The 72,089-nt window shown below is 38.3% G+C and overlaps 5 protein-coding genes across 5 annotated transcripts; 3 read left to right on the top strand and 2 right to left on the bottom strand.

Moving 5' to 3' along the window:
• Nucleotides 1-919: 919 nt before the first annotated feature.
• LOC109018113 lies at nt 920-1,618 on the top strand. The gene is made up of 2 exons (XM_019000301.2): nt 920-1,047; nt 1,084-1,618. Exons 1-2 carry the CDS (start codon nt 1,036-1,038, stop codon nt 1,420-1,422), a joined length of 351 nt encoding a protein of 116 aa, XP_018855846.1. The 5' UTR covers nt 920-1,035; the 3' UTR covers nt 1,423-1,618.
• A 24,412-nt stretch (nt 1,619-26,030) lies between these two features.
• Nucleotides 26,031-34,596, top strand: LOC109008434 (heat stress transcription factor A-5-like). Its single transcript, XM_018988516.2, has 3 exons — nt 26,031-26,439; nt 27,181-28,437; nt 34,198-34,596. The coding sequence occupies exons 1-2, from the start codon at nt 26,212-26,214 to the stop codon at nt 28,405-28,407; spliced, it is 1,455 nt and encodes a 484-aa protein (XP_018844061.1). The 5' UTR covers nt 26,031-26,211; the 3' UTR covers nt 28,408-28,437; nt 34,198-34,596.
• LOC118348896 (putative nuclease HARBI1) lies at nt 29,222-30,698 on the bottom strand. Its single transcript, XM_035691464.1, has 3 exons — nt 30,165-30,698; nt 29,818-30,049; nt 29,222-29,691 (listed from the first exon to the last, which is right to left on the bottom strand). The coding sequence occupies exons 1-3, from the start codon at nt 30,696-30,698 to the stop codon at nt 29,222-29,224; spliced, it is 1,236 nt and encodes a 411-aa protein (XP_035547357.1).
• Nucleotides 34,597-52,223: 17,627 nt separating the features above from the next.
• On the top strand, nt 52,224-52,604 carry LOC109008435 (protein RALF-like 24). The gene has a single exon (XM_035691463.1). The coding sequence runs from the start codon at nt 52,224-52,226 to the stop codon at nt 52,602-52,604; it is 381 nt and encodes a 126-aa protein (XP_035547356.1).
• Nucleotides 52,605-65,677: 13,073 nt separating this feature from the next.
• Nucleotides 65,678-68,258, bottom strand: LOC109008436 (adenosylhomocysteinase-like). The gene is made up of 2 exons (XM_018988518.2): nt 67,463-68,258; nt 65,678-66,791 (listed from the first exon to the last, which is right to left on the bottom strand). Exons 1-2 carry the CDS (start codon nt 68,171-68,173, stop codon nt 66,045-66,047), a joined length of 1,458 nt encoding a protein of 485 aa, XP_018844063.1. The 5' UTR covers nt 68,174-68,258; the 3' UTR covers nt 65,678-66,044.
• Nucleotides 68,259-72,089: the final 3,831 nt, after the last annotated feature.

Raw genomic sequence — 72,089 nt, 5'->3', positions numbered from 1 at the left:
CCACAGCCTCTTTCTTAAGATTTGGCAACGTGGGGAATCTACAGATCTACTTTCTACCGACATATCAAATTATTCAATGGAATATAAAAATTAAAAAAAAAACACGGAGAAAAACACAAACAAAAAAGCCTAAAAACAAAAGCAAAAGGAAAAAAAAGGGTAAGAGCACCCAAATGGTTCATAATTCGACAAACGAACGTGGAAAAGTAATATTATTTTAATTATTTTTAAAAAAATTAAATTTTTTTTATAAAAATATTATATTTATTTATTTTATTTAAAAAAAATTACACTACGAATATAAATATCATTTATCACCTAAAATAAGGTTTAAGACGGAGTCACGGACACCTTACTGCTCCACATCAGAGGTACTTTTACTCTGATTTTTATATAATAAAAAAAATTAATTAATTTTTTAAAGGAGTCACGGACGCCTTTCTGCTCCATATCATTTCATTTTTTGTTTTCTTTTGTCCTTTACCAGATTTTTTTAAATTTCGATTTATTTTCGCTTATCCTTATGGATAAGATGGTGACGTGCCAAAAATATTATGGACTTATGGGGGTATCAGAGATTTATTATAATGGACTTCTGAGGCCAGGGCCACAAATCCTAATATCCAAACAAAGCCACGCGTTTGATGGCAATTTCAATCCCACTTCCCAACTTTTTTTTTTTAATTTTTTAACTTTTTTTTCTTTTCAAATATATAATATATAGAGAATGAAAGAAGAATTTAATTAATTTAATAAGAATAAAATTAAATTCAAAAAATCAAATATATATAGTATGTAATGTAAGCTGTTGTATAACAAAATCTAAAAAGAAATATAATTTAATACCCATCTTTTTTTTTATTCTTTTTTTTTTTAAGAGGCATTAACCCATTTTCTCATCTTATAAATAGGTCATATGATTCCGGGTATGATTCATAGCAAACCTTACTTATCTTCCACCGAATCATCATATTTTCTGATCTCAGAAATTAAACCAATCTCGGTTCAAAATGTCTCATCTCGAACACCCACCTCATGGAGGACATGGTCATGGCGAAGGGCAGCCGGGGCCAGGAGGGCATGGTCATGGCGAAGGGCAGCCAGGGCCAGGAGGGCCAGGAGGGCATGGTCATGGCGGGGGACATCAAGATGGGCATGGGCATGGTCCTAAAGGAGAAGGGCATCATGGAGGAGGCCCCGGCCATGAAGGGGGTGGACATCGTGATGATCAGCACGGCCATGGTGGAGGAGGAGGAGGACATGATGGTGGTGGTGGACCTGGTGGTCGTCATGGTGGTGGTGAGGGCGGTGGTCACGGTGGTGGGCATGGCGGTGGGCACGGCGGTGGGCATGGTGGTGGGCGTGGTGGGCATTAAAGATATCAGATCAGCTTCCTCCTCGCCAATATCTACGTATAATTAATGTTAGAAAATAAGGTGCTCTCTGTGCAGTGTAGACAGAAAGCTCTAAGAAGTAATGTATGTGTGGAGTGAGAGGCCATGGGATATGTTTCCGAGTTCATGCGGTTCTACATCTCTACTATTCCTCCCACGTTAATATGTATCTCTTACTACTAGATGTGTAAGTACAAATAAAGGAGCCTTTTTTCTTTCTTTAACTCGTGAAAAGATTGGAGAGTACTTGTTAACAAATTATCAAAAAGAAATAATCTTTTTTTAAAACTTGTTTTATATATAATTAATTAACACTACATGCAAGATCAGTGCATCATAACCTTAAAAATAAATAAGTAATAAATTTTATTACTAATAATTTAAAATAAAATTCAATATAGAAATTTGATGTAAATAATTAAAATAAAATTTATCTTATATTATTTTATTATTATATAATAAAAAATAACTATTTCAATATAAAAATTTATGTGAATGAAATAGTTAAAATTTAAATTTTTTTTACTTTTATCAAAAATATTATTTAATTTTAATTAATCCATTCTAAGCATTTAAATCTTGCGGCCAGTAGCCACTTGCTTTCGGCCTCCTAAATACTAATTGTTAGATATTTTACATCCGCGTACTGTAATTAAAAAAATCTAAATTAATCTTAACAAGAAAGAAAAATTATAACTTGTTCTTCAATTTCAAAAAAAATAACAACTTTACTATTTTAAATTTACTTATTTTTTTAAGCAATTTGTAATTTTATAAACAAATTCTAAAGGAAAATCTTAAAGAAAATCAGAAACAGTAAATTCAACTTTATGTATTCATTCATATACTTATGTTATTCATGCATGCATTGGTATCCTCAGTTATTCTTTATTTTATATGTACTTCTTTTATTAAAATTGGAGAGACCTAAATCTCCTCCCAACCTCAAGCCCACCTACGCGACTTAAAGATCCACATGCCCAAAGGAACGAACCTACGATAAGCCCCAAACGTCGTGTAGGCCACCCATTCAGAATCCACACATCATCAGTGGGCGAGGGATCCAACGGATCCCGTATCAGCAGGGTAGATTCGAACACATCCTTGGTGATCAAATAAGATCATATAAGAAGGAAGATTCACTTCATTAACCCGCATCTAATTCAAATAAGAGATTAGGTTGTTATAGAGACTAGAACAAGCCCCTTCGGACCTTTATATTTATGAGAAGAGGCGCACTAGTCAAGTAAGTGAATATGACCTCTATTCTTTATATATGTCAAGCAATAGATCTAACTTAGGCAGTAGAAGTGTTTCAGTACCCTTCAAGCCTTTTCTCGATTCTCGTATTGTAGGTCCGTAGAAGACTGCGAAACACAACCATTGGAAGAAAGGGCCTAGATGGCAAGCCCAAGAATCCCCAGGGGGTGCAAGACCTTAACACAGTCTGTCCACCCTCCCCTCGGCGAGGAAGGCCCACTAACATGAAAGGGAGACCCCCCGCATTTAATGAGACAGTCGGGGACACATGCGAGGGACATCTTGGAAAGTACAAGTGGCCGACAGGTCAACATCTTGGGAAGCGTGGGCGTACGAAAACCTGGGAAGATGGGTTGCGTTGGAGGGATCGAGGAATGGTGTTCGAAACGGGTAAGATAACTCTGCTCTTAGGTCTTAAATCTCCGGCATCATCTGACTTTGGCTTTGGAGGCTCCCCAGCTCTAGCCATCCTTATTTTTCTCCCTCTCTCAGGAATTAGGTAGCAGCTCCAGTGGACAATTACAAAACACGTCTTAACAGTTGGTGTGTGGGATCCAAGTTATCTTGGCCTAACAACATCAGCTTGCATTTTGTAACGCCTACCGTGACCTGCGAACGCATAGCTGGAGTGCCATCGATCCTGACAGACAACGGGCCCCCACCACAAATGGAGGAGCAGGCGACGAAACCTTTCCCTAAGGCAGAAGAGCCCGAACATGGCGAGGGAGGAAGGATGAAATCAGTGAGCCCTGCCTCGCCGGCTCTCCCTCCACCCCCCTAACTCGTTGACCAAGACATGGAAGTCCGAGACGAACGGAACCTGAAACAAGGAGAGATCGACGAACCTCTTGAGCTGGTACTGCTAGATGTTGCATGCCCAAAGAAAAGGGTGAGGATTGGAACGATACTGAGCCCAGAAACAAGATCCCGATTGATAGAATTCCTCGCGAAACATCAAGATGTATTCTCTTGGAAACACTCCGACATGCGGAGCATTGACAGGGGAAAGAAAAAGGTCGACCTCCTACTGGCGGTTGGGTTCATCCAAGAGGCCCACTATCCAGAGTGGCTTTCCAAAATGGTCCTAGTCTGAAAGTTGAACGTCAACTGGAGGATTTGTATGGACTTCACCGATTTGAACAAGGATAGCTTCCCCCTTTCGCCCATCGACCTGATCGTCGATTCAACATTAGGCCACAAGATGCTAAGTTTCATGGATGATTACTTCGGTTTTAACCAAATACAGATGAGCCCAAAAGACGAAGAGAAAACCGCTTTCATAATGGACCAAGGTCTTTACTACTACCAGGTGATGCCCTTCGGTCTCTAGAACGCTGGGGCCACCTACCAAATGTTGGTCAACAGGATGTTCAAAGAGCAGACAGGGAGCAATGTGGAGGTGTACGTCGATGACCTCCTGATCAAAATCTGAGACCCCGTAGGACATCTGGGAGACTTGCATGAAGCCTTCGCATTCCTCCAAAAATACGGGATAAAGCTCAACCCAGCAAAGTGCAGCTTTAGGGTTGGCTCAGTGAAGTACCTAGGATTCATGGTCTCAGAAAGGGGGATACTAGATAGAGGCAAACCCAAAGAAGATTCAAGATGTGCTCTACATGAAGCCTCCCCAGACCCTAAATGAAGTCCAAAGGCTCGCCAGGAGAATAGTTGCACCCAACCAATTCGTCTCCTGATCGACCGACAGTGCGCACCATTCCTCCAAGTGTTGCGGAGAACCCGTGGATGGGATGTTAGCTGCGAGGAGGCACTTGCCCAACTCAAGACATATCTCGCCAACTCGCCATTGCTGAGTCAAACGCCCTAGGGGAACAGTTATACTCAACCTCATCACCATCATCGTCGTGTCGGCGGTGCCGGTGCGGGAGGAGGGCAAGGCGCAACGCCCCGTTTACTACATTAGTCGGACATTGAGGGGAGCAAAACCCAAGTCATATTTCCTGATACTGGTGTTTACGTTGGTGGTGGCCGCCACCAACTCGAGCCATATTTCCAGGCACACCCAATCAAAGTCCTCACCGAAGCATTACTGAAGAAGATCCTGCAACACCTAGACACGTCTGGGCGCCTGGTGAACTAGTCGATCGAGTTAAGCACGTTCAACATCAACTATGTTCCCCGGACAACCATTAAGGAGCAAGCCCTAGCAAACTTCATCTCCGAAATGATAAGGCCATGAGAGGAGGGCACAATTCCCCCTACCCGTGGCACGTCTACATTGACTGGTCATCATGCCAAAAATGTGGGGGCTTGGGACTGTATTTAGTCTCTGATAAGGAGGAAAAAGCTTACCACGTAATCAGGCTCGACTTCAAAATCACTAACAACGAGGCAGAATACGAGGCTCTTCTAGCGAGCCTTTCCATCGCCAAGGCAATGGGCACAATGGACATGAAGGTAAAGGTGGACTCGGAAGTGATGGTTAATCAGGTTAAAGAAGAGTACATGGCAAAAGGCGAGAAGCTCCAGTTTCAACATCAAGCGAATTCCCCGAAAGGATAACTAGAAAGCAGACCGGCTAGCTAGGGCCGCATTAGGTATGGATGACGCCAAGCTTCCATGGAAAGCTATCGTGCTGGTAGTAGAAATCCAGCAATAGGGGGTCGTAGTCGCCGAATTGGGAGACACCACCCCAGATTCGGCCCAGGCGAGTTCCTGACCACTGGAAAGTTGTCAACGCAGAAGGAAGAGGCAAGAAGGATAAGGAACTGGGCCACACACTTCACCGTGCTGATGGAAAGTTGTACAAGCCAGCCTTCTCTTCCCCCCTCCTCAGGTGCATCTCCCCGAAGTAAACTCATTACGTCATGACAGAGATACACGAATGGGTTTGTGGCAACCACACAAGCGGAAGAACCCTAGCAGGATAGGTGCTAAGAGCATACTACTATTGGCCTTAGGCCCTTCGAGATGGTAGAGGAATTTGTTCAAAGGTGCAGGGCATGCCAAGTGCACATGCTTGTGTCTCACTATCTGCTAGTGGAGATGACACCCATTGTCTACCCCTAGCCTTTTGTGCAATGGGGGTTGGCCATCATCGAACCAATGCCAAAGGGAAAGGACAATGCCAAGTTCATCCTAGTGGCAGTGGACTACTTCACCCAGTGGGCCGAGGTGGAGCCCTACGCCACCATAACCTCGCTCAGTGTGACCCGATTCTTGTGGAAGACCGTAGTGTGTAGGAATGGCATTCCTTGATCATCATAGCCAACAACGACAGACAGTTTGACTCAAACCATTACCAGAACTGGTGCACCAAACTAGGAATAAAGGCTAAGCCCCATTTGGATAGTAAGTTGACATGAAATGTAAATAGTAGTGAGATTGTTGAGATGAGATGAGATGGTTTTTTAAAATTTTGTGCGTTTGAATTCGGAAGTGAGATGAGATAGTTTTAACATTTTGAGATTTGATAGTTGTGGGTCCCACCAATCATTACATAGTTTTTATAATGATTGAGTTTTATTTATAAATATATTTATAATTAAGTAATATTAATTAATAAATTACCTACCCAAAAAATCTTCAAATCACAAAATTAAAATTACTGAATTTTCTGAATTTATATTAATAAATTATTCGTAGCATTTACAAAATTTATAGAAGGTCATAATTCTAACAAATCTGAAGTTTTTATTTTAATATATCATTATAAATAGATGAGAAGGATTCCAAAACAAGAAAGATTTGAAATGTACTTCCTAAATGCTAATAAATTTCAACAATAAAATTTCACTTTTACACTGAGAATAAAATTACATACATGTCAAGCTAGGAAAATTTTCTATCGGGTTGGCCTTGGATGGACTATGAGGCATGCAAGCAAATGTTCAGTTTGGGAATGAGGTGTGTAGATGGAGATGAATGAGGGGAAGGGGTTCGAAAATATGAAGACCTGTGTTTTCTCCTTTTTGCTGAAAAAGCTGAATCCATTTTTCCTTTCCTCTGCAATAGCAAAAAAAAATTAACAGTGAGCTGAAGAATTTGTCATTATGTGAAAACACAATCTGAAACCATCTTTAAAATTTCACAATTAGCATTTGGATATGAAACTATCTCTCCAAGTTGCACCTTAACACTATATCCAAACTACACTTAAGTATTCATCTCCAGGAGACTCGCAAGCCAACGGCCTACCAGTGGCCACAAACAAGACCCACGTGGAAATTTTGAAGAAAATACTAGTAGCCAAGAAGGGGGCATGGGCGAAAGAGCTTTTGGGCATCCTATGGGCCTATAGAACCTCGATGCGAACCCTCACTAGACAAACTCCCTTCACCCAGGTATACGGAAGTGAAGCGTGTGAGATCTCTAATTTTAAATGTGTTTTTAATTCCATGTTATTTTAATTAATGTGTTATTTTAATTATGTTGTTTGCGTTATTTTATTTATGGTATTTTATATATGTTATTTTTATTTTATTTTGTGTGTTTGCGGGTTGGATTTCTTTAATTACTGTGTTTTTTATTTTAACTGGGTTGTGTATGTGTGTTTAATTTAGATCCAGCCCAAACCATGTCAGTAATAACCCAGCCCGTGCGTTTGTTTTTAAACCCAGCCCGTGTAGCTTCAATCCCAACCTTGTGATTAGAGGGCCCAGCCCTTGCGGAAGTTAGGAACCCAGCCCAGCCCCTCTTTAAATTGAACAGCGCCGTTTTGGGAGGAAAACCCATAGGGTTTTATCTTCTTCTCCCTTGCTCCGTGCAGCCCCTTTCTTCCTCCTTTCTATTTTCTTCCATTTTCTTCTTCTATCTTCTACTTTCTTCTTCTTCCTTCGAGCTTCTTCCTCCACGTAGCAGCTGCCGACACCAATCGGGCTTTAGTCATGCTTTTTAGCTGCAAGCCACCACCTCTATCTTCCATTTCCTTCTCGGTGTCGTTCGGCTAGAGTTTCTGAAAGCTTGCTGTCAAGCCATCGCCCCACGGCCACCACCTCCTCCATCTGCTGTCGACCCAACACTTCACCAAGCAACCGCTGCGCCACGCACAGCTCACTGCTGTTTTTTCTTCTTCCACTCGTGCGACACGCATGCCTCGTGAACCGCCATGCTTGGCCTATTTGTAGGCCATGACTTGCACAATAAAATCTTCCGAAATCCTCATCCTCTTTCTCTCACTCAAGCTATTTCATTTTTGTGTTTAAGTTTAATCTGTATTTTTGTTGGTGAATCCGAAAGCTTGAAGTTTGGCCATGCTTTGTTTTATTCTATAAATTCTGTTGGTGATCCGAGAGTTTGTGAAAATTCATTTGTGAATTTTCTTTGGTAATTTTCGTGAGTTGATTTCCATCCTTTTTCATAAACTGAACTTTTCCTTGGGAGAAACTCACCAAAAAAGCCACTGTAGTATTCTTGAATCATTGTTGTCACCGTTGTGCCGTCACCTTGAGCAACACCCCTTTCGAGCGATCTTTCAAAAATTTCCATCTTCGTATGTATGTAATTTTCCATCACGACTCAAGTGATTTAATTTGGCATTATAACTCTTGTTTATTTGTAAACTGTTGATCTGTTGGTTTGATTGAAAATTGGGCCTTGGGCCGGATTGGAGGAAGGGATTTTACTTGTAATTGTGAAATTGTGTAATTGTAAATGGAGGGCTATTTTATGTAAATGTGTTCTTTATTATTTTATCCAATAAATTATTGTCATGCACATTTATCGTCTTAAATAAAATTGTCTTGTGATGTCACGTTGTATGTTTGGAATTGAGACTAAATATGTGGGTGTGTGTGTATCACGACCCCAAGCCAAAATGGGCCATTATCTCTGTAGAGCTCTTCTGGTCACTCGGGAGTGTAATAGACTGACATGACGTCCCCTGAGTTGTCGCAGGGCGACAACGGGAACAGACGAGACGGTAACGCTCTCGTACCGATTACGTGACCTTTTGGCTGGCGAGGTTAGAGGATGCTTGGCCATGTACGCCTGGGCGCAGAAATGGACATCGCTCGTTACGAGTCTCATGCACGGACGTTACCCGTAGTATGACGATGAGAGCCAAGGCGTGCAGGCCGTCCATAGGGGAGACCGTGGTGTATGCATTTTTTTTTTAATAATGGTTATGATTGGGCCAAAATAGGATTTTTGGCGTGAGTTGTTAAAAAGGGTATTTTTGGAAAAAATAATGTGGTTTTCATTTTCTGCAATATTTGTCCGTATGGGGACACGTGAGTTTATTAATGTGTTTTAAATCTCTTGCATGTTGTTTTGGTTAATTACTTGCTGAGATGTCATAATCTCATTGTGGTGTTTTACCATACGGTTCCGTCTTATGGTGCCGTAGAGTCTGACGCAGAGCCCGAGTATGAACCCGAGGGATCAGCTCCGCCGGAGGTTTGAGTTGCTGAGATATTGTTCAGCGCTATGGGATTTGTTTTCCTTATGTTATTTCCTGTCTTTAATTTATCTGTCGGATGACTGTATAATCCTTGTAAAGTTATTTTACTGTTTTTGAACAATTCTGGTACTTAATAAAGAAAGACCTTTTTATTCTCCGCTGCGAATATTATTTTGTAGGCTTATTGCATGTTGTACACACTCTGAGCACTAGTCATTGGGGTGCGTGATCGGTGTGGTCATCATCCCAGTGTCATGACTCCACAAAAATAACACGTGGGGGTCGAGGGTGCCACAGGGTCATACCCACAGAGGTGGGCATGTCGACCTTCCGAGTCCAACATTTCTAGGAGCAAGTGAACGACGAGGAGGGTCTAAGCGCTAGCCCGGACCTAGCAGATGAAAAAAGGGACAAAGTAAAGGCAAAAGCGGTCGTTGGCAAAAGAAAGGCTAAGCAATACTTCAACCAGAGGGTCAGACCTTGGTCATTGAAGGATGAAGACTTGGTATTGAGAGCTTTGCACACCTCCCTCGCTGCAGATAACTAGGGGGAGACCCTCATTAAGTCCCCCTATGAAGAGATCAATTCAAAATCAAGTAGAGTTACCAGGGAATCGTGACCAGCAACCTCAGCACGAGTGAGCGCCAACTCAGCCCGCAGCGATTCCAGCTCCTCCACCCGGAATCCAATCTCTTCCTGACTTCGCCGAAGGGAGTCATTAAGCCCCAAAATTAGCCAGTCTTGAGACTCGACCTCCCTCTTGAGTTTCTTGACCTCATTTCGACAGCAATTGAGTTCTTAATCTCCCCTGGCAACGTCCTCGCAAAAGCAGACGACTTGATTATGAAGGTGGGCACAATCCTCCTTTTCCGAGGGCAACCTAGCACAAACGCCTGTGAGGGCCTCGACCACACCATCCCTCTCCAATTAAGCTTTGATCACCTTCTCGTGGGCTTGGGCTGCAAACACCTGCAACTCCTAAACCTCCCTCTCTATCTCGAACCGACCATTAACAATCCAAGCAGCTAAGTGGTCAATCCAATGGAATACCCGAGCAAAGAAACCATGGAAAATGAAAGAGGCTAGAGGCTAAGTTGGATGAAAAAGAAAAGGGAAGGGCATACTGGAGATAAGATCCCTCTGAGTTGGAACGTTGTGTCCCTGACTACCTCAACCAGGGCAGCACTCAAGCCTAAGCCGCCCCTGGACCCTCGCGTTCTATGCCTCCTCCTGCTGAAAAAGGACCACGCCTATGGATTTGGGAAAAGGCAATTCAGCAGGGTGACAAGGTCCACCCGACCATTCCCTTCTGAGGTCAAAGGATCCGTGGCGGCTAGCCTGGAAGTCTCATCATCTATAGGAGGCTCATCGGCCATAAAGGGCTTATCATCCAACGGTCGTCCGACCCAAGACCGCTCTGGTAGGAGCAACCGAGGAAGCTCCCCAGTATTCTTAACGGCCCCCATGTCGAAGGGCGTCGGGCTTCCAGCGACAGACCAAAAAGTACAGTGTGTCCCCAAGAAAATAGTTGACATAGGTGTGCAAGGAAGGGAACCATCCTCTCCCGTGCCTCCACAAAAGACTCCCACCATGGGAAGAACGTCAAAACATTAGGAATGACCACACTTGCCCATTGGGACCATTGGGCTCATGTTCGAAAAGGTTGCAAAGAAAGCATGGTCAAGCTCCCGGTCATCATCGTCTAGCTCATCCGATGTCGTTTGCCCACACGGGGTGGATTGCCCAACACCCATGGCAGCTAGGTAATCCGCCTTAGCCTACTCCATGAAGGCCTGAACATCATTGAGAAGAGGGGACGCGACGCTTAGTCGAGGGCTCTCGACTACCCCGCTATCGCGAAGCGGCAACTGGCACGGACCAAGCTGTTGCTGGGATCTAGGCAAGCGTGGAGGACTCCCCAAACCAGAAGGGATTTCAGGCCCTCCACACTAAGCCCAAGGCCCGTGGAGGATCAAGTAGATGAAGCGTGACCTTTCTTGTTAAACCCATCGGCCCATGAACTGTGAGGACTCTTTTCCCTCTGAGGAGGAGGCAGTCCCTTCAAAAATCGCGGCCCAAAACTCCAGAACAGTCTAACATCACAACGACCAGCTCAATCTCCAAGCGAGTCAGTAGGGCCTCGCTCTACACATCCTCTTAGTGCAACTCAACCTAGGCCTGAACTCATTCGACCCACGCTAGCTCACGGGCAAACAAACTCACTGTGAAGTCTTGGTCATATGGGATGATCCCCAAATGTCCCTGATGGGAAACTCTTGGCGAATTTTCTCCCACGGGGGAAACTCCTAGCCTTGCCCTAATAGAAAGAAGAACTTCTTCGTCCAATCGCTCACCCGGTTTCACTGGGGTTCCATGCAAGCAACTTTGGATCTCGTGCGAGATCTGAAGCTGCACACATTGCCCTCCCGACCCTGGATCTGATGAAGGTGGAAGAATTCTTTTGCAGTCAAATTTAGTTAGTCCTTGCCCGAGTTGCATAACACCCGACGCCAAACCATACAACAAGACATAAGGATCCTCTAGGCGTTGGGATGTAGCTACGCCAGGACCAATCCGATGAAATCCAAAACATCTTGAACCGAGAGGCACAAAGAGAGACGCAACCCATTAGCGAACATCATGGGGTAAAAGGCAACCTTTGAGGCGAACCCCTCTGAGTCCATGGCCCCCTGTCGGGGCCTTGGTCTCTCCAAATTGATATACTCCAATATCCTGTATGAGCTGCATACGACGTCGATGTCAGCCCTGGAAGTGGACGCAGACCAGTGGTATCCCTCGAAGTACTATGAATCCTTGCGAGATATCTCATCTTGCCATCATGGAAGAGCTTCAGGACACAGTGCTCTGCCCAAAAAATGAGAAGAAGATCTAGGGGCCATTTGCTTCGATCGAGGTTAGGACACACTGGAGGGGAGAACGAGGAAAAAAGAAAACAGCCCGAAGTGGGGGAAAGGGAGACCTAACTTCAACCTTTATAATAAAGGCATCCCGGCCTCCACGCGGGATTGGAGGTAAAGGCACAAGCTGGTTGTACCACAGCATGGCTTACAATAGCACGTAAGGCTAGGGCAGGAGTAGGGATGTATACAATTCTCACCGCTCACGGGATGAGAATTGACGGGGTAACTAGAAGAGAGGAATCGAGGGCCCAGATGGCAGGCCTAAGAATCCTCCGGGGGTGGGGGGCAAGACCTTGATAAGGACAGACCACCCTTCCTCTTGGTGAGGAAGGCCCACATCCCTATGGAGTCGACATTTTGGAGAATGATCACCGATAGTATAACTTGTACGTCGAAAGTGTTTCCTCATGTCTCTTCGTATGCATTGTCATAATAAATCAACTCTCAGCTTCCTTATTTCAACATACATAGGAGTTATTGTTTTGAAAATGATGACAAAAAAGTAAAAGGAAACAAGAAGAACAATCAATCACACGATACAAAATTAATATACTTTGGCAACGTACCTATTCCACAGCTTAGCATTAATAATTTGGGTTCAAAACCTTGTGTATTTGTGGGAGATTTTAATATTATCCAGAATGATTCAGAAATGAGAAGAGGTAGACCTCAACCTAATGTTGGTATGGATGATTTTAATGATTGGATTCATCAAGGGGGTCTTATGGAAGTGGCTACGAAAGGGAGTGTGTTCACTTAGTGTAATGGCCAGTCGGGTTTCGCCCGCTCGTGAGCACGGCTTGATCGCGCTCTAACGGATAGTTCTTTCATTAATTTGTTTCCTAATGATATTTGTTCTTATTTGTCACGCTCCACTTCAGATCATGCCCCCATGTTCATTGAGCTCAAAAAATATCCTTTCTCTAATGGGTCGACTCCGTTTCGTTTCCAACAAATGTGGGTGGATCATCTTGGTTTCCTGGATTGTGTTCGGTCTGCTTGGAATTTACAGGTGGAAGGTTCTCTGTTACAGATTTTAAGCAGGAAATTAAAACAAACAAAGATGATGCTTCGGGAATGGAACAAAAGGGTATTTGGCCGCACTTTGGGTCGTATTGATGCCCTTGAAAAACAGGTTGAGGTGATTGAACAACAATTTCAAAAGAATTGGGAGGTTAATTTGGAGAGAGAGCTACATGAGGCAGTCTCGGCTCTGGCTGGTTGGAGGTGTCGGGAAGATATGAGATTGGCACAAATGGCTAAGTTAAAATGAAAGGTAGAGGGTGATCATAACTCAAAGTTTTTTCATGCTTGTCTTGCTAACAAGAGAAGGAAATGAGTGATGGAAATGAGATCGAATGGAGTGTTTCATGAGAGTTCGGAAAGCATACACCAAGGGGCAGTGGAGTTTTTTCAAACTTCACTTCAAGGGGATCCACCTGTTGAGCAACCTAGACTGGAAGGGATCATTGATCCGATCATACTAGAGGAGGAAAATGTCACTCTACTTCACCCGCCTACGCTAGAGGAAGTTTATGAGGCCTTGTCATCCATTCCAAATCACAGTACTCTGGATCCTGATGGGTTTGACTTGGGTTTTTTATAAAAGTAGTTGGGAGGTGGTTAAAGTTGATGTGTGGAAGGCAATATTGGAATTCTTTACGGTTAAGCACCTTCCTAAATTTTTTACTGCCTCATATTTGGTTATTATATCAAAGATGGAGTCGCCCACAGGTTTTGATAAGTTCTGTCCTATCAGTCTTTGTTCTGTGTTTTATAAAATTTCCTCCAAGATTATTATCTCTTGATTAACAGGTTTATTGTCTCGCCTGATTTCTTCGGAGCAAGGAGCCTTTATTCTTGAAATGAGTATTTTTTAGAACATTAGTCTCACCCAGGAATTGGTGCATTCTATTAATAAAAGGATCCACGAGGGTAATATTATGCTGAAAGTAGATATGGCGAAAACTTATGATCAGGATCCACGAGTCAATTTGGCCTTTTCTCTCAGACCCGAGGTACGCCTATTGTCTCTCATTTGATGTATGTTGATGATGTCATGATTTTTTCTAATGGAAGTCAAAGGTCGGTGCGGGTCCTGCAACAAATTCTAAGTCAATATTGAGAGGTGCTCGAGACAAACTATCAATGTTTAGAAATTTGCTTTGTATTGTTCAGAAATTTGCTTTGTCAGACTGGATTTGTGGAGGGGAATTTTCCTTTCAAATATCTAGGAGTGCCGATAATTCGGGAGAGATTGAAACAAGCTCATTTAGATGACATGGTGAATAAAGTGAGGCAAAAGATTAGTGGTTGGAAGATGAGGCTACTCTCTACTGGAGGAAAACTTGTTCTTTTAAGGCATGTTATATCCAGTATGACTATTCACCTATTTGTTGTTTTATAGGTCCCTCAAGTTACTATTTCCAATATTCAGAGATTGATGAGCTCATTATTTTGGGGGGAAGCCAATGGGCATGAGAAAAAGAAATGGGTGGCGTGGAATCATATTTGTAACCATGTGGAAGAAGGGGGGCTCGGTGTACGGAGTCTTCAAGACACTCAGAAAGCCTTTCATATGCGTTTTGCTTGGAACCTTATTCAAAGTAATTCTTTATGGGCCAATTTTTTCAAAGCAAAATATGTTAGATTGAAGCCGTGGTCTCTCATAGAAACTAATAAAGGATCTAGATTTTGGAGAATGGTTGCTAATTGTATTCTGTTGTTGTTAAATAATTCCAAGTGGAAGCTTAGAGAGGGAGAGATCCTTTTTTGGTATGATAAATGGAGGGATAATGGCCCCCTGATTAATGATATGCCTTTAGTGGGTTCACCCCTATTGAAAATTAAAGACTGCAGGTTGTCAAATAGTTGGGATGTGGAGTTCTTGGAGAATTTAATAGGGCAAGATAAGGTGGATGAGATTGTAATCGCTTTATCGGGGCCAAATTATAGGAAGGATGTTCTAATTTGGACTCCTACGGACACAGGTATTTTCTCTACAAAATCTACGTAGAATTGTATTCGTATCAGAGGTACTCCTATGGATTGGCATGCGTGGATTTGGCATAATAATCATACATTAAAAACGTCTATTCATTTTTGAAAGGCGTGGCATATGGCCTTGAGTGTGGATGATAGATTATGTCATATTGGTATTCTTCTTGTTTCTAAATGTGATTGTTGTAATAATAGTCATATTGAAGACATAAACCATGTGCTTTTTTAGGGTGAATTTTCACAAAGAGTTTGGTCCTTTTCTGGCAATCTTTTTGGTATCCCTCTTATTAGATCTTGGAAACAGAATGTTGGGACTTGGTTTAGGCATGCTAACTCCTCTTTGCAGGTGGGCTTTATTGTTGGCATCATCCCAGTTATTGTTACTTGGCGTTTATGGAGGAGGAGGTGTCTAGCTCAGATGGAAGGTATTCTGGAAACTCGTAACTTTGTTCTTCATTCTATTTGTGTGTGGTTAGGATCTCTTTGTTCGGCGGCTAAGCAATTCAAGAGTCTGTCTCGTAGAGATGGCATGATCCTTGAGGCCCTGAGGATAAATCTGGTGGTTCCGAAAATTCCACTCTGCAAAGTGGTAAAGTGGTTTAAACCGCCGTTGGGGTGGCATAAATTGAACACAGATGGTAGTAGTATTGGTAATCCAGGTTCCTGTGGCATTGGCGGGGTTATTCGGGATGATTCAGGTGGGCTTGTCCAGGCTTACGTATCTCATATTGGTTTTGGTTCTAATAACAAAGCAGAACTCATGGCACTCCTTCACGGGTTGAGAATTTGCAAATCGTTGAACATCTTGAATGTGATAGTTGAAATGGATTCTATGGTAGTTATCTCTTGGTGGCTTAGAGGGAGATGTGGTGTGTGGTACCTAGAGGATTTCTGGGAGGAAATTGTTGATTTATCCAGCAAAATTCATTGTCGTTTCCATCATGTTTTCCGCAAAGGTAATAGGGTGGCAGATTGGTTAGCCAAGGAAAGGGCATCATGTACTGAATTGGCGTTTTCTAATAATTATAATATGCCTCGACTTCTTCGAGGCCCGATTCGTTTGGATTCTTTGGGCATTCCCTCTTGACGATGCTATGTCTAGTTTCTTTGTGGTGGTTTTCTTTTTCCTTTCGTGTCCATAGGCTTGTTATAGTTGGTTGTTGTCCTGGTTGTGTTTTTTGGGGTTACCCATGGACCTTGTCTTGTTACCACGGTATTCCTCCACCACAAGTGATGGCTCTTTTTAATAAATATGGGAGGGAGTCACTATTGGACATGTGACCTTCCTCATTTAAAAAAAAAAAAAAAAACGAACTTACTCTATAAAACTGCAGAGGATTTTATTATGCTGAGGAATGACAAAATATACTTTGGTGTGATTTTTCACTATTCAGAAACGAGTATAATGTTCATTAAGTATATATTTATAGTATCACATGACTGAAGCCCTACTAATTTCAATTTCACACTTTCTGGGTTATTCACTAGAGCAGAGTATCGAGTGTGCATCGAGACTACTCTCTGTCTAAGCTTCACTTGAGTGTTCAATGGTATACAGAAGAAGTCTTGTTTACATTGAGTCTCGAAATCCAATCAAATATCAAATGATCGTTTAAAAGGTTGAATCAATAGATCATATATTAGGAACTATAAAATTTTAAAAGTCAGTAATGTGTTTTTATTCTTATCTCTAATACATTCGAGTTTTTTGCTATATAAGTAATTATTTACAATTAGTAATTGAAGAATGTCTTGTTCACAAGAATGTGTACATCATACACAAATTAATAACTTTCTCGTGTATTACACAACTATATTAAACATATGACACCTTTCAAAGTGGTCCTCATGGCAACTCAATGAGCGGACGTGTGGCATCCTCGTGGTCACTTTGCAAACATGATCACGACTCATGAGATTGCTCAAAGCCACCACGAGAAGCCTTGCAAAGCCCAAGCCTAATTGTGGGGTGGCAGCCACCCATGAAGAGCGTTGGATTCCTCCCCTTGGACCAATTGTTTTTTTTATATATAGTTTAACTAGTTTTTTAGATTCGTTTAGTAATTTTGAGATTTAAAAATAATTTTTATACTTTAATTATAATTTTTAATAAACTCCTTGATTTATAAGTAAGATGACATGTCAATTTCTTTTTGGCCAACACATGTCATATTTGCCACATGGTCTGCAATGTCCTTAAAAAAATGCCATGTGTAGATTTTCACTAGCAAGGGAGGGGCATTCCATTTCACGACCATCAACAGTCGTGCGCATTTATATAATGCATGCACTTTTAAATGGATGGACACTTTGGAATGTGATTTCTTATTAGAAGTAGAACAAGGAAATATATATATATATATATATATATTTAAAAAAATTGAGCTTCTTGCTTCTTTGAGATCCAATTGAACAATCCAATTGAACAATCCAATTGATACAACACTAATTGAGCCTCAAAAAGATCTTACAGACCATCAATCTACTCATCCATTGTCATAGTTATGTACATGCACAATGATAGACTGAAGTCATTGAGGTTTGGTGGGCTCAATTCTATTGGGCATGTTGGCTAGTGGCCATTTATTTTATTTCCATGTTACTGTTGATTTGGGCCATGGCCCATTTATAGTTTTTAGGATTATATGAGCTATATTTATTTTATTGTTTGGTTAAGTTGGCCTTAGGCCCATTACTTAGTAGGAGCATGTCAATATTTGTAGTTGTGTTGGACGCACTTGAAAAACATCCAGAAACTTCATACACATATTTTATATTCTTCTCTCTCTTCTTCTCTTGGAGGCTAGGTCAACCTCGAATCTGACAAATTTCCTTCCACTTTCTCTCACATTTTCTATTCACTCAAGCACCAACCATCAAGAGTGTTACACATTGATATTAGACAGACACCGGTCTCTGTATTATCAAGCTATGGAAATAGAAGAAATTATCTCAACGTTACTCAAAATCAAAGAGCTGGTCGAGCAAACATAACAATGCTATGAAGTTATCATGCAAACATTCAAAGATATCAAGAACAACTTTGAAAGCTTCAGGAAGAACTTCAATGAAGAGTTCACCTATCTGGAACACCAACTCTACATTCTGCAGAAACAGGAAAAATGCTCAGCAATTATAGAAGAAAAAGAGGTAGTCAACCGGATCATGTTCCTCTTTCTCTTGTTCCCATAAATTCCGTTAGAAATCGAAGACCATTTTCTCCATTCTCAAATCTTCATCTTCGACTCTCGAGTCCTTCCTTTGCTCTCAAAAATTATTTCATTTCTCTTTCATTTTCGTCGGTGAAGCCTAGCAATAACTTAACCATCGCGATGAATCTAGATACTAGATGGAAACTTGATCTTGGTGGGCTCCGATTACAACCCTCACGTTTCTTCTTCTTTAACCTCTATCTCTATCAATGTCGTTTCCACTCAGCAAAGCATCCTCTCTCCCCAATATTTTCCAATTACAATCAAAATGGACTCCACCCTCCTAGACCCTCAATTGAATCTCAATCTTCTTCATCCGACAGAAGTTGCTCTCTAAACTCCCAAAAACTCGACCAATCCCAAACCCTAGTTTCTCAATCCCTTCACTATGACTCCTCATCTCCATTAACTCCCAGCTGCAACTACCTCTTCGTTGGCCATAATGACAAGTTGTCTACAAGGAGATCCCACCGGGAGCCAAATCGAAATCGAGAAGCTCGAGCACGGCATGGTGGTGGTGCTAGATCGGTACTAGCGGTGAGAGCAAGGAGATGCCTAGGGCCAAAACAGGGTCATCCTAGAGCGGGAGCATGATGGGCCCTGAGTTCTCTCACCTGTGGTGAGGAGGGAGGTATACTCTCAAAAAGCTAGAGGCCACCACCAAAGGGTGGTGCGATGAGAATGTAATTGACGAAGGTGGCTACGAGATTGTCTACCGTGGGGTCTTGCCTGATGGCACCAAAGTCGTAAAAAAAAACCTCGTGTATAACAAGGGACTTGACAAGAAAGCAGTTACAAATCTCGTGTATAAGGGTAAGGAACGTTTTGCCTCTCAATATAAACTTGAAAAGGCTCTACAAATTGGAACATGCATATATGATCAGGTTTTAAAATGGAATTGGAATAGAATGTATTTGTGAATACCCCTATGGTTGACATTGATTGTGTTGTCTTTCTGGGACGTGTTGGCTTGGGAGGCTCTCCCAGCTTTGAAAGGATTGTATGAAGAATCTGAGGTTGCCTTCATGCTTCACTTGAAAGAGGCAGTAATTGTACCTCAATTGTTTGTGGAAATGTCAATTAAGAGTGATACGATTTTGATCTTTAGGTGTTTGGTGTTGGGTGTTTGGTGCAACTTGGGAAATAATCTTCCCAAGTGCTGGACTGAACAGAAGTAGCACCCTATTAGTTTCCACCTTTTGTCTATCTCGACTGATGGAAATTTTTCATCAAGTAGCGGTAAGATTCAACCACTAGAAATTAAGGTTCTAGTTTTGAATTTTCCAACAGAGAATTACACCTTGCCTGAGTTTGTAGAAAATACTAGTTATGAGGTAATTGAGCAGAACATTTTGTTGTTGAGGGAGCAAGGTCTAGGTCTGGCAGAGGTTTTGAATCTCCCAAAGTTCTTTTTAATGGTAGTTGCGGAAAAGAATCAGTGGACCCTTGCTGATAAGCATCTAAGTCTCTTCATCAATTGGGTACTGTGATGGGTTGCAAACTCAATTTTCAAAGGATGATAACACTGCCCAATTGCATTGGTTAAAGTCTAACCTTATCTATCTAGAGTATTAAAAACTAGTTGGTAGTAAGACATGTGGAGGGGACACTAGAGGCTACAAATATATGGTGGGTTCAAAATCCAATGTTAATTCATTTTCACACACTTTTGTTGCAGCTAGTGTCAACTTATTTGATGGTATACCTCCAGCCAATCCAAGGAAGTCCTTGTCCGTTGATGTTGGTGTTTCAGTTGATGGCTCCCAAGGGCTCTCTCAAGGTCTTTTGGTAACGTTGGCTATTGTTGTGCATAGCATACCTGAGGGATTTGATGTTAAGCCGACACTTGGTATAGCCTCTAAAGTACTTATTCATGGCATAGAATATTTTATTGCTACGGAGGCAATTGAGCTAGCTGAACAAGTGGAGTACATTAATGTTTTTTTTTTTGGATATACAAGATTATTGTTGGTCCCGCCTATTCCTATTATCCATGGCTATAAAGTGGAAGATGGGGCTTATGATGGTATAGGAGCACTCCTTAATGGTGGGGTTGTGGTGAAATAAGGTGTGGCAACTGAGACAAGGAAAGTCTTTGTTTTCTACCCTGGTTGTGGGGGTGGTACCTTTGATGTCAGTGTCTTGACAATTGAAAATGGTGTTTTTGAGTCTTTTGATCCATTACCCTAACGGCAACACTCATCTCAGAGGTGAGGAAATTGATTATAGAAAGACCATCATGGGACCTGTCAAGAAGACTAGGGAAGATGCCAGATTAGAGAAGAAGCAAATTCCTGGAAGTTTGTTGGTCCAATGACTTCTTAAGGTCTACTTTGGACATATACCCGCACCTTGTAAGCAATGTGCTTTGAAGGGGAAGAGTTTGTCACACTTCTGTACATGCACAATGATAGACCGAAGTCATTGGGGGCTTAGTAGGCTCAGTTCTGTTAGGCGTGTTGGCTTGTGGCCATTTATTTTATTTACATGTTACTGTTGATTTGGGCCATGGCCCATTTATAGTTGTTAGGATTATATGAGTTGTTTTCATTTTACTGTTTGCTTAAGTTGGCTTCAGATCCATTACTTTGTAGGAGCAAGTTAGTATTTGTAGTTGTGTTGGACGCACTTGAAAAACATCCAGAAGCTTAATACACATATTTTCTATTCTTCTCTCTCTTCTTCTCTTGGAGGCTAGGTCAACCTCGAATCTAACTGATTTCCTTCCACTTTCTCTCACATTTTCTATTCACCCAAGCGCCAACCATCAAAAGTGTTACATCCATCAAACACAAGCTAGCACTCTCCTAGGACGACCTTGCTTCCACACCATCTGGAATTCAGCCAACAACCTCCAAACCACTCTCTAGCCTACTCCCAAGTCAACCCTTATGGGCCTCGATAAAAACCATTCAACACAACCCAAGGTCTCAGCCCATCCAACCCCATTTCGCCAATCCAAACAATCATCAACCAGCAACTCTAAACTCCCAATCCCAACAAACTTTCGGGAGCACACCAAAACAACATAAGCATAGCAAACAACAGCAAACCAAACAAGCACCCCACTATTCATAATTTCACTATTCACAATGTTAGGTTGTGGAGCTTGATTGGTTTGAGAGCTGGAAAAGGTGCAGACAAGTTGTTTGCTCGATTGTCACTCAACCTGGCACTCAAGCAAAGCTCAGGCAGTGAGTTTGCCCGAGATGCGCTAGACAATTTGACTAAGCAAAACTTGGACAACGGCAGCCTCGCTCGACAGTCTGCTCGAGCCCATGTTGGATTGGATGTTTGCCGGTGGTTCGTTTAACACCTGCCCAAGTGAAGAACCCTATTTTTGCTAGATTAGGATTTCCAATGTCGTTTACTATATATATGGTATGTTTTGGAATAGAAACATATCAGATTAAACAAAAAGGTACAGAAACGATGTAGAGCAATATTGTGTGAGAGAAAAGGTCCTAAAGAGAGAGTTGAGATTTGTTAGTAGAGTGAAGCTCTTGGAACTCACTATGTATGATTGTAATCTCCTCTGTAATAACATCCCTTGCAGCTCTATGGACGTAGGCACATTGTCAAACCACGTTAAATATTGTGTGTCGTGTGTGTGCTTGATTCTGACGTTTTTGCTTTTATTTCGCTATCTGTCTCGTTATCGTTGTGTGTGGGTGTGGTGTGGTGTTTCTCACAACACACAACTCCAAAATAAAAACCCATGTGCCACCCACACATACAAAGACAAATCGTAACTTTACAAACTCTAAAACCTTGATCCATGTCCCTTCCCATAGTGTCTCATCAACAACTCCTCTCTTTATGGAACTATTCATAGATAACCTTCCACATCAACTCTACTGACAAACACACATTATTTACATCAACTATCTCATAAGAAATCGCCTAAAGGAACAAAGAAACTATCCCAATTACTAGCTGCACCAACTCAATCCTCCACTAGCAACACTCTACTAGACATCCACATAATCTATCAACACCAAGCATCTCATCCCAATTAAAGAACCCTCTCCCTTCAACTCCCTTTATAGACCCTTCATTTTAATACACAAGCAATCCCTACAATCATCTCAACACCGCCACCTCCTTCCCAAACCCTACCTCTCACCAACAAAACTCTCACTACCTCAAACAAACTAGCACAATCTCCCCAAATTTACACCTCCTCAATCCCCCAAATGGCCAAAACTACCAAATTTACCCTCTCATTCTATAAAAGCTACACTTAACCAATATACAACCCACACTCCTTCCCCAAATAGCACACATCTACCAACTACAATGGCAAACAACTTTCCTCCACCCCTGATCACCAAGCCCCCTCTAACCAGGTAGATAGAAGTTAATGAGGCTAGCTTTTGGTAGAAGTTGCTGTTATTTTAGAATAGAGAGGTTAGGGGCCGGACGCAGTGTTAAGAGGAGATTTACACCCTCCAATGGACTTGTGACACGTATGCTTTCTAACAAGTTAAAAATATAACCGATTGTAGGTAACCAAATCTCATACACACACTCTCTCTCTCTCTCTCTCTCTCTCTCTCTCTCTCTCTCTCTCTCCTTCCTCTTAAGCCAAAGCTTTCACTTTCTCGCACCCCTCAATCGTTGTCCCTCCCTCTCCCCTCAAGCCACCGCAGCCATCATGCTCAGTTCTCTCCCTCAAGCCCGCAACTCTCTTTCTCACCCCTCAGTCACTGCAATGGTTGCAATGAGAGAAAGTGAAATGTGTGATAACTCATAACTGGGTTATTGGTAGGGGTTCTTGAATGCTTCAAGATGACTGCCACCATGATCAACGAATGCATAAAGGGTAGGAATATACCAGTTGAGCTGGAAGCAAAGAATGCAGGAATAAAAGCAAATTGCAAAAGTGTCTTGGCATAAGACATAAAAGGAAAGGACAACATCAGTTGATATGGAAACAAATAAGTTATTCAGGAAAGCAGAATGAAAAAGCATCGTAGAGTAACGTCATGCTACTTAGGGTTTGTAACAATTCCTGGTATCCATATCCCAATTATGTTTTCCAATTACATTTTCTTGATTTACAAACAACCACAATAAATAGTCATGCATTCATACCACAAGTACAGTAGACGATGCCTTAAGTTAGCAATTAGGTTAAGAGGAGAGAGAGGGAGAGCGATTGAGGGGTGAGAAAAAGTGAGAACTTCGCTTGAGGAGAGAGTAAGACGAGAGCGAAAATCAATCTTAAGAGAGCAAGAGAGGGAGAAAGAGACAGAGAGAGGTGGGGGGGGGGTGTGGGAGTGTATGGGATTGGTCACCTGCATTTGGTACTATTTTTATTTGTTAGAAAGCATACGTGTCACAAGTTCCTTTGAAGTTTTTCCGTCTTAACACCACGTCTTGTTTGAAGTTTTTCATTTTTAGAATCCTTGGTGATACAAGAAAGAGAGAGAAAACAATGTATTGGGAATATAAATTATCCAAGGCCCCCACCTATTGGGAAGATTAATAATATCCAAGCAACTATTTATAACTCATTTAATAAGGCATTAGTACTAATGCATCAAAAATACTAAAGTTGTTTTTCTTTAATCTCAAATTTTGTGTAACTGTTTTTCATTTAAAACAGAATTGTAGGAAAACTTGTATGTATATATCATCACTGTACTAAAAATTTTAAGGGATTTCTCTCCATTTCAATGTGTATTTAAACAAAATGAAGAACTTCGCTTACACTTGGGTACCATGGGTCTAGGGTTGTAATCAAGCCAAGCCAAACCGATCTTTGACTTGCTGAGCATGGCTCAACTTAAAAAACTCGAACTCAATATTTTTATTTAGTCTTTGTTCGAGCTCGACTCGATATGCTAAACTCTCAACTCGAGCTCGAGTCGAACCGAGCTCAAGTTCGGCTCGAGTTGTTTATTTTTTTTTTTAATAAGATTTAATAATTAATAAATTAGATAAATAAAAGCTAAAATATCTAATTTTAAATTTGTACAATTAACAGGTAGAACCTCTATTGAATTATAAGATTTTAAAATTTATAAATAATTAATAATTAACTAGTTGATATTTATCCATAATAATAAAATAGTATATGCCTACATAAATTATTAATACATACACATATATGATAGTATATATCTATTTCATATATTGTTCGCACATACTAGGAGATGAAATTATTAAGTTTTATTGATTAATTATTGTACAAATTATAAAATATAGCTATGAAGTATATTCAATATTTAAGCATAAATAATTAGGTTACATATTATATATATAATTATAAAAGTGTTATGCTTATATTATTTAGCTAATACATGTGTGTGTGTACATGGGTGTATGTATATATTTATCAATATATAAATAAATTTTAATCGAGTTGAGTTAACGAGTCGAGTCAGGTATAAACGAGCGGGGCTTAGCCGAGTCAAGTCGAGTTTTTTTTTCAGATATGTGTCATTTACTAATCAAGCAGGTATCTGCTTTCAATGGCGAGATTTTTTTCAAGAGTCAAGTTCAATTTAAGTTTAATCGGATAAGTACCGAGCAGACTATCGAACAGACTAATTCATTTACAACCTTCCATAGGTCAATCCATCAACGATTATAGCACTATCAACTACATTGATAATTGTTGGTCAGGATTCTGAATTTGATGTTTTGATACCCATACCAAAGTTCGGCAAATTGTATTCAAAAAGTTGATCAACTCATTGAATCAGATAATTAATGACAAATTTAAATAAGCTATACATATAAGGGCTCGTTTGATTATATAGATGAAATGAAAATTAAATAAAATATTGTTAAAATATTATTTTTAATATTATTTTTATTTTAAAATTTAAAAAAGTTAAATTATTTATTATATTTTATTTAAAAATTTGAGAAGGTTATAATGATTAGATAAATTAGATAAGATAAAATAGCTTGTTTGCCCAAGTGTTAGGAAAAAAAAAAAAAAACATCTAACACAATTTTAAGAGTCAAATCTTAACTAATAATGTAAGTATAAATTACCAATTATTTGATAGTTATAGAAAATTGCCGATAATTCAATATTGTTCTAGACTTGACAAAAATGTAAACACAAAAAGAAAAAAAAAATTATTTTTAAAAAATTAAGTAAAAGTGTAAAACAAGTATTTACAATTTACCCAACGCCCTTTTGTAAATCCTTATAATTTGTATTTTCCTTACATTTATTATATTAAATTTATAATAATTTAGAGAGCCAACTTTAAAGATAGAACAAAGTCTTGTTTGGTTATACAGATGAAATGGAATGAGAGTTAAAGTTGAATAAAATATTTTTAAAATATTATTTTTGTTTTAAGAGTTGAAAATGTTAAATTATTCATTATATTTTATGTGAAAATTAAAAAAAATTGTAATAATTATATGAGGTGATCTTATCCTTACATTTATCATATTAAGTTTATAATAATTTAGAAAGCCAACTTTAAAGTAAGAACAAAGTTTTATTTGGTTACACAGATGAGATGAGAGTTAAAAATTAAATAAAATATTCTTAAAATATTAATTTTTTAATATTATTTTTATTTTAAGACTTGAGAAAATTGAATTATTTATTATATTTTATGTAAAAATTTGAAAAATTTATAATGATTATATGATGTGATCTTATTTCATATACTAAACCAAACCAGACCTAAAATCTAAGATTTTGTATTTTTTCGTTTTTTTTTTTTTTTTTGTGGCTCATAATATAATTTTCACCCGAAACAAATAAAGAATCAAAGATGAATACTATTATTAATTTGAATAATTTGTTAAATTATATTAACTAATAACTGGAAATTGATAAGATTAAGGAAACAAAAACCTTTGGACAACAATATTCCGGACCGTACAGATAACACCGTGGAGAAAAGTCAACTGCTCTTAACGGCCTCAACCGTACAGGTTAACCACCGCCACCGCATCTCATCTGCATCTCGCGCGATCTAATTTGTACCCTCTCAACTTTAATTGCCTCGAGAATCCTCTCTCTCTCTCTCTCTCTCTCGGGTTCTGATTTCCCCTAAAGATCCGTCCAATTCCCCCACCCGAAGATGGACGAAGGTCCGACTACGAGTGGTAGCGGAGTTGGTGGTCCGGCGCCGTTTCTGATAAAGACGTACGACATGGTGGACGACTCGACGACCGACGAGATCGTGTCGTGGAGCTCCGACAAGACCAGCTTCGTGGTCTGGAACCCGCCTGAGTTCTCCCGCCTCCTCCTCCCCACCTTTTTCAAGCACAACAACTTCTCCAGCTTCATCCGCCAGCTTAATACCTACGTGAGTCACAACCCCCCCCCCCCGCGATCCGATTCCCTTCCTTTGTTCTTTATTTCTACTTTCGATTTCGTTCTGTTTTGTTTTCGTGTGTGTGTGTTTTGCTAGAATCTCCGGATTCAAATTGGGTGTTTTATTTTGGTACCGTGTTTCTCAAATGTTCTTTCCAATAAGTCTGGCCTGAAAATATAGCAGTCGGTGCTAAATTAAATTAAGAAATTGTTTATCGTAGTGGTCTTGTGTTGTCTGTAATCTCTCCCTTGATCACTCTGTTTTAGCAACTACGTGGTAGCATTCTTTTCCATGCATTCTGATTGCTGAATTTTTCAATTCATATCCTTGCCCTGGAACCAGAGATTGGCATGGAATGAGTTCAATAGACAGAAGGGAGAACTAGATTCTGATTGCCCCGGAACTAGTTCAAGTTTTTCAGGGATTGACTGTTATTCTGAAGCACCTAAATTTGTTACTGATTAAAATGCATTTTTTCTCAACCACTTTGTTTTCTTCATAACTTTCCAGAATTTACCAATAGACCTATGAAAAAGATTATTTTCCAATAGTCTTTTCCAGTTTTCTACGTTATGAATAATTTTTGGCAACCTTTTTTACAATTAGTTTTTGCAACATTTGCCATCAGTTGTTTTTGGTAGTCCACAAAGAGGTTTTATGTAATTTTTGCAACAACCCATGTACAGAGGTCTTATTTAATAATCGGAGAATGTTTGGTTTTGATGTGAGCAGGGATTTCGAAAGATTGATCCTGAGAGATGGGAGTTTGCCAATGAAGATTTTGTGAAAGATAAGAAACATCGTCTTAAAGATATCCACCGCAGAAAACCTATTCACAGCCACAGTAATTCTCAAGGTTCTGTGGTGCATCCAGAAAGAGCGGCTCTTAATGACGAGATAGAGAGGCTTATGCGTGAGAGAGCTACACTTGAGGCAAATGTTTTGAGGTCAAAACAACATCGGTCAGCTGCAAAGTTTCATTACGAAGACCTAAAACAACACGTGGATAAGATGGAGCAGAGGCAGGAGACGTTGCTGGCCTCCTTAGACAAGGCTCTTCAGAACCCTTCTTTTGTGGAAATTCTTGTTCAGAAAATTGAATCTATGGGTTTCTCAGCATATAATAAGAAAAGACGACTGCCACATGTTGATCACTCACAGCCAGTTGTAGTGAACGGTTTTGTGGATAACCATAGCAGTTCTAGATCTGGGTTTGGGAATGATTCTCATCAATTTTCAAATAAAGTAAGATTAGAGTTATCACCAGCTGTTTCAGACATTAACTTGGTTTCACATAGCGCACAGAGTTCCTATGAAGATAAAGCATGTCTGCAGAGAAAAGTATCCGAAGAAGAACCAAAAGGTGGGCAGACAAGAACTGAAGGATTTGTATTTCCACATGAAACATTAGAACTCTCAGATGCAGGAACGTCTTTTACTCAAAAAATGAATTCCAGTTTGTCTCAAATGGTGCCAACCAACGAAGCCCCTAGGCCCCAACACTTGCAGCCAAGTTTGGATTCTAATGAAGAAGGTGATAGTCATATTTCCTTCCATTTAAATCTGACCCTGGCATCTTCTCCATTGCAAGTCGACAAAAGTCCTTATTCAGCAAGGATGCCCCAACTAGCAAAGGAAATTGGACAGTCCCGAGATTCAAAGTCTAAGACCAATGGTGAAGAATCTGATACAACTACAGCTATGAGAAAATATCGGGCTGATGACACAGATTTATCTTCCTCTCAAAGGGCACCAAGTAACGATCAAGCGCCTGCAGTGGCTTCTGTTAGAATAAATGATGTCTTTTGGGAACAGTTCCTAACTGAAAGACCAGAATGTTTGGACAATGAAGAGGCAAGTTCTACATATAGATCAAACCCAAATGATGAGCAAGAAGGGGGAAGTTCAGGCCTTGGGGTGTCCGGAAAGACCAAGAACACAGAGCAGCTAACTCTTTGACCGTCAATTTTATTATGAACACAATGACAACTTAGGTGTCGTTTGGATTTGAAGATGGGTTGAGATGATTTAAGATGATTTGAAATGAGTTTTAAATAGTAGTGAGATGAGTTGAGATGAGTTGAGATGATTTATGAATAGTAGTGAGATGAGTTGAGATAATTTATAAGTTGTTGTAATTTATTTATGAATTGATATGGTTTTAACTTTATATTAAATGTTATTTATAAATTATTGATAAAGAAGTATTAATAAATTATTAATTACCCAGGTACTTTTTTTTTTTTTAATGAAGTGAATAATAAAAATTTTATTGTTACAATAGTCTTTTCTAATGAAAATACAACAAAATTTTGATAATAAAGTTAATCATTTATTCAAAAATCCCAATTGTAATTGTTTGCAAAAAAACGTTAAATAATATTAATATATTATAAAATAATTTTTTCAAATAGCTGTGCTTAAATTCATTTCCCATATTCACCGTAGTAATGGGAAATTTTCCCTACCTCTAATTTTCAATTATAGTCAATAATAATCAATTAGGAAAATAACATCATTAAATTATAAAATCAATCCTTGTAAATTTGTGTACGATAAAATTTACATATCGACCAATTATTTATGAAACTAAATTTACGTATATAGCTTATAATATTAGCAACCATATTTCTAAATAAATTTGCTACAAACTTCCCTATCTATATAAATTATTGCTTATATATTGCCAGACCAAAATAAAATTTGCAATACATTTGAATCTCTAACCACACCCTTATATAGTCTCAATAATGTCAATATTTATTAATATAAGTCAATGACCACTCCTAGCTTCCCACATACGTTTGGCAATGTCATCCCTAATTGCAGTCATAGCTCGGGCTGATTCGACGGTCATGTCAGGATGATTTCCTGAAACTGCGGCGTCGCTATATGCACGACCGCTTGGACTGAGCTCCATATCTCTCCACTCCTCGAACAACCAGTCATTCGGGCTCGTCATTCTAATAAAATTGTGTAACGTACAACATGCAATGATCAGATCCCCTTGCCTCCCAACTTTATAACCAGGCATGAGTCTTAAAATTCTAAATCGTGATTTCAAGACCCCAAATGTACGTTCTATTACGTTACGAATACATGAATGACGATGATTAAAATAATCTTTATACCCCCTAAATCCCCGCTGACCCTGACGGTCACTTCTATGATATCTCTCTCTAGGGTAAGGGGGCATAAATCCTCGAGTACATGGATACGCCGAATCGACTAGATAATAATGACCTGTCAACCATTAACATTATGAGATAATCAGGCCCCAAGCAACGAATCCCGAGCTTTTTAAAAACAACAGATATAAAGACCCAATATAATCAGACAAAAATAATTGTGGCATTCGAACTGATTTACCATCGAGAGGCATTGGAAATGCGTTGCGGCCCTGAGACAATGCATCGATGAATACACGTGCATCATGCGAGCTCCCCTCCCAACCAGTGTACAGGAATGTGAATTTCATGTCCAAGTCACATACACACAATACGTTTTGGGCAACTTTGCCATGCCGGTTGCGATATGCCTCACGCACCTCTGCAGGTACAACAGCGTCGATCATGGTCCCATCAATTGCACCAATGCATCCCTGTGAACGAGTAAGCGGACATGATACATACGAATACATACGGTTTAAGTAATTTACAAAACAATGATCCAATATGTACAGAATTATATTTTATTATCTACCATAAACAACTTACCTCAAACCAAGGATAATTTCTCGGATTGGCTGTGATTGTTGGGTGCACCCCGGATGTGTGAGTTGGGTAAATAAGATGTGTCCCTAGCCTACACAGGGCCTTCATAACATTCCTCACATGGGCATTAACAATTTCTGTTGAATGTTGAAAGCGCTGCCCCACAATCCGTTGTTCGTCTCCAGCTGCCACTACCGATGTGAACATGCCTATTTGTTCCTCGACGGTCAACCCTTTTCTAGTATCCTTCAAAAAACTATTTGAACGTAACAAGCTGCATAATGCGCAGAAGGCATCAACCTCAAGTCGGAATAACTCGCGACAATTTCTTGGATTCCCATTCAAAACTTCCAAAATATATTGATGTCCCCGTAATCCGATATTGTGTTGTGGCTGTCTAAGCTGTTGTTGTGCTTCTCTACCAACCCTCACAAGAAATGCGAGCGTCTCAAGATCCTCAGTTGCAAGGTCATCTTCACTACTATCAGTCAAACACACATTAGGGAACGTATCATCTGAATCTCGATTCACGTTCATCGAGTACCTTCCTGCTGACCAATTCCCATTGTGCACAGTGGGTTAATTCGTACTATTTTATCTTTACAACAGTTGTAAATAATCTGTCACAAGTTAACAAAATAATAAGGAGGTACTACGATAATCATATAATATATTAAACATAATCCAATATAATCATACAGAACCCGAACAGAGCCTAAAACAGGTCCTCCATAATCCGTCCTCATTTCAATCAGATTACAACAAATCAAACAGATAACCCACATTGGAAAAGTAGTTGTTTATAAACTCATCAAAGGAATCCAAATAGTCTCATGAAAAATAAAGGGTGACAATGCCATTGAAAATATAGCCTAAGAATTAAAAATGAGCCTACTTTAACAATTACGGGCTCAATCGTCCCTCCTTGCAGCATCCAAGGACAAGAAAAACTGTCGCATCTCTGGGTTCAGTAATTCCTTAATTGCGCGAACAAGTTGGGATGGCTCCAACGGAGGGGAAAGCTCGCTGAGCAACGTCGCACAATGACTAATCGGATCATACCCCGCATTGGTCCCATCACTAGGCTCTGACTTTTTGCTGCGCTTCGATGATGCCACAGCTTCTGCATCCTCATATCGTTTACGCCTCGCTCTCTGCGTCAATTTAACCTCCTCGACGGCCTCAGAAAGCTGCACCTCAAAATCGCTCTTCTTTCTTGGCTTCGGCCTACGTGATGACCCAGTCACGGCATCCACTGCAGGTGACCCGATCCCCATCAAGTCAATAAAGTCATCATTGCCAATGGGCAATCCCTGTCGATGGCCTAGTGCGGGAGGGCGTCGAGCTCGCATCTCCTCATCCAGGCGCCGCTCGTCTCTATCTGCGGGTAGCTGTGTTGATGCGTGTTGCATAGTCCCGTATGCAACGGACGCGCCAAATATGGTGCACAACTCCTCGTACTTTGGGCAGCCAAAAGTACGAAACCTCCCCCATTTCGATTTAACCTAACAATTATAGAAGAAACATACGCAGTTAATAATCAAACATTGAGTGCTCAAACAACAAATTTGAAGGGTGCAATAAAGATGGTTAACTTTAATTAAAATTTTACCCTAATGGCATTCTCCCAGCACTCGTCACTCGCGACAACTGTCTTTGTGTCGGGATCCCAACCCATACCAGTTTGGCTCAACAAATCGGTAAACAAGCGCTGCATCCCCTTCAACCTCGTCAATTTTCCACGAACCTGGTTCCCGTCAAACACTTTCTTCCCAACAGGAGTGAGTAGCTGTGCATAAACTCCATGCTCTCTAAACGTTATCTTTCCGCCCTTTAATCTACCTTGAAGCGCGTCCTGGTAGAGCATGTCGATGAATATCTCCTCCATGGCATCGCCCCAAAGCACATTATCCCGGCTCGTATCTTCGGGGTCATCCATTTCAAATAGCTAAAATGGTAATATAAGGAAAAAAGAAAAAAGGTTTTGCATGTCAACTACGCTATGTTATATGCGTTAATATGAGTAACGAGCCGGAATTACAAATGACCCATACATGTTGATACGGCTGATGTCTAGCAGATGAGCGTAAGGAGTATCGCTATGGGAACATGGATGACGGAAGTTTATTAATCCCCATATATATTTATTATATATAAGTACACAACAGTAGTAGAGGAAAATTGACAAAAATCAAAACATCCCACTACCACATTCAACCACATGCGTACCACAATAACAACCCAAGAAACATAACATTAATAAATACACAGGGCCATGATAGAAATTAACATACTTGGAAGCATTGCAGATTTTTTGGTTATTTTATTAATGGTCATTGTGTATAAAAATAAGAATTTAAACAGATGCTTGTAAAAAACACATTAGGGAACAAATACCCGAGCCCCAATACCCGAGCTCTGTAGCACTCAAAAGTCTCAATATAGATGGTCTATCACTGCGACTAATTGGCTCCAATACCCAAGCCAAGTAGCACTCAAAAGTCTCAAGCTGTTCATACAAACTACAACCCCTCAAAGTCCTGTAAATTGTGTACACTGCAAAACAGTGTGAAGTTGGAGAAATGCACAGGAAATATGTGGTCAGTGCAGCAACTTCACGCAGAGCAGCAGTGAAGTGCCAAGCCCGAACACACAATACCTTGAGGGGTACCTTTTAATTAGCCAACAATTAACAAAATTCCAACATGCCTATAATCACACATTACCCAGCATCTACATACGGTTTCTCATAAATTACCCAGCATCTACCTTTTAAAGGCAATGTTCAACTATCCATACAACAGATATAAATTACCCAGCATCTACATACGGTCTAAATTTGTCTAACCTCATGCACTATAAACAAGTTTAGGAATGCTACTAAAATGAAAGTGCACTTAGGTGTCCCATATATATATATATATATATATATATATATATATATATACCTGCTAATATATTTGTTCTGCTTCAGGTCCGAACTTCATGGGGGAAAAATAAAAGCCTCGGGCGCATCCACAGAGATTTGTGAGTAACCAAACTTTTCCATTCATCTAATCTAAAGATAACATGCATTCTATTATTCATAATAATCTCGGTCAATAACCACAAGCCGAACCAAATTAGGCTCAAATTCATGTTCAAAAAACAAGAGTAATGCCCAGAAAAATTTACACATTTCGCATAAGGGACACGGCAGTAGATGCATTGAGATGAGATACACATACTTGGAAGGATCGTGTCCTTGGAGCCGTGGTGGTGATACGGGTACCCCGAAGGTGGTTACGGTGGATTCGAGTTCTTGAGGTTGGGTGTTTGGTGGTTTTCGGAATTGTAGCCTTCATTAGTGAGGGGGACACAATCAATTTGTAATGTAAAATCCCACGGAAACAGACCCCTAAATCTACACTGTTTGATGCGAATCTATCATGAAAACCCTAGACAAAGGGTCGCAGCGTTTGGGTCAGGGGCAGGGGAATCTCTGTAATGGAAAGGGGACGTGATTGGGTACGGTGTACAGGAATGAAAGAGCAACTGATTCTCGGTTGCTTGGACTGAGATGTGTACGGGCTAACCTCCCTGGGTTGCCTCTGTTCTAAGAAAATTTCGTTATCGCCTCAGTGAGTCACCTTCGAACACGCCTATTATCGATGATTGCAGATGAGAGGCATTCGGTCTGGCGTTGATGATGGCAGGGAGTATGACTACGAAGCGTTGAGACGAGCTCTACGCGGAGCCATAGCTGAGCCTGAGGAGCTTCGGTGAGGGTGATTCGTGTCTTGCACCAGGAGTCTGCGTGAACCGAATGGGTGAAGGGTGGGTGGGAGGGCCTTGAAGAGCCTTTACACCCTCTGTCTTGCCCAGTCAAAAGGCATAAAGCAACGGTCATAAAAGGCTGGGCACGTCTCCTTTGTCTTATGCGAAAGTTTCTTGACATGAGACCGTTTGGACAGACAACTTGGACCGTACGAAATCATCTTCAGATATTCGAAATCATCCTCATATATTCGAAGTCACCTTCGAATCCAAACAGCCCCTTACAGAAGGCTACTCCAGTTCTTCCCATGCCTTTGGTAGGTTAATTCATAAAAAACATGCCGGGAAACTGTCTGTTATTGGTTTGAAAAGTTCTTGCCAAGATGCCAGTGGTCCTTGGTTGCTGCTGGCTATTATTAGAGGTAGTGCCATTGTCCCGGAAAGAATGCATTAACAGTGTGGCATTCATATGTAATGTGAAACCAAGCATCTGGTTGTATTAACAGTGTGGCATTCATATGTGGAGAAAATCAGGCCGATCCATCTTGCTGAAGAAGTATTCGTGTGTTCCTAAATTGATTTTAAATTTGAAGTGTGATACCTGATTCAGTAATATTGGTCGAGTGACACAATTGTAACGGGTGTAAATTAAAATTATAAATATTTTGAGGTGTATAAATTGAAAAGTGTGAATATATGTGATGGTTGATGAAAAAAAGTAGTTTTCTCCTATTTTTTCTATCCTGTCTTGTTTTTCCTCCCCTCCACTTTTCCCTTCTCTCTGTAGGGGTACCACGAAAGGTAATTGAGCTTTTATAAATAATGATTAAAGCTAATTGATTTCTATAATCCACTTTTCTTAATCAAACATGAATTAAAGATATAGAAGAAAGGGTGGGATAACCCGTATAAAAACCTCGTTACAGCAATAATAATGCTGGAAAGAGGGGGTAAAATTAAAACAAAGAGACAATGAATCAAAAGTTCAAGCCCATGTGAGGGACCATTAGAAGGCAGCTTAATGTGTTAATAAGTTGATTGATTATATACGGTTGGAGGCTCAACCCTGAAATGAGCCTAAATCAGGATGCATTGGTGGAGGCTGCAAAGCCATGATTTGCCTCAGCTGGAATTGGCGGGAGCTTGGAAACTCTCGGACAGTTCATGAACTCCACCTTTTGATGAAAACAAAGTGCCCTAATTTTGTTTTCCTTGTGGAAACAAAATGTAATAGAAACAAGGTGTAGTTAGTGAGGAATAAGATGGGGTTTGATTGGAGTTTTGTTGAGAATAGCAGGGGTCTAAGTGGTGGTTTAGCTTTCCTGTGGAATAGTACAAACACTGTTTGTTTGGACTATTACTCACAAAATCACATTTCCATTGTTGTTACAAGAAGTGAAGATGGAAAACAGTTGTTGTTGACTGGTTTCTATGTGAACCCTAGTATTGCTCAAATTAGTGAGAGCTGGAGATTACTTAGATGTATGGAACCTAATGATGAAATGGCCTGGATGTGATAGGGGATTTTAATGAAATCTTACGTCATCATGAAAAATATGGAGTTGTTACAAGACCTTATCAACAAATGGAGGATTTACAAATAGTTGTGGAGGGTTGTGGTTTAAGTAACCTTGGATTTCAAGCAAACAAGTTTACCTGGAGCAACAATAGAGAAGGACAAATGTTCACCAAAGAGAGATTGGATAGAGGTTTTGGTAACCTACCATGGTCTATGATGTTTGATTGCACTGCTATTATAACCTTAACTGTACAAACTTCAAATCACAATCCTCTTTTGATTAAAATGGGGGCCAAGAGGAAGAAATTAATCAGAAAAAATCCAGAACTAGCTCTGATTTTAATCATACTCCTAACTGCTCTATAGGGACTTCAACAGGTTCTTCCTCTAGGAAGAAATATTTTACAAAACCAAACAAATCAAGGGGAAAAAAACTACATCAACTCCGAAAAATTAGTGCTAAGAGGGAAACCCACCTAGTTATGATCATCAATTCCTCTCAAAAGCACTGAATCTGTATTCATATTCTCTTCAAACATCACACTAGATCGCCCCAAACTCAACTTAATCATACATTTATATAGAATATCGAAACAAGGATTTTAAAAGTACAATCATAACCAAAATTAACGATGTGGCTGGTCTCATCAAGGCTTTGCAACCTCTAACAGTACAATTCTATTCTCGACAGTAAATTTGTACTCTCTCTCTCTCTCTGCAAAAATAGAAATTTTGTGCGCATTTCCTTTGTTATCATAAATAGTATTTCCTTATCATAAATAGTGTTCCCTTTCAAAACTTGCCAATAATTACAAACACTTTATCTATATCTTTCACAACTTTCACATTAATTATCCATTCTCAATTATGATTATATTTTCATTACCTTCAATTGTTAAGCCTATGTTGAGATGGATGACGATATTGGACAATTGGCAGCTTCATTGTTTGGGCCAACTGCAGAGGAGACAATAGGTTGCACAACAATTGACTTCATGAACCACACATACAAGCTAATCAATACAATAACCTAACTAGTCAGCAAGTACAAATGGTGCTACATTTTACACAAAAAGAAAACAAAAGTATATTTATAACTACACAACTATATCACATATAGAACATTATAATCCTGATAGATTCACTTTTTCTATCGAGCTGCCACAACCTTGTCAAAATCATGATGGATAAATTCTGCATTTATATCCTCTCAGTTATTCAATAACCACTCTAAGACTCAAAATTCATTTGATGCAGGATCATTTACCTTATCTGCAAAACATTGCAACGCAAGCTTCAGAGAATGAATGGATTAACCAACTCGGCGTAGAAATAAATCAGCTTCAATAACAATACCATAAAAGATTTAATGTCCTTTCTATCTATGTTGTGGGTGAAGTAACAACATGACCTACAAATACACATCTCCCTCAAACTGCTTAATCACCATTTTGAGAACTTGACAAGACATTAGCCAGATATATGCTCCCACTGCAAAAACACTATAATTCCCATTCCCATGAGTAGCCTTCTTTGTTGAACTTGTGTGAGACTATGGTCTGTTTTAACTCATCTATACCTAACTTAGTACTATATAAATATAATATAATTATTGTACATCTTTAAGTTCATGCATTTTATCCGTTCATATATTAGCCTTTGATTTAGGAATTTTGAATAGTTGCCTACTTGTGTTAGGTTTTGTGTTGCTATATGTTAGGCAATTTACTGATCAATCTTGCCTACTCTTTGATTTTTTTTTTTAATTAATTGGGAACTAATAGGTAATTCAATGAGATGCAATTCTGTATTGCATGTAGGGAGTTATACTATATAGCATAATGCCAATAGCTTTGATGTATAATTCTATGTTCAATAATTGTGTGTTCACTTCTATGTTCCAAGAATTATGTTGTATAGCATAATGTCAAGAATTATATTGTATTTAATGTCAATAGTTATATTGTAATGCCAATAGTATTTAATGCCAATAGCTTCTATAATGCTATACAGTATACTATTGCCAATAGTTTTAACAATGCCACTAGTTATACTGTAATACCAATAGTTATAATGCTAGTATAATTGTTAGAGTCAAACACAAAATTATACATTAAATATAAAAATTATACAGAAGTGTCTCATAAAAGCTATGTGCCAATAGAATTGAAAGAACTATACACATGATTACTGGCCATGTTCCAAGATACTATAACTTTAATGCCTATAGCTTTGTGTTGTTGTATGTGAGGCAATAGCTTTAATGAAACAATTGATACACCTGGTGTCTATAAGATTTGAAAGGATATGCCAAATCTCATTCAGGCAGTCAAATTGGCGCAAAATCTGATTAATACATAGAAAACTTAGAGACTTTTGCATCAATATAGAAGATGGTCCCTATTTATTTACAATGGTATATTGAACAGAAATGAATGATAAACATTTTGAAAATTGTGAGTGAATTGCATAGGAGTTCAAAACTTCTTTTTAATATTTTTTCTTTTGGTTAGCCAATAGATTCTAATATGCCCATTTTTTTTTTTTAGTCTATTTTCCTATTATTCATTAATTTTTCTTCTTATATATTACCTGTAAGCTTTGGCTCTACCTTTCATGTGTTTTAATAAAAATTTTATTCGCTTCTAAAATATAAACATGCAATTCAAGTTTGGTGGAATTTATAGATACAGATAAAGGAGAGTGGAAGGAAGATCTCATAGAAGAAGTGTTGGGGAAAGAAGAAGCAGATATAATTTATAAAATCCCTCTCAGTAAGCTAGGACTGAGTGATGAACAAATATGGGATTACACAAAAAATGCAATTTTTTAGTGGAGAGTGCACATCACCTGGATATGAGTCTAAAGAGGATGTAAAAAAGAGAATCTTCGAGTATCCATAGTGAAGGCCCAATGTAGAGGGAGATATGGAAGTTGAATGTCCCTGTAGTGGTTAGGAACTTCATGTGGAAAGCAGTAAACAACTACCTTCCTACTAAAGAAAATCTGGCTAAATGGAAGATAGTGGAAAACCCATCGTTCCCCATCTGTAATCGAGAAGTGGAATCAAGAAGTCACTCACGTTGGAGCTGTGGTGTTGCAACATATGTGTGGGCAGAATTTTCCAGTCAAGTCCAAAAATGGAACAACAGTGAGGTGGATTTATTCTCAATTTGGAAACTATTAGTGCAAAAACTGAAATAGGAGGATCTAAAGAAGTGGCAGTTATAATGAGAAACATATGGCTGAGGAGAAACAGGGTAATTTTTTAAAAGAATTTCTTAAGTCCGAAAGGGGTCATTAGAAAAGCCTTGGAAGATCTGAATGAGTATCAGATGGTACGAAAGGAGCAACTGGTGCTTCAAGAAAGTTTTCGTAAAGGACTTGGTTCAACAACTCACCAAGACTACTTCATAATTCAATTCATAATTGTTCTGTACAATTGTCGTATCTAAAAGAATCTCAAAGGATAAGTACAAAATATTCATAAAAAGGAAAGTAAATAATTACAATAAATTGAAATGGTCAAATGGTGGGATTCTGCACATGTCACGGGAGGATGTAAGAAAGCTGTCAATTGGCTACTGATTGTGCGGAACTGCTATCAAGGTGTTGCTGATTTACTGCTACGTTAACATCCCCCCGCAAGCGAATCGGGGGCTCGAAAACCATGAGCTTGTCTCGCAGGAGGCAGAACCGAGAGAATGAAAGACCTTTGGTGAAGAGGTCAGCTAACTGATCAACGGTGGCAATAAAATGAATGGAAATATCTCGGTTTTGAACCTTCTCACGTATGAAATGAACATCAACTTCAACATGCTTAGTGCGAGCATGAAACACTGGATTCGAAGCAAGAGAGATAGCTCTAAGATTATCACAATGAATAATAGGAGGAAAAGATAAGGAGATACGTAAATCTTTAAGAACCATTTGAATCCAGTAAACTTCAGCTGTGGTCATTGCAAGAGCGCGATATTCAGCCTCTGTACTCGATCTGGAAACAACCGATTGCTTCTTAGCACACCATGAGACCAAGCAAGGACCAAGAAAGACTCCATAGTCGGTAGTAGATCTGCGATCATCAGGATCGTCGGCCCAATCAGAGTCGGTAAAAGCATGTAAGTCAAGAAAACCACGTGTATAGTACAACCCATGATCTATCGTGCCCTTCAAGTAGCGTAAAACACGCTTGGCTGATGACCAATGTGTAGTGGTGGGAGAATGAAGATGTTGGCATAACTGATTCACGGAGTAGGCAATTTCAGGACGAGTGAGGGTGCAATATTGTAGAGCCCCCACAATTTGACGATACTCAGTGATATCTTCAAGAGGATCCCCCGAGGTAGAGGAGAGTTTGCCACCTGAAACACATGGAGCAGTGTAGGGCTTGGCTCCAAGCATTTTAGCACGATGTAGCACATCAAGAATGTACTTACTTTGTCGAAGGTGGAGGCCATGAGAGTCCCGAAACACTTGGATGCCAAGAAAAAAGTAAGAAGACCCAAATCCTTCAATGCAAACTCTGTGTGAAGTTTAGCAATTAAGGAGGAAATAAAAGAATCACTAGAACCTGTGATTAGTATATCATCAACATAAATTAAAATATAAATGAGAACACCGCCATGTTGATAAGTAAAAAGTGAATGATCCACCTGAGACCCAATAAAGCCAAGATCCACAAGAGACTGAGATAATCGTTTGAACCAAGCTCGAGGAGCTTGCTTGAGTCCATAAAGGGCCTTGTTGAGTTTACACACATAATCAGGAAAATTAGGATCAACGTAGCCACGAGGTTGTTCAATAAAGACTTCTTCATCAATGGTGCCATGGAGAAAGGCATTAGAAACATCCAATTGGCATATAGGCCAATCAAAGTGAACGACAATGGCTAAGACAAGTTGAACCGTGGCAGGTTTGATAACGGGACTGAACGTCTCTGAATAATCAATTCCATGGAGCTGTTCAAAACCTTTGGCGACTAACCTAGCCTTACGATGATCAAGGCTCCCATCCTCTTTTTGTTTCATTTTGTATACCCACTTAGTGTGAAGGATGTGTTGGTCAAGGGGACGAGGACAAAGAGTCCAAGTGTTGTTTTTAATTAACGCAGCATACTCCTGATCCATGGCAGCTCTCCACTCTTCATAAATTATGGCTTGGGAAAAGGTTTTTGGTTCAAATAAAGAGATGGTGGTGTTAAGGGCAAGGGGTGGATATTTTGTTGAGTAAAGGGAAGTGTAGTCAGGAAAGGACTTTGGACGTAGGGAGCCCGTTTGGAAAAGTGTGATCATGCGTGTATGATTTTCTGGAGGAAGGAATGAGTTATTATCTGGTAAGGAAATCTCAAGGGAGGTATTCGATGTGGTAGGAATATTGTGAGGGATATCGTGAGAGGGAGATGAGGAAGAATTGGTAAGGGGCAAAATTATAGGAGCGTTGAAAGTTGAGTGAGGTTGGGAATTAATGTTGGTCGAATTATGGGAATTATTTTCGAAATGAGAGAAAATTTCGTATGAAGATGGAATGTCCGTGGAGGAGGAGATAACGGGGATTATGGGAGGATTTAGTGGAGCATTTAATATGGATTGAGCCGAAGAGTGGGAGGAATTTTAGGTTGTAGGGACTGTTAGGTTTTGATTAGATTGGATTTGGAGAGATTCGGTTTAGAGAATAGAGATTTGATTGGAGGATGGGATTTGAGTGGTCAAGGAATTATTATTTGTATGAGAAATGGAAGGTGACGTGAGATGATTTGGTAAAGAAGAGAATATATGGTCAGTCAAAGAAGGAAAGTTTGAATTGGAATGTTGAGAATCATTGACCAAAGAAATTTGATTCGGTTTAATGAGGGAAGGTGCTATGACCAGGTGGGGTAGAAGGAAATTTTCGGTGAGAGGATGTCGTTGGGGAGAGCTGGAGGTTAGTGAGGTGTCCACCTGTCTTTGTGCAGGAAATAATTTCTCATCAAAAACCACATGTCGGGACAAATAGACCTTTTTAGATATAGGATCAAAACACCGATATCCCTTATGGTTAGAAGAATACCCTAAAAAGATACATTGTTTGCTTCGAAATGCAAGTTTGTTAGGTGCATAGGGTCTCAAGAGTGGGTAACAAGCATAACCAAACGTCCTAAGTTGGGAATAATTAGGAGGTATTTGAAACAACTTGCTATAGGGTGACTCAAAAATTAGCAAGGGAGTTGGGAGACGATTAATGAGGTGAATAGAAGTGGAAAAAGCATCAACCTAAAAAGACGTAGGTAGATTGGACTGAGCGAGGAGAGAGAGTTCAATTTCCATGATATGACGGTGTTTACGCTCAACAATCACATTTTGTTGGGACGTATAAGGACAAGTTAAATGATGATGAATCCCATTTGAATTGAGAAAAGAGACAAATTGTTTGGATGTGAATTCACCACCATTATCAGATTGAAATTGTTTAATTTAGCAAGAAAATAGGTTCTCAACAAGAAGCTTAAATTTGACAAAGCAAGAATAAACATCTGATTTATGAGATATAGGGTACAACCATGTAAATCTAGAATAGTCGTCGATAAAAATTACATGATAGAGACAACCACCTTGAGACTTAATAGGTGATACCCATACATCAGAGTGAATAATTTCTAGAGGACCTAAGGACACCCTATCAAAGTCATGAAAAGGAAGCTTTTTGCTTTTTCCCAATTGACAAGCAGAACAGAGATAATCTTTGGCAGCTGACCCTTGAAGAGGAAGCTTGAAAGAATCTATGACCCGCTTAGTAATTGGAGCTGAGGGGTGTCCTAGTCTTGCATGCCACATGTCTAAGGAAGTCTTAACACCAAAAAAAGCTACTTGTCCACGATACTTATTTATGTTATTTTTGTTGAGCTGCATAGGATAGAGGCCACCTTCACTCGGACCCTCCAGAAGGATGGCTCCTGTTTTGTTGTCCTTAACAAAATAATGAGAATTTGTTAGGACAAAAAAACAATCATTGTCAATGCAAAATTGATTTATGGAAAGAAGATTGGTCATGGCAATGGGGCAATGTAAAACACGATTGAAAGTTAAATTTGTTTGTGGAGTGTGTAGGGAAAAGGAACCTGTGTTTTGAATAGTAAGACCATTACCATTGCCCGCGGCTACCATCTCGGTGCCACCATAAGTCTCCTGAAGAGTGAGATTAGCCAAATCATTAGTAATATGCTGGTTGGCTCCACTATCAGCGTACCAAGTGCCATCTTCATGAAGAGTATTACTATGGGCCACCATCGCTGCAAGTTGAGAAGGTGGGTGCCTTCCTTGATAGCTATAATCCATCCTGTGAAAACAGTCCAAAGCATTGTGATTAGTCCTACCACAAATCTGGCATGGTGCTCGCATAGGAGGAGAAAAACTCTGCTGAGTAGAATTCTATTGGAAAGAATTTTGATGGGAAGATCCACTACGGATATTCTGCTGCTGTGCAATGGGTCCAAAGTTCTTTGATTTTGGCTGCAAGTTCCTTTGTGGAAAAGAATTTCGATTAGGTGGAAAGTTGTTTCGAGATTTCTTGAGACCATTTTGAAAGTGACCTTTGGAAGGTGCCATCATAGCAAAACTCTGTTGTTCCACGGCTCCATGGTTTTGATTTTCAATGAGAATCTCATAAGACAAGAGTTCCAATTGAAAATCATCCAAGCTCATCATGTCGTTTCGCAAGGCAAAGGAACACGAGACAATAAAGGGATTAAAAGGAGGGTTGAGACCTCCTATAATATAAGAGATTAGATCCTCCTCTTCTACAGGCTTCCCAGCAGTTGCCAAGTTATCAGCACATATCTTGGCAGTATTTAGAAATTCAGTTCAACTCATTCCTCCTTGGCGCAAACTCTGCAATTTCCGTTTGAGAGTGCTAACCCGAGAATGCGCATGAGATGCATATTTATTAGCCAAAGTTGTCCATACTTGCTTTGCCGAGTTTAAGCCATACACAGACGGTAAAACATGGTTAGCAAGAGTGGAGTTGAGTAACCCAAGAACAAACTGGTCCTTCTTGTGCCAGAGCAAGAAGGCAGGGTTGATCCCAGTCAAATGTTTGCCCTGAGAGTCAGACAGGTGCTTCTCTGGGCACGGTTCAGATCCATCCACGAAGCCCACGAGATCGTGACTTCTTAGTGCAGGTAGACACTGAGAAATCCAATTCAAATAATTCTCACCATCCATTTTCACCGAAATGAGTGGAACGACATTCAGTGCATTGAAAACAATTGGAGTGGAAGAACTGGAGGACGCCATCTCTTCCAGGATCAAGCGTGAGCAATTGCTCTGATACCAAGAAAGTTTTCGTAAAGGACTTGGTTCAACAACTCACCAAGACCACTTCAGAATTCAATTCATAATTGTTCTGTACAATTGTCGTATCTAAAAGAATCCCAAAGGATAAGTACAAAATATTCATAAAAAGGAAAGTAAATAATTACAATGAATTGAAATGGTCAAATGGTGGGATTCTGCACATGTCACGGGAGGATGTAAGAAAGCTGTCAATTGGCTACTGATTGTGCGAAACTGCTATCAAGGTGTTGTTGATTTACTGCTACGTTAACACTTCATACAGTAGTCAAGACTTCTCGAGTTGGTGCTAGATGGAAGAGGCCAAGAGATAATGAAGTGAAGGTGAACTGGGATGCAACCTATTATTCAAAAAATATGAAGATGGGAGCTAGAATTGTCATAAGGGATGGGGAGGGAGAAGTGCTAACTTCTCTATGTACGAGTAAGATGAAGATCAGTCACCTAATCTTAGCTGAAATTTATGTGCATTGTGGCGTGCAATGGAACTTTGTACGGAACTAAATTTCTCCAAGGTGTTTTTTAAAGGGGATTCCTGGGTAGTAATAGAGGTTGTTAATAGCAATGATGAGATCTGGGTATGGTATGGCCAGTTGATAAAGGATGGTCCATTAGAGGTTTTTACATTTGTATTACAAAATAAACTTTGTAATGACTGATTATAGTTAAAATGAAAGTATACATGTTTACTTTAATATATATATATATATATATATATATATAAACATGCTAGCTTCAGTTTTGGTTATTTGTATTTAAATATTTGTAACCTAAGTTGGTAGCAATGTTGCCAAAGCAAAGTAGTAGATATCATTTCCATACATAAGCTTATTGGACTTATTTCTTCTTCAAGCTAAAACTATTTAGTAAGCAATTATATGCAACTAGTGATAATGAAATCTCTCAACTTCAAAATACTATTGTTTACTGATTACTCAAAGCCAAAATTGTTAGTTTGGAAAAGAGTACCTTTCCAATAGATATTTATGCTAGAAAAACTAGAAGTTTTCTTGATTTTGATTCATGTGAAATGAGGAATATCAATTCTACATTCCTAACTTGACTTTCACAAATCATCCCCGAATTTACTTAATTTTGACACTTTTTTTAATCAATTGATATTATTGTTTGGTTCTATTTTTGGTAGGACTTTTGTAGTCTTTCAACCAGGCAAATGTGTCTCGCTTGTAAAGATATGAGAAATTATATTTGCAATCTTATGTATGCAATTTCCACGTACTCCCTTTAAAAAAAGTAAATAAATTTGAAATCTATATGAAAAAAATATTTTTTAATTGTAGACTCCATTTTTTTTCAAATGGAATGCATAAGGCTTATTGCCAATTCACAAAAATGTATTGATTATGAGAAATACTAATGATACTACCTTTTTTTAATACAAAATGTGCATCAACTGATAATTTGATTTAGATGCCTTATCAAATAAAAAATATTAACAATCCAAATTATTAACAAGAAATGGGATAGTTAACTAATTAGAGCACCAATCACTCTTTGGGTTAGTTGCATGAAGATGGTCACGATCACCATTAAATCCATATATAGAGGTGGTTGTGCTCAACCCAATTAAGCCCATGGTCCTTATGAATTATGAGGATGGTCGGTTCTACGAATTATGTGATGGAGCTTTGCTTGAGCCAGAGTTTTTTTCTTTTTTTTGAAAATATCTCATCCATTAATAAATTATGTTAAAACACAGGTTGATTACAAATTGGAGTCTTCTCCAATTGTATTACACACTCTGTCACTGTTGAGGCATTTTTTCCCAACATATGTGCAACTAAGTTAGCTTCTCTGTTTACATGCTTAAAGTAACAAGAACTGAATCTATTGATTAAAACTTTGATGTCTGTAATAAGCATTCCAAAGTAGTTGTTATGTTGATGCTTCTTTTGTATTGCCTGAACCACTAGATGTGAATCTCCTTCCATTACAACATTTTTCATGCCAAATTCAATACCAAAAATGACTACTTTAAGAGCTGCCATAGCTTTTGCTATTAGGGGTTTTGGGATGAAAGTCAACTTCTTCTTCATTGTGGCCAAAACATTCCCTTACTCATCCCTAACAACTGCTCCTATGCCTATTTTACACAAGCTTGTGTTCATTGCAACATCCCAGTTTATTTTACAATAAACATGTGGAAGACATTCACATATTATTCTGCTAGTATTATCTGGTATGCTGTGGTTGGTCTTTGAAATTTGCAGCTTCTAATTCAATACTCATTTGATTCACTCTGTGTTTGTTTTGGTTAAATGAAGATGTTCCTAAAAATCAGTTCATTCCTTCTCCACCATAAGTTCCAAAGAGTCAATATAAATTCCATCATTTCCTCCTTGTCGAGCTTGTTCTGCATATCTTGCATGATCTGATTGAAATTGGTTTGTGTTGTCTGACTCTTCTGAATCTTTCTGGATGAGGCACTCTATACATCAGAAGCTGATACACAGTTCTACAAAATGTGTTCTGTTGTCTCTAATTGTTGAAGGCACATTGGACAAGTTGAATCTTCCATAATTTTCTTGTTACATAAGTTAACTCTAGTTGGCAAAATATTTCTGAAAGCCATCCACAAAAATTTTTTAAAAGCTGGTGGAATAGGAAGTATCCACAGTTTAGACCAGTTGTCACTTGGGAATAGTTTATAAGATGTTTCAGCTTGCTTTCTAGCTTTCAACTCCATCTGAAGATGGTATGCACTCCTTACTGTAAAATCACCATGTGTTTTGCCTTTTCACATTAATTGGTCTTGTTGTCTGCAAAGGCTAATAGGAATCTGGGTGATTAGATCAGCTTCTTGAGTGTTAAAGACAGCTCTGATTAAAGGGAAATTTCATTCTTTGATATCTTCTTGTATAAGTGTTTCCACTTTTGCATCTCTTTCCAAAAAATTTATGCCACTTTGAGGTTTGAACCAATTAGGTTGAGGAAGCCAATGGTCTGACCAGATTCTGACTGAGCTACCATCACCAATTCTCCAAATTAAACCCTATTGCAATAAGTCTCTAGCAGATAAGATGCTCATCCATATGAATGAAGGAGCAGTGCCCAGTTTTGCCTTCAAGAATCCTGAGTTAAGAAAGTATTTTGTTTGCAAAACCTTAGAAACTAGGGAATTAAGATATTTGAGAATCCTCCAACCTTGTTATGCAAGCAATGCAAGGTTAAAGCATTCAAAGTCACAGAATCCTAACCCCCCTCTGCATTTTGACTTTCCCATTTGAGACCAACTTAACTAACCTATCTTTCTCTCTTGCTTGGTTTGACCCCACCGGTAACATGCCAGTAGTCTGTTAAGTTGTCGTAGCAATCTTTTAGAAAATTTGAAGACTCTCATTGCATAAGTAAGTAAGGATTGTAACACTGATTTAATCAAAACTTCCCTTCCTGCCTGTGATAACAGTTTTAGCTACCAATTACTCAGTTTAGCTCTAACTTTGTCTAAGATTTCTCTAAAATCTTGATTCCTTGATTTACCTATCAGATTAGGTAGACCAAGATATTTTTCACATGAATTTGTATTCATGACCCCTCCTACACAAATGATGTTGTCTTTGGTTGAGCTTGAAGTGTTCTTGCTGAAAAATATGGAAGATTTTTCCTTATTCAATCTTTGGCCATATGCTGATTCATAAAGGCTTAAGAGATGAAGTAGCCTGCTCCATTCCAGTGATGATGCCTTGCAAAAAAGTAGACTATCATCTATAAAACAATAGATGATGTAAGTGAAGTTGATCCCTTGCTAATGGAAGACCTATTATCTAACCTTCACTTGCTGCTTTGTTAAGCATCTGACTTGGTGCTTCTGAGCATAGAATGAATAAGTATGGTAACAAAGGGTCACCTTGTCTAATGCCTCAAGATGGAATAAAGTTAGGTTGTGGTATTCCATTAATTAGAATAGAATATGAAACTGAAGTTACACATTTTATAATAAGATCTGTCCATCTCCTGTAAAAACCCATTTTCTTCATCACCCTTTCAATAAAACTCCACTCTAGCCTATCATAGGCCTTGCTCATATCCATCTTAAGGGCCATATAGTCTTGCTTTCCTTTCATTTTACATTGCATAGTGTGCAAGGCTTCAAAAGCTACTATTACATTATCTGCTATTAGCCTTCCTTGAACAAAGCCACTTTGTGTTGGAGAAATGATGTAAGGCAATATCTTCCTCAATGTGTTGGCTAAGACTTTTGCCATGACTTTATATAAAATATTACACAAACTGATGGGGCAAAATTGTGTAACATTTATGGGATTTTTTGTTTTTTGAATTAAGACTATGAAAGTCTCATTAATAACTTTGTCCCATCTGCCTGTGTTTAGTGTCAATGTGATAGTTTCACAAAGATCTTTACCTGTTGATTTCCAATTCTGTTGATAAAAACTAGCTGAAAAACCATCTGGTCCTGGTGAACGCATGGGATTCATGTGGTGCAATGCTTCCTGAACTTCTGTCATTTCAAAGTTTTTTATTAATTTGAGATTCATCTCATCTGAAATTATATGAGGAATGGATGCCAAACATTAATGTTGACCCAAGGGCTGAGAAGTTGTGTATAAAAGAGAGAAGAAATCCCGAAATGTCTTATTGATGCCTTTTGGAGAAACATGTGAAATGCCTGCCTCATCAATGATCTTGTTTATGGCATTGTTTTTCCTCCTTTGAGTAGCACAGTTGTGAAAATATCTTGTGTTCCTATCTTCTTTTGTTAGGCATTTCTGTTTTGATCTTTATTTCCATTTTACTTCCTCTTACTTCAATCTCAGATTTACTTGTTGCTGGAGCTATTTTATTTCCTCCTAGGCGCCACCTGTATTCATCTCTTTCATTTGTTTAATGTGGCTCATAAGGTTTTCAATGTCTTGATTTTTGTTCCTCTCTTGATTTTTGTTCCAATATATCAAACAGTCTTTGCATCTTTTGAGCTTGTAGGTTAGTGATGTCATGAATCTGTCAACTGAATCATTTTCTTTCCATGCCTCTTTAATCTGATCCCTACATGAATTGTCAAGCCCCCAACTGAGCTCATATCTAAACATTCTATGTCTTCTATTAAAAGGTGTTGTTTGAGTGTTCAGTTGTGTTAACAGAGAACTATGATCAGAAGAACATGTTGTTGATGTTGAGACTGAAATTGCTTAGAACATCCTTATGCAGGTAGTGTTAGCCAAAACCCTGTCAAGCGTTTCTTTTGTAAAATCAGAACCTTCTCGATTATTTGACCACATATATTTTGTATCAGTATAACCAATGTCATTTAAGTCAGTATCTTGCATAACTTGTCTAAAGGCTTCCATTTGAGATAAAGGTCTTAATGTTCCTCCATACTTTTCATGCTGATAGAAAAGTTCATTGAAATCTCCCATGCACAGCCATGGTCCATTATCCTTGGGTTGTAACATCCTCAAAAGTTGCCAACTTCCTTCTTTCTTGGCAGCAACTGGATCTCCAAAAAATCTTGTAAGTGTCCAAGTCTTTCCCCACTTAGAAGGTAAAATTTTGACAAAGATATGAGAACATGTGTAATTTTTCACCTCAATGTCAAGATTAGACTTCCACATCATTGCCAATCCCCTTCTGGTGTCTTTATTATCTACAACAAAACTTCAATCAAATCATAATTTATTCCTTATGATCTCAATCCTCTCTCTTGTGCTTTTATTTTGAATGAGAAAGAGAATTTGTGGGAGCTTTTGCTTCACCTTAAACTGAAGCTCATTAACTATTTGAGGGTTCACATGCCCTCTACAGTTCCATGACATGCATTTCATTACTGTTGGTGGGGCTACATAGCAGTCTCCACCTCATTTTCCTGATTTATGCTCTTTTCAGGATTGTGCCTTCTTTGAAATTCTGTGATGGTCTCCATTCTTTTCTTTGTCATAATCTCTCTTCCTTGTGCTGAAAACAACTTGGTTAGATTCTCCACAATCCATCTCCTAACCTCTTTACAATTTAATAGCTATGGCCCTTCTTTTCCAACCTAGTGTCTTGGGTGGTACAACCACCTTTTTCACAAAGTTATTACTGGTTTTGATTTCATTATCTGATGTAAGGGTTGCTTTTTGTTGATCTTCATCGTGATGGAGTTGCTTATGTATACCATCAGTTTCTTCTTGATATGTCAACTCTTCTGTACAATTTGTTTCCTATTGTTTGTTGGTTCAGTAACTTGTGATAGGTTCTCTAGTTGTTGCTTAGGAGAGAATTCAAGAGGAACATCCTCAGTGTGTACATGAGTCATCTGCGTAGACATAGGAGTTCTGCTATTTTGCCCCTTTATATTACCATGTTGATCTTTTATAATTCTGTTCCTCTTTCCCCCTTCTCTTTTGTCACCAATTCCCATTAAATTAAAAGCTATAGCTTTCAACCATTGGCCATATTGAGATGTAACAGTTCCCTTGTTTATCAATCTATTTTTTTCCACTAAACAACCTTATGAACATGCTGAATTGCTCCACTCTGAAAGCAAAATAGAAGGAGCCTCTCATATTTGAAATCAATCCAGCTTTGTTTGCCATCAACTCGATTTAGTTTCCCTATTGGTAGAGGTTGAGTTATGTCCATGTTCACCCTAATTCGAAGGTATTTTCCCCACCCTACCCCTTCCTCATCCACATCCATAGCTAAAATATCACCTATTGAAGATCCAATTCTTTCCTCCCTTTTGTTGTCATAACTGCAAGAGGCAAACCATATAATTGAATCCAAAATGGTTCATGCATAAACGGAACTTCACTGGGAAAGTTGTTGCTATCGAATGGTTGTATGCAGATTAAGTGCTTATCAAAGGACCAAGGCCTACCCTTTAATACGCATTCCATGTCCACAGATTTATGAAATTCCACTAGGTATCTATGGTGTCCCACTTCATGAAAAACTATACTCCCTTCAAGATTCTAGATCTTAGTCATAGTTGCTTTAAAAGCTTCTTTGTTGAGGTTCTTTTCCACTAGGATGAATAACAGAAGGCATCTATGTGCTTTCATGTCTGCACATTTGGTCTCTTCTTCAGTAAAGAAAACCTCTTCTCTCTCAGCCTCTGTTAAGTTAAAGTTTGCCCACATGCTTGACAATTCTTCTGTCATGTTTACTAATCAGTTAACTAAAGCTCTGATATGTTATCTATCCAAACCTTGCTCCACCACCTTACCTTCAAGAAGAAAGGACTCTCACCTTACCCGTTAAGGAAATGACTCTGCTCGAGCCATAGTTGAGCTAAAATAGATTGAACTCTTGAGGCAGCTTGAATGCCAGTACATTATTATAATTCCAATCTTGAATGAATACTCGTTTCTAATTTAATTGAATTAAATTTAAAAGAAATATTTTAATCATAAAAATAAATTTATAAATTAAAATAATTTGATATGATATGTTAAATTATAAAATTATTTTTATTATAAAATAAATATAACGTATAATATAAAACTACGTCGAATTACCTTAACGAGAATATGCTAACAAATAATTTTACATTCATCTCTGATAGATTTCTTCATTCCTAGGTGGTGCTTGCTCCTTCAGGGGGACAATCGTGGTGGGGTAATGATTTCGAAAAGATTCCCATTTCCCACGATCAGAGTGGAAAGCCATATGCACTGTGTGTTTGCGTGTAGAAGAAATATTCATTGATGGTGTTTGGTCCCTCTCATTCATCCGCGGATACCCAGTGACCAGTAAGTAGGTGAACGTCCACTGCCTCGTACTCCAAACCTAATAATATTTATTTTAGGCTATTCAGTTTTTCATTAGTGCAGACTTCATTCCTTTACTTCAGGTACAGTGTTTTTAATATTCTTTCTGGACAATGGAGGAAATGAATTTTATCAACATTTCCTTGGGAACTTATTTTTATTAGTTTATGCCTTTTTTTTTCAATTTTGGGATGCCTCATAAAAATTAATTTAAAAATTTATGAACAGAATATGGTGGATAATTTAGAGGTTAATATTTATTTTTATTCACTTTGAATTATAGAGAATAATTTTTAAAACAGATTTCTTGTATTCCAACAAGAATAAATTAGAAGGTATCCTTCGTCCAACAAATAGTTTTTTTTTCAGTATTTATAAACAGTTCATGAGAAAGTGAATACTAATAGCCTAAAATTTTGTCAAAATCAATGAAATTAGATAAAGGAACGTTGTTCCTATCCAAAAAAAAAAAGGAACGTTAAAATTTTATTCTAAAACCTCAGAAGTTCTACAAAATGATTTTCATGCTCTAAAAGGACGTACAAGTGGGTTGGATGGTATGGTAGACAACAGTCATCGCTTTCATGCTTCACAGTTCATGACCTTAAGGTAAACCACGTCTAGAACTTTGGAACAGTATGTTCCATTTATGACCTTTCAACCACCAAGAATCTCGGTTTCACAATTGACAACACAAACCCAAAGCAAGAACACTTGAAACACTTGAACAAAGATGTCCATTCCCAGCCTGGTTCCCCTGACCTTCCTCTACCTGGTACTGCTTTTCCTCCATACCCAAGTCTCGATCTGCAATGGGGTCTCAGTTCTGGGCCTGGATTCGCTGGAAAACAGTGAAATGGATGCAATGGTGAAAAGGGTTTGCACCCAAAAGGTTGGGGAATGTTTTTCAGATACTGAGATGGATACGGAGACCAACAGGAGAGTTCTGGTGATGCAGAAGAAGTATATAAGCTATGAGACACTGAGGAGGGGCATGACTCCATGTGCTAAACCGGGGGCATCATACTACAATTGTCAGGCTGGAGTGGCAAATCCTTACAACAGAGGTTGTGAGGTCATTACTAGATGTGCAAGAGGTATCCCCAAAACTTGATGATGATGCTAGGTGCATTAGTTTGGGGAAATGCAAGTACTCTCTCTTGATTTAATGTTTTATTCTTGGGTATTAATCATGATTGTACTTTTAAAAGCCTTGTTTCGATATTCTATATAAATGTATGATTAAGTTGAGTTTGGGGCGATCTAGTGTGATGTTTGAAGAGAATATGAGTACAGATTCAGTGCTTCTGAGTGGAATTGATGATCATAACTAGGTGGGTTTCCCTCTTAGCGCTAGTTTTTCGGAGGTAATGTAGTTTTTTTCCCCTTTATCTGTTTGGTTTTGTAAAATATTTCTTCCCAGAGGAAGAACCTTTTGAAGTCCCTATGGAGCAAAACTTCAGTTAGGAGTATGATTAAACTCTGAGCTAGTTCTGGATTTTTTCTGATTAGTTCCTCCCTTTTGGGTAGACTGAACTTTAAAGCTGAAAGGGTAAATGAGCCAAAAGCTACTTTTTGTGCTTAGATTGTGTATTTATATAATCTTTCTGGAGTATTGCATTAATCTTTACTTATCAAGAAAAAACATTATTGCGTCAATCTTCAAGATAGAAAAGTATATGATCTGGCCTTTCCTTTTTTTCAAGGGTTTCTTTAGTTCAATCTCACTTCATGGAATTTTGGCACCTTACCCCGTGCCACCCCCTCCTTTTTTCTTTTCCAACATGCCATATTCATGTTCAGAGAGCCAGCAGCCTGAGGCCTTTTGGGAAATTTTTTTTTTTTAGCAATTCTCCCCAACCTCCCCAACCACCACACACCATATTTTTTTAAATTTTTTAATTTTTTAATATTTTTATAAAAATTTTTTTGAGTTTATTCTTTTTAAAATAATTTAATTTTTCTATTCATTATTCATATATTAAATATTTAATAAAAGAAAAAAATAATAAAAATTAAAAAATATGTGGTGTGTGGAGGTTGTGTAGATTTTTTTTTTTTTTTTAGAAGAGGACGAGACCCCAATTTTATTGACGCCCTCACTTATGGCGGAGGAATACCGTGGAACCAATCAGACACCTTGACAAAAGAGCCAAAACCAGAGTGTAAAATGAACTAATATAAGAAATCATAAAACTAAAGCCCTTAACAATGAGCTATACATGGTTATAAAATCATAGCCTATTACTTACATCATAACACAGGCAATTCTATCCTATCAAGTCTCAAAAGACCTGTTATCTCCTTTGGGGCCAGTTCAAAATCTACCGTATTCCCCTTGACACCTTCTTTGGCAAGAAAATCAGCAACTTGGTTTATCTCTCTATGTGCGTGCCTAACTAATAGATTCAGATCCTTTGCAGAGTCAGAAATTCTCTCCCAGACCTCTTGAATAGACCAGTATACATTCCATTCCACCAGTTACTCAACAGTTGGTAATCCGTTTCGACCACAATATTAGTCTGCTGCTGCATAATGCAAATGCGCAGGCCATCGAGCAATGCCTTAGTCTCAGCCATGGTGTTAGTGCCGCATCCATAATAGGCCATACAACCACCCACTAGACCCCCTCTAGAATCCCAAACAACCTCTCCACCACCACATTCACCAAGATTCCCCAACTACGCCCATCAATATTTAACTTGACAAAACCCAATGGTGGGAAAGACCATTGCAGAATCACAGTTTTCTGTGCTTTTAAACCCAAGACAGGAAGTCCTAATCTATGTAATATAGCCTCTTCAGTTGTGCTTACCTTCTTGCAAGCAGACACTTTCACCATTTGTTGAGACAGTATGCTTTTAATCCTAAAACAAACCACATTAGTAGGTTCTGATTTCCCTTCCATACGAGTTTTGCACCTTCGAAACCATTCTTAGGGAAACAAATGCTTACCATTCTTGTAAAGTAGCCCATTACAAAGTCAAACCTGATTAATTTTATGGCATGTTTTGATGTAAGGGATATGCATCTCCCTCATGATATAATAGGGGATAACCTTATCAACATGTAACCAGTGAGAGCCTTGGGCGGCACTGCTCTATTGCTGCTTCATGCTTCACTATGCTCTCCACCATCCTCTAACTTGAAAAATTAGCTTCCTGCTGTGAGTAGGAAATGCCACTCTGAAATGCCTAATCCTATTGCAAAAGTTTACTTCAGGCCCTGTTTGGTTTCACAGATGGTCTCAAACTCATCTCATCTCATCTCAACATCCAAACACCATTCAAGCACAAGCACTTTTCAATTTCGCATTTTCAACTTTTCCATCTAATCATTACAACTTTCCCAAACTTCCAAACAAAACACAAAAAACAATTCAACTTTTTCAAGTTCCAAAACAAAAATTATATTCTAACAATATTTTAACTTTATAATATTTTTATTCAACTTTTTCTCTCTCATTTTTCCAAAACCCCATAAAACATCTTAACTCAAACCATTTCACTACTCTTCACAAACTATCTCACTACTATTCACAATTTCTCATCTCATCTTATCTATGTAATCAAACGAGGCCTAAGAATATGAGGCTAGAACTTCTCACACTAACTTCAGTGTAAATTGCTGGTCACTAGTACCAATTGCTTCAAAACATTTAAATATTGTCCTCAAACTTGGTCATAGATTCTGATTCTGTGTCATTGTTCTGCCATTTCTCTTGGCCAATTTTTCAGTAGATACACCAATGATGTCCTCAGTCTCAGCCATGTATCTAAATGATTTTTTAAGATAAGGTTGTTTGTCACTCTGTGATTCCATTTTTTCTTTAGAATGCATAGCATTTTTTTGCAAATTCTGTGTCTAGGTTCTGAGTTTTTCCTAAAGGCTTACAAACACTTTGCATGATTCTGAAGTTAGAGTGAAATAACATTGGTGTTAATGGCATAGGAGAGAATATAACATAACTAGTTGTGATCATTATGGCACCTGCTACATGTAGACCATTCCCTTTACCTGTTATTGATAAATACTATAGTTTGAGTTATGATCCAGTGGTTTCAGGTTTCACCCACATGTCTTCGTACTTGGCTCTACTGCCCTCATATTTCCTGGCGGCTTCTTTAAGGCTGGCAGTGTCAAGATAAGGTAAAATGCGATGTATGAATGGCCGAATCAATTGGCCTTTGAGTGATCTGTATATTATATAGAAACTTTACAAGAGAACTATACATGGGAAGAAACTAATTATCGAGTGATTCTAGCATTCTTAGCCTTATAAGGAAACTATATTCTGTACAAGCCTAAGTAACGGAAGTAAAGATGAGATAAGGAAAGAAGAATAGAAGGAAACTATATTGATGATGGACAGTGCTGTCCATTGACAGCCCCCCTCAAATTGATGCGGGTTGATCAACAAGCATCAATTTGCCACTTAAGAAACAGTGTCTATGGCGAGTGAGAGCTTTGGTGAAGATATCAGCAATTTGTAGTTCAGTGGGAACATGTGGGAGAGTGATAACACGAGCTTCAAATGCTTCACGGATAGAATGACAGTCGACTTCAATATGCTTCGTGCGCTCATGATAGACAGGATTGGCTGTGATTTGAATAGCACTTGTATTATCAGCATGTAGTGGTGTAGGATCGGTCTCAGAGAAATCTAGCTCAGCAAGCAAACCTCGAAGCCAAATAATTTCGGAACAAGCAAGAGACATTGCCCGATACTCAGATTCTGTAGATGACTTAGAGACTCTGTCTTGCTTCTTACTCTTCCAGGAGATCAATGCATTACCTAAGAACACACACCAACCAGTAATAGATCGACGTGTATCAGCACAACCAGCCCAATCAGCATCGCTATAAGCAATAAGGCGATGAGAATTGCCTGCAGGAAAGAATAAGCCACGGGCAGAGGTGCCCTGAACATAGCGTATGATCCTACGGACAGCAGCCAAATGAAGATGACGAGGGGTCTGAAGAAACTGGCTGACTTGTTGTACTGCAAAGGAAATGTCCGGTCTAGTAATGGTGAGATAGACAAGACTACCTACCAACTTCCGGTATAAACTGGGATCCTCAAGTAAATCACCCTCCTCTTTGCGAAGCTTGACATTCAATTCCATGGGAGTATCAACCGAAGTGGCCTCCTGTAGGCTAGCTGTAGCCACCAGGTCACTAGCATACTTATGTTGATTGAGTGAAATACCAGATGAACTACGATGCACCTCAAGACCAAGAAAATATGTGAGAGACCCAAGGTCTTTCATATGAAATGACTCAGAGAGATGAGTCTTGAGCTGCCAAGTAAAATAGAGTCGGAACCAGTAATCACAATATCGTCAACATATACCAAAAGAACAACAATACCCACATCTGATTTCCGAAGAAACAATGAAGTGTCATACTTGCTCTGCTTGAATGAGAATTGTAATAAAGCGGTTCGAAATTTATCAAACCAGGCCCTTGGAGCTTGTTTGAGACCATAAAGAGAGCGACGAAGCTTACACACATGCGAAGTCGAAGGAGTACTCAGTCCCGGTGGTGGTTTCATATAAATACACTCTTTAAGATCCCCATGAAGAAAAGCATTCTTGACATCCATCTGATGTAGTGGCCAATCATTAGAAGCAGCAAGAGCTAGAATCGTACGAACAGTAGTCATCTTAGCCACAGGAGCAAAGGTCTCTTCATAATTGACACCATATTCCTGATTATTCCCAAGAGCAACAAGTCGAGCTTTGTAACGATCCAAACTTCCATCAGATCGAACCTTGACTGAGTAAACCCATTTGCAACCCAGAGGAGCAATTGTTGGAGGGCATGGCTCAATGTCCCAGGTATGATTGGCCTCTAGAGCGGCAATTTCTTCCTGCATAGCTTGTTGCCAACAGTCATGCTTGGCAGCTTGTGAGTAGCATGTGGGAATATCAAAATTGGATAAAGCAGCAGTAAGAGCTGAAATAGAGGTCCCAGAAGGAAAACCATACCTATCCGGAGGTACAGACACTCGAGGAGAGCGTCGTACCAAGGGCTCTGGAGGTGCTGCAACTGACTGGTTCTGGAGCATGTTAGGATCAGATATCGGGTGAGCCATGGGAAGAGACTGTGGGCGGGAGCGTCTCGTATACACAATACCTGGTTTAAAGCGAGAGCGGACAGGAGGAAGATTTGAGAGTTGCTGCTCAAAGGAGGGGAGGACCACAGTGGAAGAAGAGGGCACAGATGACACAGGAAAGAAATGTTGATTTTCAAAGAAAATAACATTCCTAGAAATGCGTGTGCGATGTAAATTAGGATCATAGCAAACAAATCTTTTTTGACACACATTATATCCCAAGAATGCACATCTAACAGATTGAGCAGATAATTTATGTCGCTCATGAGGAGGTAAATGAACAAAGCATACACAACCAAATGTACGAAGATTATCATAACTAGGTTGCTTATCAAACAAGCGGAAATAAGGAGACTCCATGTGTAAGACTTGGGAAGGTAAACGATTAATCAAATGAGTAGCAGTTTTCAGAGCCTCGACCCAGAACATGGATGGAACAGAGGATTCTAACAAGAGGGTACGTACCATGTCAAGAAGAGTGCGATTTTTGCGTTCGGCTACTCCATTCTGTTGGGGAGTAGCGGGACATGAACGTTGATGAATAATACCTTTAGAAGCCAAGAAAGCCTGAAACTCATTAGACAAATATTCACCACCAGAATTTGTGCGTAATGTCTTAATAGTCGCAGAAAATTGATTGTCAACATATGCTAAAAACTCAGTGAAAGTACGAAAAACCTCAGATTTGGAATGAAGGAAATAAACCCAAGTAAATCTGCTATGATCATCAATGAAAGTCACATAGTATTTAAATTTCTCATGTGAACTAACGGGGGAAGGTCCCCAAACATCACTATGAACAAGATCAAAGCAGTGAGAAGCTCGACTAGCATGCAAAGGAAAAGGAAGAGTTTTGCTTTTACCAAGTTTACAAGAATCACACTCAAGAGATAAAGACAAACGTTCTTTATTACCAAGAAAACCAGAGTTCAATACATGAGATAAAATCTGAGTATTAGGATGGCCTAAACGACGATGCCACACCATACTTAGATTAGGAACATTATTACAAGCAAAAGACGTAATAGAAGAAACTGAAGAAAGTGCTGGAACAGGTAAAAATAGTGGAAACAAACGCCCCACTTTAGGTCCCTTCGCGATCGGCTCCCCCGTTACCTGGTCCTGCACAACACAACCATCACCAGAAAATTTAACAGCGCAATTGTTATCCACTAATTGACCAACAGAAATAAGATTAGTGGAAAGTTGAGGAGCAAGAAACACATCAGTAAATGTCGAAGAGGCATCTCCAACAGCAGCTATGGGCAAAGAACTACCATTGGCAGTTTGAATAGCAGATTGACCAGCATAAGGTCGAACATGACACAGAGCAGTGGGCGTATTTGTCATATGATTAGAAGCTCCCGAGTCTACGTACCAGAGTTTAGTAGAATTTTTACCTTGAAACCCCATCACAGACAATGCTGAAATTAGCATCTGTTGCACCATTTCAGGAGTGCAATAAGTTGCTGCAGGAGATGCAAGATCAGAGGAAACACCTGAGGAAGAGTCATGTACTGCAAAAGTCGCTGAGGGATAAACAGACACAGAAGTCTGAAATGCGTGAGCCTGACGATTCTGGGGACGGATACGACATTCTTTGATAATATGTCCCTTTTTCTTACAATAAGAACAATATTTTTTAGGACAATTTGCAGCAATATGCCCATAGGCCTTGCAGCAGAAACACTGCAAATTTTTAGAAGTCATAGGTGATCCGTGTCCTTGGGCAGCATAAGCCACAGTCGCTGTACCAGAACTACCATGAGATTGCTCCAGAATAGCTTGAGTACTAAGACGTTGTTCCTCGCGAAGTAACTCACCAAAACAAATATCCAGCGAAGGAACAGGAGATCTGTTCAGTAGAGAAGAGCGAACAGATTCATATTCCGAGCGTAGTTTCATAAGAAACTGATCACGCCGGCTAGTCTCATGAAGCTTCTGAATAGTGGAAAGTGCAGCAACAGGAACATCCGCGATAACCAAATCAGTATATTCATTCCAAAGAGTCAAGAATGCCGAGTAGTAGTCTTGGATGGAAAGACTACCATGTTGAAACATGGCAATCGCATGTTCCAACTGAAAGCGACGAGCATCATTGTCTTGATGATAAACTTTCTTCAGGTAATTCCACATGGATTGAGCGGAGCGATGAGCCCGCAAGTTAGTGACAATATGTGGCTCCACCGAACTAAGAAGCCAAGACATGATCCGAGCATCAAGTACATCCCAAGAAGGCGAAGACGCGACATCTTTGGAGTTTTCAGGATTGGATGTTTGTGCAACATCCGTGCCATCAATATGGCCCCAAAGGTCTTTTCCCTTGAGGAAAAGTTCAAATTGAAAAGCCCAAGTAGAATAATTTTTGCCTGTAAATTTGACACATATAGGTGCAGAATCCATTGCAAAAAAATGGAACTCGAGACGAAAAGAAATTCCAGAATAAACTTAAGGAACCCAAAAAAATGAGTTTCTGCCGACAAATGTGATAAGGCAAAAAAATAATAATACGAAGACCAAAAAATTAATTGTGCCGAAATCACCCACTCAGAAACGTAAACAAGAACGCAGGAACAGAAGCCCAGACCTTAAACAGAGCTGCCGAAACACACCACTCCAGAAGAAGAGCGTGTCGATGGAGGAAGGAGATGCCGAGAGAGCCCAAAACCGAGACAGAACCTGCCGAGAAAGGCTACCCCAGAAGCAGAGCGCCGAAAAATACGAAGCTCGTACGTCTGTCGATACACGAGAAATCGAAGATGCCGAGAGGACGACGCCGACACACGAAATCGAGACAAATCGAAGATGCCGAGAGGGACTGCCAAGACACAGACCACGCCGACACACGTAACCGAGACAGAAGACGATGCACGCGGGCAACAACGAAACCGAGAGAGAAAAAAAATCAACCGGCTCTTGATACCATGTCAAGATAAGGTAAAATGCGATGTATGAATGGCCGAATCAATTGGCCTTTGAGTGATCTGTATATTATATAGAAACTTTACAAGAGAACTATACATGGGAAGATTCGGAAGAAACTAATTATCGAGTGATTCTAGCATTCTTAGCCTTATAAGGAAACTATATTCTGTACAAGCCTAAGTAACGGAAGTAAAGATGAGATAAGGAAAGAAGAATAGAAGGAAACTATATTGATGATGGACAGTGCTGTCCATTGACAGGCAGTTTCCACTTTCTGTATCACGAGAATATTGAGTGCCTTTAAACAGGCTTTATCTGGAGTTACATCATATTGGTTTCTTTCACAGGATGTTGCCGTTGACATCTTTCTGGATGGGCATAGTCACCTGACGCCAAAAATATTGCTGGACGTGCATAGTCACTATGTTGTCTTTCTTCTTTCGTGTTTCTAAGTTTAAGGACTATTGCTGCATAATCTCCACAATTTCCATTCTCTTTTCTTCCTAGATCCATGACCCAACTGATGAACATGATCCCTTGTTTCTTACATTGTGCATCATATTGCTCAAGCAAGTTGAATGACAACATTGTCTTTAGTTGTACCTTAGGCTGCTTCATAAGCAAGCTAACCCCAATTCTCCAACACTCATGGATGTCCTAGGGACTTTTTGCCTGTGCAATACTTGATCATTCAATTTACAAACTTTTTTTAGTCCTTGTACATTTCACTTTCTTCTTTTCATTCTCTTTGGTAGTATCACAGTGGCCTTGGTTGTTCTATGCATTGCAACTATGTCGTCATGAAAGGGAAATTCCTAGCAGCTTGTGATATGAATAAACTGCAACACTCAAAACTTAATGATACATAATTAGACCAACTAAAGTTGTGCCACATTTTTCAGATGATGCATATGTTGTGCCATTGACAAATACTTGATTAAGTCTAAAAATTGTGATGGTTAATTGGATTATATAGAGTTTTTGTTTTTTTTTTTTTTTTTTTACTTCTAATCTTTATAACAGAAAGCTTGCAATGTTAGATCCTAATTAGCAATTTCATCTAGATTTTAATGAGGTAACTAGTCTGAAAACTAGTGCATCCTAAAATTCAGAGTAAGATCATGGGGCAAATAACCATCTGCCTTCTCTGCACTTAAAAGTTCTGGCCAATCACCGGTCGTTGCCTGTACTTTTTCATTTTTAATGCATTTTCTCCTCGTTTGTGTAACTTTTTGCTCATTGAGACAGATAGGGTAGCTGACACCTAACATGATGCTTTTGTTCTTGGTAAATTGAGGATCTGAAAGTACGATTGATTTTGTGATTAGAACTCGCACAACACAAATCATGTTTTGCTTAACCTCGATTGCAATAATAATCTCAATCCCTAGAATGACCTTATGAAAAACCACTGCCAAGTCCTGCCCCTGGCCCCCTAGTCTTAGATCAGGGGAAGGAACTACTTGACGAATTTGCAAAATTCTGTCCATGGAAACAAGTTTCTTTTCTTGGGAAATTTTTTCTCTCTCTTTTAGTTGCTTTTATAACTCATTTATCCTGTAGAATTGTCTAGTGAAATGCGTCCTCTCTCTTCAACTGGATTTGCTCAAGAACTTACTCTTCTGGGTGTTCTTGAACTCTTTCTTGAACAGTTTGAGAAGGTGTCATTCTGCAGTCAGTACCAATAGTTTGTAGGCGTTCTGTCAATGGGCAACCAGGCTTTAATCTTAGTTTCACAAACGGTGCTTTATGGTGATGCTGGGAGTTATGCTCGCATTGTTGCAGCTGTCAGAAAGGGCCATCATAAGATAGAAATGGTTAATGGCTTTAATGAAGTGAAAAGAGTGATGTAAAATTACATCAGTTATGCTGATGGCTAGTATTTTCGATAATCTTATCTGAAATTTTCTATGGTTTAATATTGAGTTTTTCAAATAATCTGCTCAATGAAACGCTTTAAGTTGTTCCATTCTAAATGCAATGTGAGATCTTGGTGTGTACAACGGGCGGGGTATTCAGATTCAAGATGCATGCCTGTGCAAGCTAGAGCCTGGAGTTGGCTATAATATGATGCGATATGCCTTAGTTTAAAGATGTGAAAAGGCGCTGTGCAGGACTGCAGGAGCCATTGCAGATTCTTGTCTCTGGTGGGAAAAAATACTTGACAGGAAATCTGTTTCTAAATTGGCTGCGTTGTAGGTGTAACCGTGCAGGAAACCTGCTTTCTTTGGTCGAGTAATAGCACTAATAGTTTTCTCAATAAAGTTGGACCAAAATTTGATTATGAAATTTATTTTTACAAATTTTAGTAACCACTTTTCAATAGTACCAAATATCAGTCTTAATAAATCTATCACTATTATATTAAAATATTAATTTTAACATTTTTATTTATTTTAATTCTAATTATAATTTAAATATTTATTCGTTAATTAAAAAATTAAACATTAATTTTTTAACGTTCTTATTATTTCAACGGATACAATTTTTTAACAATTTTTTTTTTACAACGATCAATTTTTTTCAACTGATAAGAAAACGAAACTAAAAACATGCAGATATTCAAAGAATTTCAAGAATTTGCAAGTAACGGTATATATAGATAATCTCTCTTTAAAATATTGATATTAGGGAAAGTGATTTATCTACATTAAACATAACCATTTTAAAGACAACCGAATGGAACGTGCTTTTGCTTTTGAGAAGAGATGAAATCGTGCAGTGGAACGCGCGAAACTAAAGCACACAGGAGATAGAATTTTTTATGTCAAAATAATATTTTGGCCAGCAGTTGAGGCTCAATAGATTTGGCCAATGAAATTGATGAAAGCTAAAAATATTATAGTTTTGTTGAGTCCACTACAATTTATTTTTATGCAATTTAGTTGAATTTTGGTCAAATTTTAATTTTGTTGGAGTCCTTTACTAGTGCTATTATATCTATAACACAAAGACCTCTTAGATTCTTCTTACTATATTTTGCTTTGGAAGCTTTGGGAAAGGAAAAGATTAGATATGCGGATAATGGAGATGGACTATAAGTTCATTTCTTACGCTGGAGAAAGCTCTCAACTCAATGTTGATGGAGAAATTAGGCAATAAGTGAGAGCTTGACATGATACACAGAGTAAGTACTGTTTAGAGGACTAAGACAAGAGAAATATCTTTTAACAAGTTGAAAGTTTGAAAGTTGACACGATAAGGATGAAGAAAAAGTTTGAATAATTGATTTAACAGAAGGCAAAAGGATAATCCTAAAAAAACGAAAGTTTCCACAAGATTAGATTTTTAGCCTACCACCATTACCGACCTTTTGTTTTCATTTGGTGTGCGTGGAGGATGAGATCACTCCATTTCTCTATAATTTTATTTTATAAAATTGGGAAATGCAGGAACGATGATCGGAGTGAATGTTCCAAGAGAAATGATATTTGTTAAGTAGGAAAATGTTAAGTGTTGTATAAGTATTTTGAAAAAATTAAGTAAATATAAAATTTACATAAAAAAAAATTAATTTTTTAATAATATACTTTATTTTTTTTTTTAAATAATTACACAATACTTACACAATATACGTAATATTACTCCTGTAAAAATAGACGACTTTATTTGTGCTTTTGTATACATTATGTACTGTGATGGGATTGGTTTGATTATTTGGATTCTCCATAGGCTTTAGGTAGAGGTGCTACCTGTCCTCTACGGGACAGGACAGATTTTCAATCCATTTTGCTTTTGTCTATTTAAAAAAAATATTTTATTTTATTTGGTTTAAAAATTATTTTTAAGTCTAAAAATAAGTAAAAATATATTTTTAAACCTAAATTATAAATTTAAGTTTTGTAAATATGACTATAATATAAAAATTATGTAATTTTTAAATTTACTAGCACATATTTTATGTAAATTATAGTGTATTAATTTTTAAATTATGAAATTTTTAAATTTGTCAGTACATATTTTGTGAACAAGTCTTAACAAATTGTAATATATATTTATATATACACAATTTGTAAAATATAAATATATATTTATGTTTATATAATATATATATATATATAAATGTAAGTAAGCAAGGGCGGGGTTGGGCCCTCCCCGCCACCCGCCCCTACTAAGGGCCCTAGATGCGGGACGGGACGGACGGTGGCGGGGCAATGGGGTGTGAGGCCTATCCTACCCCTAACTTTAGTGACCTCTATCCCTTTTTGTTATTTTCAGATCTTTCGATTAAAATCATTTCCTCAAAAAGACAAATTAAGCATCCCCTCTCTCTCTCTCTCTTTTCTCTCCTATATTTACTACTTTATAAAAATTTCAAATAATTTGGTCTCGTAAGAATAACGAATGTTGTGCATCAACTATTATTTATTTTCACACTTTATATTTATAATTTTTTCATAAGATACGACAATATTTTTCTTAGAATGTGAGAATATTTTTTATAAAATGTGTAATATAAAATGATGAGTAATGATTAATGAGAAGAATTTCTCATTTTATATTATGTTTAACATTAAAATGACGTTTAGATTCAAAGATGAGTTTAGATGGATTGTGAATAGTAATGAGATGAATTATGAATAGTAGTAAGATTTGTGAGTTAAAGTTACTGAATAGTAATGAATAGTAGTGAGATGAATTGAGATGAACTGAAATGAGCCAAGATAACTTGCGAATCCAAACGTCTCCTTAAGATTTTGTCCTTACTTCGACTCTTTGTATCGAGAAATCTAATCCAATAAAAAAATATATCAATTCAATCAGAAACAAACGTTTGCTGACTGTCTGCATCCTTGGGTTCTTGCTTGTCACCAGTATTAGACCTTTCCAAACTTGCATAAAAACACACATTTTCGCTTATAAAATTATATCCAGGAATGCAAAATATCACAACCTCTTTTTAATCGGAGCAACTGTGGAGGAAAAAGATGGCCGAGCAACTGGAAAATCCCAATTGTATAAAGAAGACTTATCATTAGAAAATAACTTAATTTCTTTTATCAATATATCATTAGAGAATAACTTGAAAACGAGGAAAAAAAAATCCAATATTGTCAATTAATAAAATAATAACTATAAAGTTTGAAACTAGATAAATCATAAAATAAATAAATAAAAACTAGAAAGCTGCCAAATCAAGACAATGAATGATATAACAAATAGTAGTATTTTTTTTCCCCTTTTGAGTGATAACAAAAGCAGCAAAATTCAAAGAGAAGCAGTAACTACACATCCCTCATAGACCCATCCATCCTTATTCATTTAGAACCCAACCAGGTCGGTCTTTCTTTCAACCGAGACCCGGCAATTTCTTTCCTTCCAACACATTCCACCCACCATACACACAAAAAAAAAAAACCCTAAAAAAAATCAAACCTAGCATCCTACCAAGTCATGAGGCCGTAAGAGACAGTCACGGCCTTCAAATACCATATATATATATATATATATATATATATATATATATATTATTTTCCCCCTCAAGTTCTTCTCTCATTTTCAAGAACTCCCTCAATACCTGTAGTGAGCAGGCTTGTAAGGACCCTCAACGGGCACGCTAATGTAGTCAGCCTGATCCTTGCTGAGCTTGGTGAGCTTAGCCCCAAGCTTGCCAAGGTGAAGTGCTGCAACCTTCTCATCAAGGTGCTTAGGCAAAACATAAACCTTCTTCTCATACTTCCCACTCGCCTTCTCCGTCCACAGCTCAAGCTGTGCAATCACCTGGTTTGTGAAGGAACAGGACATCACAAAACTAGGGTGCCCTGTGGCACAGCCCAAGTTCATGAGCCGACCCTCAGCCAGCACAATGATGCCCGTGTTCGTCTCGGGAAAGACCCACCTGTCTGTTTGGGGCTTGATGGTGATGCGCTTCACGCCTGGGTAGTTCTCGAGCCCGAGTATGTCAATCTCGTTATCAAAGTGACCAATGTTGCAAACAATGGCATTGTTCTTCATCTTCTTCATGTGGTCAACCATGATGATATCCTTGTTACCGGTGGTTGTGACGAAGATGTCAGCCTCTGCGACAACATCCTCAAGGGTCAGAACTGGAATGCCTTCCATAAGGGCCTGAAGAGCACAAATTGGATCGATTTCAGTCACGATCACTCGAGATCCAGCTTGCTTCAAGGCAGCAGCACAGCCCTTTCCAACATCACCGTATCCACAGACAACAGCAACCTTGCCAGCAATCATTACATCAGTAGCTCTCATCAAACCGTCGGGGAGGGAATGGCGGCACCCGTACAAGTTATCGAACTGTTTCAACCAAAATCAATAGCCATTATAAGATTATGGGTGACAAAGGAATCAAGCAGTAAAAACTTTCAACTTGCTAAGAAACTACTTGGCACTTCCACTAGGCTTTAAGATCCCCCCCAACCAGGAACCCGCTAATGCATAAAAATTCAGCTTGTTAGTTGAGAAACCATTGAAAAAGAAAACTAAGTCCGTCCAATATTTATTTTGCAATCTTGGAAAGCTGACGAAGGCCCAGTTTCGAGAAAGACATACTAAGCAAAGCAAGGAAAAAATTGGACCTAAGATTCGAAATCCTAGGAATCAATATTCAAAGATGCACTAGAATAACCATTTTGATAGAATTTCCTTCTTGGCTGAGATCAAATATATAGTAAAGACTCGGAATTGCAGGCGTCAACTAATAAGAAAGTGCATGTTTCCTTGAAGTTAAAGTGTAAGAACAATGAAAAGTAAAGGTAGAAAAAGCGGGACCTTTATACAACAGATCTAATTCAAGACTATTGTGACCAACTAGATCTACAAGCAATCCAATTATAGGATAAAAACCTAATAGATCTGAAGCAACATATCAATTAACACAATGAGGGGAAAACAAACACTACCCAGATCTGAAATAAAATCTCACAGATCTACAAACATAAAAAGTGAACAAAAAAGAAGATTATTACCTTGCTCTTGGTGACAGAGTCATTAACGTTAATAGCAGGGAACAGCAGAGTGCCACTGGACTCCATCTGGTAAAGCCTCTTAACCCCAGTGGTGGTCTCCTCCGAAACTCCGACCAACCTGCTCTTCATCTTGTGGTACCTCTTGGGGTCAGTCTTGAGCCCATCCCTGATAATGGACAGCACAATCTGGAACTCGGCATTGTCGGTAGAAGCCGGGTCCGGGAGCTTCCCAGTCTTCTCGAAGATCTCCTCGGCCTTGACCCCCTCGTGGATCAAGAGTGTGGCGTCTCCGCCATCGTCCACGATGAGGTCGGGGCCACCGCCGGGGCCCCAGTCGAGGGCACGCTCGGTGCACCACCAGTACTCCTGGAGTGTCTCTCCCTTCCAGGCGAACACGGCGGCGGAGTCACGGGCTGTGGCGGCGGCGGCGTGATCCTGGGTGGAGAAGATGTTGCAGGAGCACCAGCGGACCTCGGCGCCGAGGGCGGTGAGGGTCTCGATGAGTACGGCGGTCTGGATGGTCATGTGAAGGGAGCCAGTGATCCTGGCGCCCTTGAAGGGCTGGGAGGGACCGAACTCAGTGCGGCAGGCCATGAGACCAGGCATCTCGACCTCGGCGAGCTCGATCTCAAGGCGACCAAAGTCTGCCTGGGACATGTCCTTGACCTTGTACTCGCGGCCACTCGTGGTTTTCTCCACTAAAAGAGCCATTTTCGAGGTATTCAAGCGACGGAGGAAGTAGAGATTAATGCAGATAGGAAGAGAATTGGAGGGCTGTGAGCGAGGAGAAGTAGGAGAGGGAGAGCTGCTATAAATAGGTTAGAGTGGTCAGATAGACGGTGGGGATTAATGTATCGGGTTGGTGGATTTGGTAAATGACAGCGAAACGTTTTTGCGTGCAACACGGAACATCATACGGCGGCTTCGGCCAATGGACGATGATGCCGGACCAAGGTCTTTACTATTTTAGACCCGTGTTAGTTTTTCATTGGCTGATTTCATAGGATTTATGAAATTGTTCTGTACTTTACTACACTGGGTGCAGTTCTCGTTCTGTTTTTCGGTTCAGCTTGGCTTGTATGCTGAATACTATTACTTACCACAATTTTACAGTCTTGACATTTAAAAGCCTCTCTCATTTTTATTATTTTCAACTGAGTTATTATATTTTTAATTCGTTCTATAAACTGCATTATTTATATTAGTTAAATAGTAAAATTTGATAAATTTATAAAATTTATCTTTTAAATCAGATGACATCATATAAATATTAAGAAAAGCTATGCAACAGTTATTATTCAATCTTATACTCTACATTTATAATTTTTTTTATAGGATGTGAGAGTATTTTTTATAAGATATAGAGATATTTTTCATAGGGTGTAGAATATGGGATAGTGAATAGTTTTTCATAATTTTTCATAGTCTCGTTTGCATTCAACTCTCATCTTATCATTACAAATTTTTTAAATTTTTACACAAAAAATAATAAATAATTCAACTTTTTCAAATCTCAAAACAACTTTATCAAATTCTCATACAAAATATAATAAATAATTCAACTTTTATTCTACTAATTACAAACTATCTCAATTCATTTCAACTCATCTCTGAATCTAAACCACTACACACGAAATAGATTTTTTTTCAAATAAGTCATTTCAAATTTTTTAAAGGGAGGCATGCCGAATAAATATATATTTTTACTCTTCAACTATAACTATTTTTCAATTTACACCATAAATTACCAACTCTTTCAATTTACATCAATAATTTTTACAATTTACAACTTTAGTAAAGGATATTATAATTGTATTACCATGCATGATACAAAATATTTATTATATTTGAAAAAGTACAAAATGTTAAAAGTAACTTGAAAAAAAAAATAAGAAAAGCCATGCATAGAAAATATAAGAAAACATGAAAAATCTTGAAGCGTGAATTATTAACAAAAACCTTAATTTATATTTTTAATATTCTCTGAAAAAACATACTGCTTTTTTTTAATAAGTTTATATAAAATAGGGAATGGGCAGTGGGCCCTAACAGCCCCTTTGAGTTATTACTCAATAGAGGAATAATGCTAGATATAAATTTTAAAATATGTAGGTCCTTTATAAAAAATTAGGTCCACTAAAAAATATAAGTTTTTTTATACTTTAGAGTCTATTTTTTTATAAAAATTTAAGCAAAACTTGTTTGTTTAGGATTTGCACATTTCCACGCACTGTTGGAATGGTTTGAATTTAGAGATGAATTGAGATGATTTGTAAATAATAAAATAAAAATTAAATTATTTATTATATTTTGTGTGGTAATTTAGAAAAGTTATTTTAGAATTTAAAAAAATTGAATTGTTTATTATATTTTGTGTAAAAATTTAAGAAATTTGTAATGATAAGATGAGATGAGTTGAGGTGGATTTGAATGCGAATGAGTTTTATTATTTTTCAATTTTTTCCTTTTTTTTTTGTTTTATTATTTTTAAATTAATTAAATTTTTTATTTATTATCTCTACATCACATATTTAATAAATAAAAAATAAAAAATTATATATAATATGGGATGCGAGAATAAACTATTTAACTCTGTCGACCAACCGGCTGTGAAGCGACTAAACTGCCGTTAAAATTTGTTAGATAATTCAATTTTATCATTTTAGGCTTTAGCTGCCCATTTATATAATTCTTTCGACGGTCTTTTTTTCTTTTATTATAAAATATGAAATTCTTCTCAACATGATTTTATTCATTTTAATACAAATTATTTTGTAAAAATATTTGTTTACTTTCTTTTAATAAATCGTTCTCTTTTTCATAAAATAACATTTCTCTATTCAGATTCATATTAAGAATTAAAAATTTATTTCCCTTCGTTAAATTAATTGTTGTCTAGAAAAGACTTAACAACGAGACTTTCAAACATAAATATCGGTGTATTTTATAACTTAAGAAACTAATTTTTATTTTATTTTATAATCATATAAAGTAAAAATACCAAATTTAAGTAAAAAATTAATATGACAATATAAATAATTGGTCAATAACTTATACACCTTTACAAGACCTTAACCGAACACCTTACCCACCACCCAATTCTTATTTTGGTCCCTAGAGAAAGTGAAATTTTGACACCAATTAAGATTGAGACCTCGTTTGGTTATGCAATTCAAATAACATTAAATATATTATAAAAATTTGATAACATTAAATATAGATTAACATTTTTATCATTGTATTCAATGAGAGTCGTAGAAAATTGAGATATAAAATATGTAGTTCTTTATTTTTTTAGTTAAACAAAAAAACTAGGAGATGAATATTTTGTATTAAATTTTTGGTTGTGTTAAAAATGAATAATTTTATTTGAAAGCATTTACACCACACACTATCCACCTGACATAATCTAATTTGAAATATAAGTTTTAAAATTTGAAACTTACAAATTAAATTATATCATTTAGATGGCATGTAGAGTAAAGACCTTCAAATAGTACCATTCATATAAAATACTACATTTTTCATGTGTTTATAAGTTATTAGTCTTTATCTTCTTTATAGATAAGGTAAAAAACAATTCTACAATTGAGGTTAAATACCTAAATTATATATTTTTTGAAACTATTTACGTTCATATCATATTTTTATTGAAACTAGTCAATGAATTTATATTTTATACTTTTTTATACATAATATTAAATGATTGAATTTCATTATATATGATTTTTGATAATTTTTATCAATATTAAAATAACTGATTCAAAATTGTTATGAATGACCTTATTTCAATTTATTGAATCACTAGATTCATTGAATTAGTCTTTACTTATTCCGAACATGATTCTTATTTTTTTCGGCTTCCAACAATATTTATATTATAAATTTTATAATAGCCACTTTGTGTCTCTATCTCTATCTCACTCTAGCCCTTAAAATTTGGAAAAAAACTCACAATGGAATCTAAATCCCAAATTAGGAGTATGATAGTAATTGTCTCGTAATTTTTTTGGTCAACAGATTTAACCACATTTTTTTTAAATATACAAAATTTACATATTCTAAGACTGTAAAAATAAAAAATCGAACAAGATGAATGAAATCTCTCTCGTCTGCCATGCTACACAATTGGTAGGTCAATCCGCGAAGATAACTTGTGTCATTTTCTGTTCTTCTACACATTGTCTAATTTGTAAAATTGTAATACACTTATCGCAGATGACCTTTATAAAAAAATAAATATTACGATGAAAAAGTGTAAAAAAAAAATTCAATTTTTCTTCATAGGATCCACATTTTTTATAAAAAATGTATACAAGACTTGTATATTTAAGGCCTATACATAGTATTATTCTATTAAAATTTACACGCAATACATTTTCCCACGTCATTTAAGTTTTCATTTTTCTACAATTACTAGGTTTCCTTCTATGATTACTAGGTCCTCCCCCATATCGCCCGTCCCCTTACGAGCGCACATTGGCACACCCAGGTGAGGGGTTTGCACCCCCGCAATCCGCCCCTTGATGCAAGGGCGGGGGTGGACCCCTCATCCTCATCCATCTACCCTCTGTCTACCGTTACTCATGATTGTGAGTTGTCTTAATCGAAAATAAAATACATATGA

The sequence above is a fragment of the Juglans regia genome, chromosome 7, assembly GCF_001411555.2.
Source record: "Juglans regia cultivar Chandler chromosome 7, Walnut 2.0, whole genome shotgun sequence".
Taxonomy (NCBI): Eukaryota; Viridiplantae; Streptophyta; class Magnoliopsida; order Fagales; family Juglandaceae; genus Juglans; species Juglans regia.
Note: the sequence above shows the minus strand (reverse complement) of the source record. Positions and strands in the feature narration are given on the sequence as shown.

Coding starts and splice junctions, on each gene's coding strand:
- LOC118348896 (XM_035691464.1), bottom strand. CDS start 30,698: ATGAACGTGAATCGAGATTCAGATGATACGTTCCCTAATGTGTGTTTG. Junction 30,050..30,164: donor GAAATTATCCTTGGTTTGAG/GTAAGTTGTTTA, acceptor ACTCGTTCACAG/GGATGCATTGGTGCAATTGA. Junction 29,692..29,817: donor ATTTCCAATGCCTCTCGATG/GTAAATCAGTTC, acceptor AATGGTTGACAG/GTCATTATTATCTAGTCGAT.
- LOC109008436 (XM_018988518.2), bottom strand. CDS start 68,173: ATGGCTCTTTTAGTGGAGAAAACCACGAGTGGCCGCGAGTACAAGGTC. Junction 66,792..67,462: donor ACTCTGTCACCAAGAGCAAG/GTAATAATCTTC, acceptor TGGTTGAAACAG/TTCGATAACTTGTACGGGTG.
- LOC109008435 (XM_035691463.1), top strand. CDS start 52,224: ATGTCCATTCCCAGCCTGGTTCCCCTGACCTTCCTCTACCTGGTACTG.
- LOC109008434 (XM_018988516.2), top strand. CDS start 26,212: ATGGACGAAGGTCCGACTACGAGTGGTAGCGGAGTTGGTGGTCCGGCG. Junction 26,440..27,180: donor TCCGCCAGCTTAATACCTAC/GTGAGTCACAAC, acceptor TGATGTGAGCAG/GGATTTCGAAAGATTGATCC.